This window comes from Triticum aestivum, chromosome 1B (genome assembly GCF_018294505.1).
Source record: "Triticum aestivum cultivar Chinese Spring chromosome 1B, IWGSC CS RefSeq v2.1, whole genome shotgun sequence".
In the NCBI taxonomy this organism is placed as follows: Eukaryota; Viridiplantae; Streptophyta; class Magnoliopsida; order Poales; family Poaceae; genus Triticum; species Triticum aestivum.
Genome location: NC_057795.1, coordinates 395,529,646 through 395,601,734, shown reverse-complemented (window position 1 = coordinate 395,601,734; position 72,089 = coordinate 395,529,646). Strand labels below are relative to the sequence as shown.

Here is a 72,089-nt window from a genome sequence, read left to right as displayed (position 1 = left end):
AGCATTTCCTGGAATGGGCGCTGCTGGTAATTACTAGTAGCGCTTCCCGCAGCCCGCGCTACTACTATTATTCCATATTCTATTTCTTTTTTATTTAATGTTGTATTCATACACCTTTATACAAGTTTTTATATAGTAGCAATTTAGAGATTGTTTTTACATCATAATGAGTTATTACATCGCTGGGTGAAAAAACCGTGGACTAGTTTCAAGTGGATGGATCCATCCACTTGAAACTAATCCGCGGTTCTTTCACCCAATGATATAATAAATCATCATCATCATATCTTTAACAACTTATCATCATAATACATCACTGTCATATAACATCTCATGGTCATCATTTTCGTCAATGAGACAACATATAGCAAGTTGGTCACTAGTCATAATCACAACTCCTCCTCCTCATCATCATCAACTCTAACACATTGTACCACATAATAACACATTGTACCGGACCTACTCCTCTCTAACAGGACCTACTACACTCTCTTAGGTAAAATAGCATAAAACAAGATAGGCCCTGACTCTCCATTATGGAGAATGGAGATTATCCTGTCTCCAATTCTCGCGCGTCGGACAATGTTGCTTCCAAGTACCTCCGTACGACTGACCATACATTGTTTCCAGTCTTTGATTGTCATGTCTTCATCGGTTTCAGAAATCCAGTATGAACAGCTGTGATGCGTAGGATGACCTGGCCATAAGCTCATAACATCAAGGCGACCTTTCGGAAACATCAGATGACGCACACAATCCTTCGGGATTTTCTGTTGAAAAACATAGTAATAACTTCGTAGTTAGCAATGTAGTTTAGTTTTAGAAGAATTTATGCAAAAGATGCACGGATGTCGTAATAGTAAAAAATCTTACCATGCCATCTCCATGGATGTTACCATAGTTCAACACGTGCACTAGTGGCACGTATTGACCATAATGTGCAGGAGTTTCATTATAGATATTGTAATTCTTAAGATCATTAATAAATGAGATCAGATGATTTTTCTCCTGATAAGTTAATTCTGCGCAATCGGTGTAGTAGGTTCTGTCTACCATCTTCCGCACATTCTTTGAAGAATGAAAATAGGCTATCAATGGAAATAAGATGTCAAGTATTTTGAAAAAAACAATATAAATTACTTAATAACTATGTTTGAGAAACTCACATAGTGGTAGAATTGGAAGCATATCAACAAGGACCCAAATGTCCATATTGTCTTCCTCAATGTCAGGATCACCAAGATCCATGGTGACAAGCATACCCTCATGGAAATCATATGCCCTGCGAAGTGCTTCCCAATTCGGGCAACCAAAATGGGATACGCTCACAGAATTGCATAGATTTACAGGAAAATCAAAACCATGATGGGTCCTTAGGTGAACTATCTTTGTTTCCCAATTTTCATGATCTTCAAAATCCATCCTCTCCAAGACATGGTGTCTTGCTTGGCATGGGATAAGCTAGTCGAATTGTAAAAGGCGAAAATTACACATTGCAGAAGAAGAAATCGAGCTTAATTACGAAAAAAACACTTTGCGTCATAGCGTACCGTTCAACATCGAAGGTCTCTTGGAGCTTAATGATGAAGTGTCGACCTTCTACCAAGTGAGGCCTATCGCAAAAACCCTGGTTGTCGCTGCATCAGGAGCACTCCGCGAGACTTTTGTCGTACGACGACATTTCCTATGTTCATACTTCAAAGATTAAACTTCTAAAATTCAATATACATACTACAAAAACTAAATTAGATCATTATTATTCAGCATGGTTTGACTATCGGTCTGTCGAGTCTTTTTTTGAAAACTCTCAGCTCACGTGGTGTATAAATTCGACCGTTGGTGATGGTCGCTCCTCCCTTCATCCCCGAGTGCATTAAACCAAAATGTCTAGCACACGGGAATGAAGAAGAAGCGAACCCCACAACAATAGTCGGCATTCTTCTTCTCTCATATATGGTGGACACACTCCCTCACTGATTTTTCAACCGTCAGTGATGGTCGTTACTCCTCCTTCCCCTAGTGCATAACAAAGGTCTAGCACAAGGACAAGAAGGAGAAACGACTCCCACAACAATAGTCGGGATTCTTCCTCTCTCATATATGGTGCAGACTTTCTCCCTTACTCATTTTTTGATTGTCATGTATGGAGCCTCGACAGACTTAGAGTCAACCAAAAATGTTGTCTAATTATCTTTCTAGAAAATCCAGGCCACTCAATATTTCCTACATATTATAGCACAAGTCATGCCAAAATTCACGAAAAAATCCGGCATGAACTTTGGTAAAAAAAGGACATATCGAGCGCCTGAAATTTGCCGGAACGGAAATTAATCAACACTCCGGCAAAACATAGGCCACTCTGAGGTGTTACCTGCAAACATGGCTACTTGGGCAAGCACCTATCCTATTTGCATTCAAACTTGTTGGTCATTGCATTCTATCTTGATGGCCATTGCATTTCAATGGTTGAAAATATGAACAAAAACATTTCAAAACATCTTATAGGACTCATATTGACATGGAGATTTGGCTGGTCTCACCTCGAGGTCGGAGGGGGTCCGTGACGGGGACGATGGCGACAACGACATGGAGATTTGGCTGCAAAAACAAAATATAAATTAAAACATTATTATCCTCATCTTAGGACTTAGTGAAACCCTATAAGCTATCAACCAATCAAATGCATATGCCTTGCATAGTGCTCTCCAATTTGAGCATTCAAAATAGGAGTGGTTCTCCAATTTGAGCATTCAATAAGCAAAACTAAATCATAAAATGAATTAGTATTCAAATTACAATGCATTCAATAAGCAAAACTGAATATTATCACTAATACATCTCTAATAGTATCATACATATAACCTCACTACAGCTCAAACCCTAGCGAACGACAGGTATCGGCCAGGCGATGGACACCCAAAGAGAGGAACCATCACAGGATCATAGCTCAAGTGAGATCCCTGAAGAACCTGCCAGGTATTGGAGAACCTACCCTCCAAAGCAACCATGTAGCGACGGACGTGCTCGTCCTCCTCGCTGACACGGTGACATACCAACTCCATGGGGTCCTCAAGCCTCCGCACCGTCACTGGCCCATGTGACAGCCACCAAAGAAGGTTTGGGTCAACGACGGGATGGATCCTCACCAAGTGTGCCCCTGGAAGGTAGTACATCCCAGTACCAGCCCGACGAAGCCCAGTCCCGGACATGGCCCCTCTGATCAAGCAGGCCGCCTCCGCCGAGTCGACGACGAGGATGCGGGATAGGCATCGTCGACGTCGATGCAGGAATAATTTGTTTAACTAAAAAAATAACAACAAGTGTGACATGTTCAAAATAACACCTAAAACACCTAAATTGTATTAACTACACCTAATTAAAAACCTACATTTTGAACATGGTTTGATCATAACTAGGGTTCATACTACATTATTCTAAGATTAAACACCTAAAATACCTAAATTAAATTAACAACATGGAGTGGCTGGTCTCACCTCGAGGTCGGAGGGGGTCGGTGACGGGGACGATGGCGGGGATGATGCAGGGGCTCCTTGATTTCTGCAAAAACAAAATATAATCCAAAACATTATTATCATCACCTTAGGACTTAGTGAAAGCCTATGTCTAAAACATCCTAGTTCTAGCCCTACCATTTACTAAAAATACCTTGTTCTAACCCTCAAATTTGAAAAGACCTATACATTTACTAAAAATACCCTAGCTCTAACCCTAACATTTGTCCATCCATCTTTCTATATATCATCATAAACCCTAGAAAAATGCCCTGGATTTTTTAACTATTGTCTACTTCTTGAATCATAGAAAAATGCCCTAGTTTCACATAACTTAGAAAAATTCCTATTCTATTCAAAAGACCTACATTTACTTATTTTTTTTCAATTCTATTAAAAACCTACATTTAGTAAAAAAATCTCATATAGCATAATACATTTTTGTACCTAACTAAATTCTTTTACTAAAAAATTATATACCTAAATTTTTATACAAAGAGAGGTGGGAGGAGGAGGAGCAGGAGGATGGAGGAGTGATGGCTTCTAGCGGTTGGAGAGGGAGGAGAGAGGAGGGATGTGGGAGGTGGGAGGAGGGACCATGGCGGTCGGAGGAAGGAGGAGGGCTGCCGGCGGGAGGAGGGAGGAAAGAGGAGGGCCGCCGGAGGAAGGAGAGAGGAGGGCGGCGAGAGGAGGAGGGAGGGAGGCAGATAACTTGGGGACGACGGCGAGCGGCGGCGGCGACGGCACGCGGCGGAGAGTGTGAGGGGGAGAGTGAGGACGTGCGCGGGAGGGTGTGGATAAGGTGCCTGTAGCAGTAGCGATGGTTTAGGATAAACGCTAATACTATGATCAATAGCAGTAGCGCGGTTTAAAAGAAGGCACTACTGCTACAACTAGCTTGGGGGCGAGGTCGTGGCAACTATAGCAGTAGCGCGGCTTACTACAGACGCGCTACTGCTATTTTTATTTCAGCAGCGTGTTATGTTGGCACGCGCTACTGCTAAATAGCAGTAGCGCCTTATTTTGAAGCGCGCTGCTAGTAAGATTCTCTGTATAAGGTTTTCCCTAGTAGTGTGAGCTAGGCAATTTGCTCTAGTGCTTCACTTATATCTTTCTAGAGAACAGCGGTGGCTTTATTTTATAGAAATTATTGAACTCTCATGCTTCACTTATATTACTTTGAGAGTCTCTAAACACCGTGGTAATTCGCTTAGGTTATGAATTTAGTCCTAATAAGATGGGCATCCAGGAGGGATATAATAGAAACTTTCATGTAAAGAGCATTGAATACTATGAGAAGTTTGATTCCTTGCATTTGTTTTGATATATAAAGATGATGATATCAGAGTCATGCTAGTGAGTAATTGTGGATTGGTAGAAATACTTGTGTTAAAGTTTGCGACTCCCGTAGCATGCACGTATGATGAACCGTTATGTGATGAAGTAGGAGCATGATTTATTTTTTGATTGCCATCCTTTGTGTGGAGGTCAGGATCGCGCGATGGTTTACTCCTACCAACCCTTCCCCTAGGAGCATGCGTGTAGTACTTTGTTTCGATAGCTAATAAACTTTTGTGATAAGTATGTGAGTTCTTTATGACTAATGTTGAGTCCATGGATTATACGCACTCTCACCCTTCCACCTTTGCTAGGCTCTCTAGTACCGCGCAATTCTTGCCCGTGCATTACACCCACCATATACCTTACTCAAAACAGTCACCATACCTACCTATTATGGCATTTCCATAGCCATTCCAAGATATATTGACATGCAACTTCCATCATTCCGTTTATTATGACACGCACCATCATTGTCATATTGTTCTCATATGCATGAGGCATTCATATAGAGTCATAATTTGTTCTAGTATCGAGTTGTAATTCTTGAGTTGTAAGTAAATAATAGTGTGATGATCATCATTATTAGAGCATTGTCCCATGTGAGGAAAGGATGATGGAAGCTATGATTCCCTCACAAGTTGGGATGAGTCTCCGGACTTTACAAAAAAATAAAAGAGGCCAATGAAGCCCAAATAAAAAAAGAATAACAAGAAAAAATGAGAGAAAAGAGAGAAGGGACAATGTAACTATCCTTTTTCCACACTTGTGCTTCAAAGTAGCACCATGATCTTCATGATAGAGAGTCTCCTATTTTGTCACTTTCATATACTAGTGGGAATTTTTCATTATAGAACTTGGCTTGTGTATTCCAATGATGGGCTTCCTCAAATTGCCTCTTCGGTACCGTGCATTGCCCTTTCTCACCTTGAGAGTTGGTGCAAACTTCGCCGGTGCATCCAAACCCCGTGACATGATATGCTCTATCACACATAAACCTCCTTATATCTTCCTCAAAACAGCCACCATACCTACCTATTATGGCATTTCCATAGCCATTCTGAGATATATTGACATGCAACTTTCCACCATTCTGTTTATCATCCTGACATACATTACTTTTGTCATATTGCCATTGCATGATCATGTAGTTGACATCGTATTTGTGGCAAAGCCACCATGCATAATTTTTCATACATGTCACTCTTGATTCATTGCACCATCCTGGTACACCGCCGGAGGCATTCATATAGAGTCATATCTTGTTCTAGTTTCGAGTTGTAATTCATATGTTGTAATCAATAAAAGTGTGATGATCATCATTATTAGAGCATTGTCCCAAAGAAAAAAGGCCAAAAAAAGGCCCAAAAGAAAAAAAAATAAAAAGGGGCAATGTTATTATCTCTTTTTCCACACTTGTGCTTCAAAGTAGCACCATGTTTTTCATATAGTGAGTCTCATATATTGTGCTTCAAAGTAGCACCATGTTCTTCATATAGCGAGTCTCATATGTTGTCACTTTCATATACTAGCGGGAATTTTTCATTATAGAACTTGGCTTGTATATTCCTATGATGGGCTTCCTCAAATGCCCTAGGTCTTCGTGAGCAAGCAAGTTGGATGCACACCCACTTAGTTTCTTTTTGAGCTTTCATACACTTATAGCTCTAGTGCATCTGTTGCATGGCAATCCCTACTCATTAACATTGATATCCATTGATGGGCATCTGCATAGCCCATTAATACGCCTAGTTGATGTGAGACTTTCTCCTTCTTTTTGTCTTCTCCACAACCACCATATTCTATTCCACCTATAGTGCTATATCCATGGCTCACGCTCATGTATTGCGTGAAAGTTGAAAAAGTTTGAGAACATAAAAGTGTGAAACAATTGCTTGCCTAATACCGGGCTTGTGCATGATAAAATACTTTGTGTGATGAAGATGGAGTATAGCCAAACTATATGATTTTGCAAGGATAACATTCTTTGGCCATGTTATTTTGAGAAGACATGATTGCTTTATTAGTATTCTTGAAGTATTATTGTTTTATGTCAATATTAAACTTTTGTTTTGAATCTTATGGATCTGAATATTCATGCCACAATGAAGAAGATTACATGGATAAATATGTTAGGTTGCATTCCACATCAAAAATTCTATATTTATCATTTACCTACTCGAGGACGAGTACGAATTAAGCTTGTGGATGCTTGATACGTCTCCAACGTATCTATAATTTTTTATTGTTCCATGCTATTATATTATCTGTTTTCGATGTTTTATATGCATTAATATGCTATTTTGTATTATTTTTGGGACTAACATATTAACCTAGAGCCCAGTGCCAGTTTCTATTTTTTTTCCTTGTTTTTGAGTTTTACAGAAAGGGAATATTAAACGGAGTCCAAACGGAATAAAACTTTCGTGATGATTTTTCTTGGACCAAAAGACATCCATGGAGCTTGGAGAGGGGGCAAGAAGAGTCCCGAGGACTCCACAAGCCCTCGGGCGACCCCTGGCTTGTGGGCCCCTCAGGAGTCCACCGACCTCAATCTCAGCTCTATAAATCCTAAAATATTCCCAAACCAACAGAAGCGTCCACCAAAATACTTTTCTGCCGCCGCAAGCCTCTATTCCTGTGAGATCTCATCTTGGGGCCTTTTCCGGCACCCTGCCGGAGGGGGATTCGGTCACAGAGGGATTCTACACAAACCTTATTGCCCTTCCGATGAAGTGTGAGTAGTTTACCACAGACCTACGGGTCCATAGCTAGTAGCTAGATGGATTCTTCTCTCTCTTTGATCTCTAATACTCCTCGATATTCTTGGAATTCTATCCGATGTAATATTCTTTTGCGGTGTGTTTTTCAAGATCCGATGAATTGTGGATTTATGATCAAATTATCTATGAATATTATTTGAATCTTTTCTGAATTCTTATATGCATGATTAAATATCTTTCTCTTTGAATTATCAGTTTAGTTTGGCCAACTAGATTGGTTCTTCTTGCAATGGGAGAGGTGCATAGTTTTGGGTTCAATCTTGCGGTGTCCTCACCCAGTGACATAGTAGGGGTAGCAAGGTACGTATTGCATTGTTTCCATCAAGGGTAAAAAGATTGGGTTTTCATCATATTGCTTGAGTTTATCCCTCTACATCATGTCATCTTACTTAAGGCGTTACTCTGTTCTCTTGAACTTAATACTCTAGATACAGGCAGGAGTCAGTTGATGTGTGGAGTAATAGTAGTAGATGCAGAATCGTTTCGCTCTACTTGACATGGACGTGATGCCTATATTCATAATCATTGCCTTGGATATTGTCATAACTTTGCGCTTTTCTATCAATTGCTCGACAGTAATTTGTTCACCCACCGTATGTTTTCTTTGAAGAGAGAAGCCTCTGGTGAAACCTATGGCCTCGGGTATATTTTCCATCATATATTTTCAGATCTATAAACAAAGAACACCCAAAAATACGTTGTTGTAATTTATTTGTTTTTACTTTGCTTTACGTTTTAGTAATCTTTTATATCTATCTCTATCAGATCTCATCCTTGCAAGTGACTGAGAAGGGATTGACAACCCCTTTATGGCGTTGGGTGCAAGTGTTTGATTGTTTGTGCAGGTGCATAGATTGGAAACTTGCTTGTACCTCCTACTGGATTGATACCTTGGTTCTCAAACTAAGGGAAATACTTATCTCTACTTTGCTGCATCACCCTTTCCTCTTCAAGGGAAAAACCAACGCAAGCTCAAGAAGTAGCAGTAGGCACATGTCTAGTGGGAGCTAGCTCAACTCATGAGTTACCTCATCCTAGAAGTGCATAAATTGAACAAAATCTTTCACATTAGCCACGTTTAGGTGGCACTTGTGCTTAAAAGATGACTGTTGTTGGTCTTGGGCCCAAGGTTCATATCTTCGTGGTGCCATACCAAACAAACTAAAACATGGTGGCTTTGGCCACCGTCCTCCTTTGGAGGTTAAGTCTGTTTTCTTGTCTGTGTTGTTTTTGTCTCTTTCGTGTTTTTGGTCCTCTTCTGTTTCGTTGCTTGTTGATTTTCTCATCTAGTGCAAGTGCTCCACATATACCCTTCTAGTAGTGTTGGATTTCACGAGCAACATATTCGGAAACTTAAACTAAAATTATCCTTCAAGGCTTTGTAAGAATTTCAATTCAGCCATGCCTTCAAGGATCATCTATGGTCAATAGTTCCTGAGTACCCCGTGTCCACAGTCATGTACCGTGCGCACGGGGCTCTCTTAGCCCGTGCGCACGGGGTCTGCGGTTCTGGTTCTGAAGAGGTGGGGCGTGGAGGGGGCCGGGTTCATTCCCACCCATCGCCCCTTCCACCCCCCATGAATATCCAGCGTCGCCGCTGTGGTTTCCTCTTGCTGGTGCTCCTCCGTGCACCGTCGGTGCTCCTTGCTCCGTGGACATCCTTCGGGATGAGCTCCTCCTCCGATATATCCCATCCCCCTCTCCTTCTTGTTTCTCCATGGATCCCCTTCCTAGCTTTTAGGGTTCATTCGTGATCGAGATTAGGGTTGTCGTTCGTCCTTGTACTAGACGAGATCAGGGTGCATTTGTGTGTAGGTCCCTCTGCAGCACTCACTCCTGGATTTTGATCTAGAAGTGGCTGCCGCTGGGCGACCCACGTGTCCACGGGGTGACTGTCGGCTGTGCGCATGGAGCCCCGTGTCCATGGTCATGTACCGTGCGCATGGGACCCCCGTGTCTAGGTGGTGTAACTCCTGTGCGCACGGGGTACATAGAGATGTCACCCTGATTCTTTTCTGCTCCTTTCCTTGCCATTCATCTCAAGCACTTGTACTCATTTGTCTTCCTTTTTCATTTTGTGTTGTTGGTGGTTGTGTGTTTCAGACTCTACTGACGAGAGGTCCGAGGTTCGTCGCAAGTGCCCAAAGGCTGGTTTCGAGGAATTCTTGGTTGCTCGTCATCAACCGTCTGAAGGCATTGGTCAGGGTTCTAGACAGGGTCGTGCTCGCCGTGCCGCCACCATGCATCCCGTGGTTGAGGCCTCAGAGGATTCAGAGGAGGAGTATGGTTCTCAGGAAGATGCTCATTATGCCAACCCCGGTAACGCAGAGATAGATGCCAAGGAATATTTTCTTGATGGTGATGATGAAGATGAAGAAGAGTCTAGTCCTGAGCCAGCCATTCCAGATGTGCGCGATCTCAAGGGGCTCCCTCTTGCCAAATGGGGCAAACCAGAGATTTGGGCTGAGAGGCAGGCATATCCTTATGAGGCCGCCACCGGGTCGGGGTGGATCCCCGGTTCAAGAATGAGTTCCAACAGAGGGTCTACCATGAGCTGCTTATGACAAAGGCCAAGAAGTTTGCTCCACACAAGCAAGTCAATGTTGAGAGTCTCTAGGACAATGATCATCTCTATCCTAGCGTATATTATGATCTTGGGAGGTTGGGCCTCATTCCTTTTGTCACTTTCAACTATCCATACAATGAGGATCTTGTGATATAGCTCTTTTCCACCATGTACTTCTCCAATGACTCTGCCCGCACCCTCACTTGGATGTCTGGGATGCATCGGTACTCTGCTCCTATGGCCAAGTTTTCTGAGATCATTCCTTACCCGTTCTTTGATGAAGAGGCTGCAATTGATGAGTTTGGCCGTGTTTGTGAGAGTGGGCAGCGACAGAAGGATGAGATCTGTTTTGCATATAAACAAAAGAAGTCATTTGTCACTGGTTCCATCAAAGATCTTGTGCCTATCTATGACACTATGTCATATCCTGAGGTACACAGTCACACCTAAGGCAGGTGATTCACATGACATAAGGAGTTCCATGTTGGATGTGTTTGTGTACTTGCATCAGAAAAAGAAGGTGGATGTTCTACGAGTTGCGTCGGTGTGTGCAAGAAAACAAGTCTTTGATCTATGCTCCATTTATCCAGGCGTTGATCGAGTCAGTCTGCCCTGCCAAGTACATCTCCCGGTACAAGACTTCGATCCCAAAGCGCAACTCCAACTGGACCCCTACGGCTCCTGCTCCGTATGTGCCTCCAAAGAAGGGGCACAATCCTAGGCCAATGAGAATTCCACATACACTCTCGGTATGTCCTCCCCCTCCCGGATCCCTCGTGGTAAGGGCAAGAAGGTCGGGTCTGAGGCTAGTTTCACCAAATGAGAGAAGAAGTCTTTGTTCAAGACCATGAGCAACTTGTTCAAGATGTGTCGGTCCATTCAGAACCATCAGGTCAAGGAGATAAACAAGGACAAGCTCGTGAGGCGTCAGCAGACGGTCGTGTGTGCTGCAGCTGGTGAGGAGGTTGCCCCAGGGTCTCAGGACAACGACGGTGAGGCCATAACTCATTCCTTTCCGATGGCAGGGTGGCGCTTTGATGATAATGATGCTTTGAGTGCGCCTCCTCTTATGTAGTGGAGTATTTGTGTTGCCTTTTCCCTTTTTGTTGTCTTGATGACAAAGGGGTAGAAGTGGTGTTTCTCTTTAGAGTGTGTTGAGATCTCAAGCATAGTGGTTATGTTGCTTTGTTGGTGGTTTTTATTTGGCTTGAGATACTCTTATTTTCCTTCCTTCGTGTGCTTGCGAGCTACTCGTTGATAGCTCGTGAGACTCTAGTTATTTATCTTGAACCTTTTATTCCTATGCTATGATCATACTGTGCTTATTATGTTGTCTCATGATAATTGCTCACTACACCTTTACATGAGATCTAGGCATCGTTACAGGTTTATTTTGTTGATCTCATGTCTTGATAATATTGATCTTGGAGGAGCCTCTTATGTGTGTGCTTGATGCATACTCAAGCATATATTTTATTCGGACACACATATAGGGGAGCTACTATGATCAATCATTGTCGCATGGCTTGTTTCTTAGTTACATATTATGATACCATGTCCTAACCATGTTGTCATCAATGCACCAAAAAGGGGGAGATTGAAAGCGCAAGTGTCACTTAAAGTATATTTTGGTGTGATGACAACATGGTTAGAGGAACTAATATCGGGTGCTAAAGTTTATCTCATTGGTTCCACATTGTTGTCGATGGAGGTTTGCGACCCCCCAATTCAAAAACATCAAAGGCGTGGTCTACCGATGATTCGAAGGTTTTCTTTTTTGGGTTCGATTCGAGTCATAGGAAAGACCGCACTATTAAGAGGGGTCGGTGTGGATTTGTGTTGTGTGGGAATGCCATTGCCAAAACCTAAAAACCAGCCTACCCACTCCTACCACTTATATCAGTAGTGTGCTTGAGTGTGGTACTCAGAAAGTTTGCAACAGAAAGTTTCTGGGTACCCCGTACGCACGGGGTCTTATGACCCCCGTGCGCACGGGGTACTTCGTAACTCCCTGAATACCCCATGTGCACGGGGTCCTTTGACCCCCGTGCGCATGGGGTGGTGCGTTTGTTCCTGAGTACCCCGTGTGCACGAGGCTGACTTAGCCCATGCGCACGGGGTCCAATGGGCAGAAACGACCACCCGACCAAGAACACTATAAAATCCCCCGTTCTTCCTTCATCCCTAACCTATTGTCTTGTTGAGCTCCACCATTGCTCCACCCCATTTTGCTCAATACTCTCAATCCGTCCACCCAAACTTGTTGAAACTTTGGGGATTGGGATAGCAAGACCCAATCTACATCTTGGCCAAACCAAATCGCGTTCCCCACAACATTTCTTACCCATTGACTTGTTACTCTTGGAGCTTGGGCTCCTAGGCGGTTAGAGGTTCCCCCAGAAGCTTCCTTGCGTGTGGTGTGCTCCTAAGAAGTTTGTAAAGGTGTGGTGGTCACCTTCAAGACCACCCCCGAGTGACTCGAGGCTCATCCATTGGGGGTGACTCGAAATAGACTACGGTGAGCCTTCGTGGCATTCCACAAGCTTTGGCTCTGGCACCATTCTAAGCGGAGAGTAGCACTTCCCCAAGGAAGAGTGAACTTCGGGATAAAATTCGCGTCCTCGCCTCACTTGTGGTTAATCCTTTCCCGCACTTTACTTTGCCTTGTATGCTTGTTGGCTTGCTAATTAGATTGTTGCCTAGCATATTTAGCTTTAAGCTTGCTTTTCATATAGGTTGTGTTCACCTAGTTGCATATCTAGCAAACCCTTTTTATCCGCCAAACCCTAAAATTGACAAGAAAAAAATAAAATTTGTAGTCTTCTATTCACCCCCCCTCTAGTCGACCATATCGATCCTTTCACTTGCTGTCTTTTGCAAAGTTGACAGAGACCATAATTTTGCCAACCTTGCTTCTCCAACCTATATGCGGTCCAAATCCGATCTTGCAAATCTAACCATGCAAATAATTTGATTTTTGGGCGCGCCCAAACCTTCCGGACCATGAAATACATGGGGGGAGTCAACCCAAGGAACTGAGCCTTGTAAGCACTTGTCGCCAAGTAGATCCCATCATTTGAGTGCTTCCAAACAATGGCCTCAATATGTGCCTCAAGGCGGATGTCATGAACGAGCATCTAGAGATTGAAGAATTCCCTGATGTGGGCGCCAGCGATGACGGCTGGGAGATTGATCTTAACGATCCATGCACTCCCACATAAGGCATCCCACACCTTCCAGTTTTTTCTCCTCGATGCTTCATGAATTATCAGGGAGATGTCCTTGGGTTTGCGCCCAAGCAACCAGGGGGCATCCTAGAAAGGAGTTTTGGCGCCATTCCCAACGGTGATTGTGGTGGAGGCATAGAATAAATCGAGGTCCTCCTCGGTGCATGGGTTACCAAGCCCTGCCCAAAGTTTGTTTTGTTCTTTCCACTCGTACCAAGGCCATCTTAGCCGCAACGCCCCTACAAAACTTATCAGTTTAAGCACCCCAAGACCACGGTATTAACGTGGTCCGACACAACGTCTCCCAATTGACCTTGCACTTGTCCGATTCAGACCAAGGAAAAGCCCTCTCAATCTTGTTGAGGTTTTGCAAAGAGCTCGGTGGAGCGATGAGAGGCGCGATGGAGTACACTACTTGAGAGGAGATGACCGATTTAGCGAGAGCTGTGCGCCTGATAGTGGTGATGTTTTGCCCCTCCCAAGTGACCAATTTTCCCGCCGCTTTTTCTTCAAGGTATTGGAAGTCAACCTTCTTAAGTTGCCACATAGAGAGTGGGAGACCCAAATATTTCATAGGGAATGAAGCTCTAGTTGCCGGCATGCCATGAGGGATGTGTCCCAGGTTGAGATGATTGCATCAAATGGGCCCCACCGATCTCTTACGGAATTATGTACACAGGCCGGTGACCTCTCTGAAGCTAGGATGGCCGAGAAGCAAGGTTTTCGAGTCGATGAGTCGATGGGTCGCTGGGGGGGGGGGGCTCTAGACTAGTTGTGACTAGTCTAGACTCACGGTCGACGAGTCGACGTGAGTTAACCAGGAGAGAAGTGGAGGAGCACAACAGCAGCAACAACAACCAGAGGAGGAGTGGAGGAGCATAACAGCAGCAGCAACCAGAGGAGGGGGAGGAGCACAACAGCAGCAGCAACCAGAGGAGGGGGAGGAGCACAACAGCAGCAGCAACCAGAGGAGGAGGGGAGGAGCACACCACCAGCAGCAACTAGGGGAGGAGGGAAGGCAGCCGCCAGGGAGAGGGTTAGGTTAGGGGTGAGGGGGAATTGATTGATCTATATGTTTCCAGGGGTGGGATGGGCCGATGGGCCAAGCAATAGGGGCCCAAAATAAGTGAGTCGTTCGACTCAGACACAACGACTAGTCGTGACTAGTCAAGACTAGTCGCTCGACTCATGCCAGGAGTCGAGTCGAGAGCCTGAGTCGCTCCTACAACTACAACTCGTTGACGACTAGTCGCGACTAGTCGAGTGACTCAGAAGCAGAGCCGAGAAGATTGTGATATCCCTATTAATAGGGGCCAGGAATACTGCCACATCGTTCGCATGGAGCGAGGTTCTCATCATGGCACCCCAGCCACGAATCTTGTGAAGGATGCCTTTACGGGTGGCCAGGTTGAGGACATGTTGAAGGGGGGTCAATTGCAAGGACGAAAAGTAGGGGAGGCATCGGATCCCCTTGCCGGAAGCCCCGTCCATGTTTGATGGGCGGGCCAGGTCACCCATTGAGAAGAATGCGCGAGGATGATATGGAAAACACGCTGCCACCCACATCGGAACTTGTTTGGGAATCCCTTACATTGCAACAGATCAAGGACATAGTCCCACTTGACCGAGTCAAAAGCCTTTTTGATGTCGAGCTTGAAGAGTAAGGCCGGGGTCTTGCATTTGTGAAGCCGGCGGGCAAAGTTCCAAATATACGGAAAGTTGTCAAGAATGCTTCTCCTTTTTATGAACGCACTCTGGGTGTTGGAACCAAGCGCATCCATGTGAGGGGCAAGCCTTAAAGAGAGGACCTTCGCAATGATTTTGGCGACGACGTGGCTGAGGCTAATGGGCATGTAGTCGGAAATGCCTTCCACACCCTCCTTTTTTGGTAATAGCACGACATCGGCGGAGCTTAGCCATTGAAGATTGGAGCTGTTGAGGGAGTGAAAACTCTGGATGGCCCTCATGATATCACGCTTGATAAAACCCCAACACTTCTTGAAAAAGATGCTAGTGAAGCCATCCGGTCCGAGAGCCTTGTCACTAGGCATTTTCTTTAATTGCGTCCCAAACCTCATCCTTGGTGATGGGCGCATCAAGGTCATGTAAGTCATGTTGCTCACAAGGAAGCTCATCCCAATTAAAATCATTGTTGCTCGAGGCCCCTCTTACCATAACCTCGATGAAGTGGTGAAGTATAATCTTCTCTTTTTCCTGTGTTCGGTTATCCAACCATGCGCACGCTTGATCTTATGAATGTGATTTTTTCTTCTCTGTGCATTGATGCGGCGGTGGAAAAAATTTGTGTCTGCGTCGCCATCGCCATCTTTCAAGTTTGCAATCCTCACACATCGGCTTTTCCTAGCCCTTTCTAGCACCACCATGCTGACCGCTCTCCACTTAAGGCAGGAGCGGAGGTCGATCTCATCGGGGGAGAGCGGACGCGATTCTTGCGCAATGTCAAGGCAAATAATGACGAGCAGAGCCGCATGAAGGTGAACTTTTGCCTTCAAGAAGAGTTTCTTACTCCACTAGGTGGGACGAAGCGCGGTTTTCTTCAACTTGTGGTGCAAAACTTGCAAGGGCTCTGAATGGTTCGCTCGCTCATTCCACGCCTTCTGCGCCACGTCAATAAACCCGGGCAATGAGACCCAGAAGTTCTCAAACTTGAAAGACCACGGCCCCGTCATCGGCGAGCAGGAGAGGGCAGTGGTCAGAGAGGGATGACGACAAGGCATGTAGACATGTGTATCAAATGTTGTATACCATTCAACATTACAAAAGGAGTCTAGCTTGCATAGAGTCGGGTTCACCCTCTCATTACTCCCTCTCATTACTCCCTCTCATTACTCCAGGCGAAACGTTTATTTTGAAGATGAATCTCTTTGAGTTCACAGGACTGCGAAGCGGCACGGAACCGGTTAATTCTGCTCCGGTTGATGTTTCTTTTGTTCTTGTCCCTAGCCCGATAGATCTGGTTTAAGTCTCAAGAAGGCCAACCAACCCACCCCAGGCAGCGGTTTATGGCTAATCAACTCGGCAAAGAAGGCATCTTTACAAGTAGAGTCGGTAAGTCCATAGACAGATGTGGCCTTAAAGCAGACATTTGTTTTGCGGATCCGAACCATGGCTGAGAGACAGTAGGTCGAGGCCACAATGTTCGTCACATCCAGGAGGTTTGCGTCCCATAGCATAAGAATGCCTCCCCTAGTTCCATTTGCCGGTCGTTGCGCAAGAAACAATCGGTGTACTGGCGTTTCACCTTCAGTCGTCGGAGGTTCTCTGCATGTTTGTCATCGTCGCAGCCGCTAATTTAGCTTTGCAAGAGATTATAGATTCTGTCTAAAGATAGAGAATAACAGAAATGGTGGACTACTGATTGGCCACTTCATGCATCTGTAGAGAGTTTATTTGTGTGAGGCCCAACCTTCCGGCTGATTAGCTATTTGGCTTGACCTGACCGCCAGTTGGAGCAGCGAACCCCGGGCAACCCAATGTAGAGCTCCGTCTCCTCATCGCTCGGTACCGGCTCCTGCTGTGGTGCCAGCTGGCCACGTATCTGCAGGGGCGTGACGCAGTTCAGGGCAGGAACCACCAGCGACGCCTCAATGTCGCGCTGCTGCAGCGACGATCGACGTCAGTGACTCGGTAGAATTCCATACATAATACATGATGGGTGCGAGATTAATTTGCTATGTTCTCTGTCTCTTGCATGTAAGGTATCAGGTACTCCGTAGTTTTACTTGCAAACAAAGTACAAGAAGTCATCACCTTTCCGCGCAAGTCTTCGTTGTCTTTGAGAAGCGTCCTCTCCTGAACATAGTACAAGAAGCATGCAGAATTAGTTGGCGTGTGTACTACGTATGAGTTATTTATGTATATAGGCTGCTGTAAGATTTTTTTTAAAAAAACAGGCCATAAGTTAATCTGGCCTTTGGGGTTATGCATCAGTTGGGGCCTTGGGGGTATACCTTCTCTTTCAGGTTAGCTATCTGCTGTTCGAGCACCTGGGTCTGATGGCAGTGGAGTGAACACATACACAGATTCAGGTTAGTTTGTGTAAAATTGAGCAGCTCACCTGTTTTATAGCAATTCAAGAGTTTTTGACTAGCCAACCTTCTTTCCTCTGATGATGTGGAGACTCTTCTCAATATTTACTTCTAGACAGTTCAGTTCTTCAGCAGAGCACCCTCCTAAATTTTCGCCCAAGATCTTTCTGCACCTCATATAATTAAGCATTATTTTTGGCTGTCTACGTATAATCTAGGCTTCAGAAAGTGACAAGATTGCTTACAGCTTCGAAACTTCAAGAGCTTCAAGTTTCTTTGCCAAGCTTACAGTATCGGCTTTGACTTGCTGCAGTTCAGAATCCAGATGATTCAGCATAAGAATGTGTGTCGTCACATTACATGCCATACTATAATGCCCAGAGCTAACATTTAAGTCCTTATTATACTGAAAACTAATGGGCAGTATATACATATCATGTTTTTGTTATTAGCATGTGTCCATGTGAAATTGCAATAGTGAGCTGGCATAAGTTAGTTGCAACAACAGTGATAGCTCCTGATTTTTAATTGGTTAAATGAAGAATTGCACAATCTTTGAGGGTTTAGATGCACGACCATTCTATTAACATTTGTTTTGCTGTATTCACTGAAGGTGTAGAAAGTATCCAGTCATTGGTCAACATGACAAATACAGTATTAAAGAGAGCATACTGTGATCATGTTCCTACATTATATACTCCCTCCGTCCCATAATGTAAGACGTTTTCTAACACTAGTGTAGTGTTAAAAAATGTCTTACATTATGGGACGGAGGGAGTACATTATAAGGGTCGTGCAGGTTTTAATTTTAGCTATTATGTATCAATTAAATATACAGTGGCGTGTATCAATATATTTAATTGTCACGCAGGTCATTGACAAATTAATATACTGATGTAAGATACAAGCAAATTGCATCACTGCTATACTGTGTTATGGCTATATTCTGAAAAGGAAGGCCTCAATATATACAAAATGGAGATGTACTATAACTTGATATCACTTGCCAGATATTCACATAATTTTAATGGATTATTCAAGTCTTAATCAACAAAAAAGTTGACATATTAGGATCTTCACCTGTATATCTGGCTGTACTGTCTTGTTATTAACATTATTATCCTTTGTATAAGCCTTATAGCAGTCAATCGATTTCTGCAAGCTGAATCATACATACAATAAGGAAACTAAAGTTAGAACTTAAAAATTATTTTCTGACAAAAGAAATAAAGATGTTACACATATTTTCTTGAGCACCAAGAATGCAATCTTTTGTCAGAGGGATCAAGGAGATCAAGATATATGTTGGAAATGATAAATATTTTTGAAGGACAAATAAAAACGATAATGAGATATTGAATATAAAAGGCCAAGAATGCAGTGTCTTGTCAGAGAGTTCATGAACATCAAGATATGCAAACAATATTGGAAATGATATTTACTCCCTCCGTTCCTAAATATAAGTTTTTGTAGAGATTTCACTATGGACTACATACAAAGCAAAATGAGTGAATCTACACTCTTAAATGCATCTACATACGTCCGTATGTGGTTCATAGTGAAATCTCTTCAAAGACTTATATTTAGGAACGGAGGGAGTAGTTTTCAAGAAAAAATAAGGTCAATAATGAGACGCTAAAGAGTGTGACATCTGGCTTAAGCTATCCTTCTTATGACGTGTGTCACTTTCATGTTGATGTTTTAAGCCATACAAATTACTACATAGCCAACGCTGGTACATGCTAACTCTAAAAATGGTGTTGGTGATTGTCACAACCTAGATTACGGTGGGGATAATCGTGGGATGTTGGAGGACGAGGGGAGAGGCTGTTTGGGCTCTGGCTTATTCCTACAGATTACTTGGCATAGCTGCTCGCAACTACAGTACGTAGGAAGAAACGATCCAATCCAAAGAAAAAGAAACAACCCAAACAGAATCCAAACTAACCAAACTAACAAGACTTGAAGCTCTAGATAACACTAATCTTAGGATTTAGCTCTTGATGATAGTTTGGCAGGTCCTGGACTTTGTAGTGGTGGTAGTGACATAGTTACCGGATTAGAAGTGGCGTCGAACTCCGATCCCCATCGACCTATCCAGATCGGGGTTCGAATTCGCCCCGACCGTCCTGTGCACGCTCGCCGATTCGCCCAATCCAAAATCGATCCGAAATAGAGCGCTCATCCCTCTGCCCATCTGTGTACGAGGAACACGCGATGGGGCGGGGGATACTCGTTGGCCGGCGCGAGGCAGCGGCTGAAGCGTCGGTGCTGGAGACCTGCGCACAGATGGGTAGGTACGTCCGGTGGTTCTCGCGGAGTGACGGGTGGCCAGGAACTCGAAGTTGGAGGAAGTGGTGGCGGAAAACGGGAGGCGGCTGTGGCTGTGTCGTGGTGGCGGCCATGGCGCTCCAAGAGCATCTACAGCCGGACCAAATCCGGTCCCTCGAGTCCGCGGACGCGTCCGAACGCGTTCGCCGCACTGATCGGGCACCTCTGAAATGTTGCGCCCCACATTCACATACCATAAATTTCGATCCTTAAATCCATGCACGTCGATCATACCGTAGAAATTGTCCAAATGCCAAAGTACGAAACAAAGCAAGGCAAATCATAGTTCAACAAACCGGACATGATAAAATGAAATCAATGTCCGAACGTGACGGATGGCCTCGGAGCGCTCGGAGGGAAGGGGTGCAGGGATCCAGGAGCGATGGAGGAGACAACTGCTCCACCACGTTTGAACGTCTCTACGCCGCCGCCGCCTCCCTGTGTCGCTGCCGGCGTCGCAGCAACTTGCGGGCGACATTCTCCGCCTTGCAAGTCGCTGCCGACGAAATCACGTCTCCAATGGACGAGGCGGACTGTGTCTCCATTGCGGTGGTGTGGGTCGGGCTAAACGACATCGAGTTTAGGATCTTCCATTGTTGTTAACTATGTGTTCTGTATAGCTACAGCTGTGTTGCCAATCGAAAACCGCGAAATCGCCAACCCAATCGCTTATTCATGAATCGGAGATGTATAACCCCTAAGTAATCCAGACCTAACCCCTAAGTAACCCCTAGGAGTAGCAAATTACGAACCGCGAGGTTTGAATCGTGAATGGAGCGAATCACGAATCTGGTAACTATCGCGGTACTTCTTGCCCCACATGGCACTACTCCTCCCTGCAACAAGTAGCTCGTCCTCAAGCTTGAAAGTGGTCAACATTGGAATTCTACCATGTTTTCCGAGGAAGCTTCAGACGCAGCAGCTCCTTCCCAATGACTAGGAGGTGATGGAATGACCCTTCCATGATCTATCGCATATCGAGGAGGTATAGGTTGTGACTCGCCATGGTAAACCTTTAGCTAGGTAACTTGAAACATGTAGTGGAGACAGGCCATAGGGGCAACTGCAATTTGTAAGGCACTGAACCAACTCTAACTCGTCAGAGTTATTTCCATCAGATCCCTCAACAACGTATATCAGCTAGACGGGTAGACTAGAGGGGAACAAAAGACAGGTTACCTAGGTTCAGGCCCTCAAGGTCGAGGTAAAACCCTAGTTCCTGCTCGTGTATATTGATTGATGTGGGTGTACAATGGTGATTGAGGGATTGAGAATAATCTCTAGGTTCTCTCTACCAACTAGCCTAGCCAAACTTATAGGGGATACCGGTGCCTAGGGTTTATAGGATCCTTGTCAGTTAGGGTTACAAAGGAGTCCTCCTAAACGGTGGCCCCCTTGTCATGTACGTGAAGCCTTTCATGTCCTCTCTATTGGGACCATAGGGCAAGACGTTGGCCTAGGGCATAAGCCGGCCAAGGGGCCATAGAAGAGGCACCCCTGGGCCATAAGACCCGCCAGTAGCCCTTGAACCGGTCTTCGAGCTTGATTAGGTCTAGATTGGAGTCGACCTGGAGGCGCCATCTCCTGCAAGTTGGTCGGGGTCGTAATCGTTCATGAAGCTCCTCTGATAGTTGACTTAATTGATTCTTCTATGAGAATAGGTAGTGCATGACAGTCGATCTCCTTTAGCCGTCATGCTCCCCGAATTCGGCTTGCCCATCTGAATGGATGGCATATCTTGTCTTGAATTGTTGGTGTAGACAAGCAACCTCCTCGGAGATCTCTTCCCGCGAAGCTGATTTCCATGGGCCATTTTCCCAAGGAATAGTTACCAAAATTTTCAAATGGAGGTTCAACTTTGGAGGAGGACAAGATCAGGCTCTGGTCCAGCTGCTCGAGACAGATAACCTTGGTAGCGCTGACCGTTGGTTAACCAGGCGTGCGAAGGACCATGGGCCCCATTAAGGCCATGCCCCATAGGTCATTACAACTTGACCAGACAGAATGTCTCATGCGCTAGCGTCATTGATGACACACCTTGATTCCTGCATGCCTTAACCATGAGTTAGTGGGAAAAGGATGGAGTTCTCTCTCCGCGTGACATGGGTGCCCACTGCCGTTTCCCCTTCATTAGAGCTTTATGAGGAAAATATCCTGAAGGGCACAACATGGCCCCCTTTCTCTCCGTCTTGTTCTTCTCGTACACCAGTCTCTATTGTTCTTCTCCAAAGTTCTCCCTCCCTCTCCATCCATGCACGCCCAATGACAATCGATGGCTCCTAAGCTGACCAAGGTCCAAACAACAAAGTGCGGAGCCGTGGGCAAGGAGGCCACTGCCGATGGTAATAGGAACCTAAAGGTCATATCCAACATCAAAGGGACCAACGTCTCTTCGAGCATGGGTATCTGCCACCGTCAGGGGTTGCTGACTGCCGCTCACCGATGGTGATGACTGCCTACGGAGAGTTCAAGGAAGTTATTCCAAAATCCATAGGATGACGATCGGGTATGCTTCATACCATTCCTCCTCCATGGCCTCAGTTTTTCCGGTACATCATTTCTTCCGAGAGCTCCTACATTTCTAGGTGCTTTGGCTTTGCCACCTCACCCCGACCATCATCCTACACATTGCTCACTTTATGGCTTTGTGCATGTGCTTCCATGGCATCGAGCCCATTTCGGCCTCTCATGGTGGTACTTCCAAGTGAAGATCCAGAACAACATCATCGAGACTAGCGAGTGTGGCAGAGCTGCCATTACGAAAAATTCTGGATCCAGCTAACTCAAAGGACCCTAGGAGGAGTCCAACAAGAAGTGGCAGGAGGGATGGTTCTACATCCCCGGTCTCAAGGTTAGAAACCCTCCACAGACTGGCTTTTCTTCTAGGCCTTCAGCACGGTTCCACCCATCCGACGCAACTCAACTCATGGAGCCCAAAGCTCGCCAAGGACGGTTTGACAATGGTCGAAGTGATGATGGCAGTTATGGAGCGGGGCATCCAACCACTTAAGGCCAGGGAACATCCGATGTACATTGAAGGTGACATCACCTAAATCCTCCGGGCCAACTACTTCAAGGGGAAGTCGGCTCGCGAGATGATCTTGATGATGTTTAAGGGGATACTCCAGATTTCTCAGAGGAGATCCAGTTCCTCGGCTTCCTGACCGATGACCAGCCACCCGATCGAGGTGAGTAATATTGTCTTGAATCTTCTAAGTTCTTTCCGACGTTCTGCACTTGTTGATCCGATTTCCCGATCCTGTCAAGCCTTGGCTCTAGTTTGCATGTGCCGTGATGTCATCAACACCTCAACCAAAGGATACACTAGACGCCAACATGCTTCCTTCTTGAAATGGACACCAGCCAAGCCGAAGCCCATGCAACCAATGACGGCGAAGATGAGGCGGGAGACATTAGCATTCCTTTGGACACCAAAGATGAGGATGCCAAGATGGGCCAGCTTTTTCTGAAGAAGAAGGGTCGTTATGTTGGGGCTTTGGGCTCTCAAGCTTCCCTACCCAGGCTTGTAGCCCAGATCGAACTAGAGCTACAGAAGAAGAGGCGTCAGGACCTTATCGCCAGTATTTCGGCTTTCTTTAGCAAAGAACCGAAGACCATTGAGGGAGCCTCGCTACTTCCTCCCCCTTGGATGGTGAAGAAGCAAGCCATCGACACCAAGTTAGCGACCTTTTCCTCAAATGCCTTGTTCTTTTTTCTTTGCTTCATTCTCCTCATCTATTCATTAGCCCTTCAAGAGGTAGCAAGCTCTGTGTGATGATCTTCTCGGGCAGTCTGGTACAAGCACTGGGTCTGTGCCTATTCCCGGTGTCTCGAGGACCACAGAAGGGGCATTGATAGCCACACTGATCTCTGTGATGCCACCATCATAAGGTGTGCCCACTCCCGGGACTACGGAAGTTGCTGGAGCGCGCCCAGTCAGCTGACCTGTGGAAAATGTAGAGCCTGCCATGGCGTCTGTTGCAGGTGCCACCATTGAGGGTCCTTCTGCTAGCTCTACAGCAGGAGATGATGAAGACGAAGATCCGGCCCCTAAGGCCAGGTATAATAAGCTAGCTGTTGGAAATATGCCCTAGAGGCAATAATAAAAGTGTTATTATATTTCTATGTTCATGATAATTGTCTTTTATTCATGCTATAACTGTATTATCCGGAAATCATAATACACGTGTGAATACAAAGACCACAATATGTCCCTAGTGAGCCTCTAGTTGACTAGCTCGTTGTGATCAACAGATAGTCATGGTTTCCTGGCTATGGACATTGGATGCCGTTGATGACGGGATCACATCATTAGGAGAATGATGTGATGGACAAGACCCAATCCTAAGCATAGCACAAAGATCGTGTAGTTCGTTTGCTAGAGCTTTGCCAATGTCAAGTATCTCTTCCTTTGACCATGAGAGCGTGTAACTCCTGGATACCGTAGGAGTGCTTTGGGTGTATCAAACGTCACAACGTAACTGGGTGACTATAAAGATGCACTACAGGTATCTCCGAAAGTATCTATTGTTTTATGCGGATCGAGACTGGGATTTGTCACTCCGTATGACGGAGAGGTATCTCTGGGCCCACTCGGTAATGCATCATCATAATGAGCTCAAGGTGACCAAGGTGTTGGTCGCGGGATCATGCATTACGGTACGAGTAAAGTGACTTGCCGGTAACGAGACTGAACAAGGTATTGGGATACCGACGATCGAGTCTCGGGCAAGTAACGTACCGATTGACAAAGGGAATTGTATACAGGGTTTGATCGAATCCTCGACATCGTGGTTCAACCGATGAAATCATCAAGGAGCATGTGGGATCCAACATGGGTATCCAGACCCCGCTGTTGGTTATTGCCCGAGAGTGGTCTCGGTCATGTCTGCATGTCTCCCGAGCCCGTAGGGTCTACACACTTAAGGTTTGGTGACGCTAGGGTTATTAGGAAGACTAGTATGTGACTACCGAATGTTGTTCGGAGTCCCGGATGAGATCCCGGACATCACGAGGAGTTCCGGAATGGTCCGGAGGTAAAGTTTTATATATGGGAAGTTGTTAAACGGGCACCGGAAAGTTTCGGGGTCATACCGGTATTGTACTGGGACCACCGGAAGGATTCCGGGGGTCCACCGGGAGGGGCCACCCCTCCCGGGGGGCCACTTGGGCTGCGTGGGGATAGCAGCCAGCCCCTAGTGGGCTTGGCGCGCCCCCCTCCTTGGGCCCATGCGCCTAGGGGTGGGGGGAAACCCTAAAGGGGGCGCACCCCCCTTGCTTGGGGGGCAAGCCCCCCACCCCTTGGCCGCCGCCCCCCCCCCCCTAGGGTTTTCCCTAGAGGGCCGGACCCCCTTGCCCTTTCCCCTATATATAGAGGGGTGAGGGGAGGGCTGCAATACACCATAACTCAAGGCGCAGCCCCTCCCCTCCCCAACACATCTCCTCCTCCGTACGTGCTTGGCGAAGCCCTGTCGGAATACTGCCGCGTCAACTGCACCACGCCGTCGTGCTGCCGTTGGAGCTGCCTTCCTCAACCTCTCCTTCCTCCTTGCTGGATCAAGACGGAGGAGACGTCTCCCGTCCCGTACGTGTGTTGAACGCGGAGGTGCTGTCCGTTCAGCACTAGGACATCGGTGATCCGAATCACGTTCGAGTACGACTCCATCATCACCATCTCCTTGGCAAGCTTCCGCTCGTGATCTACAAGTGGTATGTAGATGCAAACTCTCTCCCTTGACTCGTTGCTTAGATGAACTCATAGATGGATCTTGGTGAAACCATAGGAAAAATTTAAATTTTCTGCAACGTTCCCCAACAGTGGCATCATGAGCTAGGTCTATGCGTAGTTCTCTTTGCACGAGTAGAACACAATTTTGTTGTGGGCGTGGATCTTGTCACCTTACTTGCCTCTACTAGTCTTTTCTTGCTTCGGCGGTATTGTGGGATGAAGCGGCCCGGACCAACCTTACACGTACGCTTACGTGAGACCGGTTCCACCGACTAACATGCACTAGTTGCATAAGGTGGCTGGCGGGTGTCTGCCTCTCCCACTTTAGTTGGAGCGGATTCGATGAAAAGGGCCCTTATGAAGGGTAAATAGAAGTTGATAAAATCACGTTGTGGTTATTCGTAGGTAAGAAAACGTTCTTGCTAGAACCCAATTGCAGCCACGTAAAAGATGCAACAACAATTAGAGGACGTCTAACTTGTTTTTGCAGCGATTGATCAAGTGATGTGATATGGCCAGAAGTTGTGATGAATGATGAATTGTGATGAATGATGAATTGTGATGTATGAGATCATGTTCTTTGTAATAGGATTCACGACTTGCATGTCAATGAGTATGACAACCGGCAGGAGCCATAGGAGTTGTCTTTATTTTTGTATGACCTGCGTGTCATTGAAGAACGCCATGTAACTTACTTTACTTCATTGCTAAACGCGTTAGCCATAGAAGTAGAAGTAGTCGTTGGCGTGACAACTTCATGAAGACACGATGATGGAGATCATGATGATGGAGATCATGGTGTCAAGCCGGTGACAAGATGATCATGGAGCCCCGAAGATGGAGATCAATGGAGCTATATGATATTGGCCATATCATGTCACAACTATATAATTGCATGTGATGTTTATTATGTTTTATGCATCTTGTTTACTTAGGACGACGGTAGTAAATAAGGTGATCCCTTACAAAATTTCAAGAAGTGTTCTCCCCTAACTGTGCACCGTTGCTACAGTTCGTCGCTTCTAAGCACCACGTGATGATCGGGTGTGATGGATTCTTACGTTCACATACAACGGGTGTAAGACAGTTTTACACAGCGAAAACACTTAGGGTTAACTTGACGAGCCTAGCATGTGCAGACATGGCCTCGGAACACGGAGACCGAAAGGTCGAACACGAGTCGTATGAAAGATACGATCAACATGAGAATGTTCACCGATGATGACTAGTCCGTCTCACGTGATGATCGGACACGGGCTAGTCGACTCGGATCGTGTAACACTTAGATGACTAGAGGGATGTCTAATCTAAGTGGGAGTTCATAATTTGATTAGAACTTAATTATCATGAACTTAGTCTAAAACCTTTGCAGATATGTCTTGTAGATCAAATGGCCAACGCTCATGTCAACATGAACTTCAACGCGTTCCTAGAGAAAACCAAGCTGAAAGATGATGGCAGCAACTATACGGACTGGGTCCGGAATCTGAGGATCATCCTCATAGCTGCCAGGAAACAATATGTCCTAGAAGGACCGCTAGGTGACGCTCCCGTCCCAGAGAACCAAGACATTATGAATGCTTGGCAGTCTCGTGCTGATGATTACTCCCTCGTTCAGTGCGGCATGCTTTACAGCTTAGAACCGGGGCTCCAAAAGCGTTTTGAGCATCACGGAGCATATGAGATGTTCGAAGAGCTGAAACTAGTTTTCCAAGCTCATGCCCGAGTCGAGAGATATGATGTCTCCGACAAGTTCTACAGTTGTAAGATGGAGGAAAATAGTTCTGTCAGTGAACACATCCTGAAGATGTCTGGGTTGCACAACCGTATGACCCAGCTAAATATTAACCTCCCAGATGAGGCGGTCATTGACAGAATCCTCCAGTCGCTCCCACCAAGCTACAAGAGCTTTGTGATGAACTACAATATGCAGGGGATGGTAAAGACCATTCCTGAAGTATTTTCTATGCTGAAGTCAGCAGAGGTTGAAATCAAGAAAGAACATCAAGTGTTGATGGTCAATAAGACCACTAAGTTCAAGAAGGGCAAGGGTAAGAAGAACTTCAAGAAGGACGGCAAGGAGGTTGCCGCGCTCGGTAAGCCAGTCGCCGGGAAGAAGTCAAAGAATGGACCCAAGCCTGAGACTGAGTGCTTTTATTGCAAGGGGAAGGGTCACTGGAAGCGGAACTGCCCCAAATACTTAGCGGATAAGAAGGCCGGCAACACCAAAGGTATATTTGATATACATGTAATTGATGTGTACCTTACCAGTACTCGTAGTAACTCCTGGGTATTTGATACCGGTGCCGTTGCTCATATTTGTAACTCACAACAGGAGCTGCGGAATAAACGGAGACTGGCGAAGGACGAGGTGACGATGCGCGTCGGGAATGGTTCCAGAGTCGATGTGATCGCCGTCGGCACGCTGCCTCTACATTTACCTACGGGATTAGTTTTGAACCTTAATAATTGTTATTTAGTGCCAAGTTTGAGCATGAACATTGTATCTGGATCTCGGTTAATACGAGATGGCTACTCATTTAAGTCTGAGAATAATGGTTGTTCGATTTATATGAGAGATATGTTTTATGGTCATGCTCCGATGGTCAATGGTTTATTCTTAATGAATCTCGAGCGTAATATTACACATGTTCATAGTGTAGATGCCAAAAGATGTAAAGTTGATAACGATAGTCCCACATACTTGTGGCACTGCCGCCTTGGTCACATTGGTGTCAAGCGCATGAAGAAGCTCCATGCTGATGGACTTTTGGAGTCTCTTGATTATGAATCGTTTGACACATGCGAACCATGCCTCATGGGCAAAATGACCAAGACTCCGTTCTCCGGAACAATGGAGCGAGCAACCAACTTGTTGGAAATCATACATACCGATGTGTGCGGTCCAATGAGCGTTGAGGCTCGCGGAGGATATCGTTATGTTCTCACTCTCACTGACGACTTAAGTAGATATGGGTATGTCTACTTAATGAAACACAAGTCTGAGACCTTTGAAAAATTCAAGGAATTTCAGAATGAGGTGGAGAATCAACGTGACCGAAAGATAAAGTTCCTACGATCAGATCGTGGAGGAGAATATTTAAGTCACGAATTTGGCACACACTTAAGGAAATGTGGAATCGTTTCACAACTCACGCCGCCTGGAACACCTCAGCGAAACGGTGTGTCCGAACGTCGTAATCGCACTCTATTGGATATGGTGCGGTCTATGATGTCTCTTACCGATTTACCGCTATCATTTTGGGGATACGCTCTAGAGACAGCTACATTCACTTTAAATAGGGCACCGTCTAAATCCGTTGAGACGACACCGTATGAATTATGGTTTGGGAAGAAACCTAAGCTGTCGTTTCTAAAAGTTTGGGGATGCGATGCTTATGTCAAGAAACTTCAACCTGAAAAGCTCGAACCCAAGTCGGAAAAATGCGTCTTCATAGGATACCCTAAGGAAACTGTAGGGTATACCTTCTACTTAAGATCCGAAGGCAAGATCTTTGTTGCCAAAAACGGATGCTTTCTGGAAAAAGAGTTTCTCTCGAAAGAAGTAAGTGGGAGGAAAGTAGAACTCGATGAAGTACTACCTCTCGAACGGGAAAATGGTGCAGCTCAGGAAAATGTTCCTGTGATGCCCACACCAACTGAAGAGGAAACCAATGATGATGATCAAGGTACTTCGGATCAAGTTGCTACTGAACTTCGTAGGTCCACAAGGACACGTTCCGCACCAGAGTGGTACGGCAACCCTGTCCTGGAAATCATGTTGTTAGACAACGGTGAACCTTCGAACTATGAAGAAGCGATGGCGGGCCCAGATTCCTACAAATGGCTAGAAGCCATGAAATCCGAGATAGAATCCATGTATGAAAACAAAGTATGGACTTTGACTGACTTGCCCGATGATCGGCGAGCCATAGAAAACAAATGGATCTTTAAGAAGAAGACGGACGCGGATGGAAATGTTACCATCTATAAAGCTCGACTTGTCGCTAAGGGTTATCGACAAGTTCAAGGGATTGACTACGACGAGACATTCTCTCCCGTAGCGAAGCTTAAGTCCGTCCGAATCATGTTAGCAATTGCCGCATACTATGATTATGAGATATGGCAGATGGACGTCAAAACGGCATTCCTTAACGGGCATCTTAAGGAAGAGCTGTATATGATGCAGCCAGAAGGTTTTGTCGATCCTAAGAACGCTAACAAAGTATGCAAGCTCCAGCGATCCATTTATGGGCTGGTGCAAGCATCTCGGAGTTGGAATATTCGCTTTGATGAGATGATCAAAGCGTTTGGGTTTATGCAGACTTATGGAGAAGCCTGCGTTTACAAGAAAGTGAGTGGGAGCTCTGTAGCATTTCTCATATTATATGTGGATGACATACTCTTGATGGGAAATAATATAGAATTTCTGGACAGCATTAAGGCCTACTTGAACAAATGTTTTTCAATGAAGGACCTTGGAGAAGCTGCTTATATATTAGGCATCAAGATCTATAGAGATAGATCGAGACGCCTCATAGGTCTTTCACAAAGCACATACCTTGATAAGATTTTGAAAAAGTTCAAAATGGATGAGTCCAAGAAAGGGTTCTTGCCTATGTTACAAGGTGTGAGATTGAGCTCAGCTCAGTCACCGACCACGGCAAAAGATAAAGAAGAGATGAGTGTCATCCCCTATGCTTCAGCCATAGGATCTATTATGTATGCCATGCTGTGTACCAGACCTGATGTAAACCTTGCCGTAAGTTTGGTAGCAAGATACCAGAGTAATCCCGGCAAGGAACACTGGACAGCGGTCAAGAATATCCTGAAGTACCTGAAAAGGACAAAGGACATGTTTCTCGTTTATGGAGGTGACGAAGAGCTCGTCGTAAAGGGTTACGTCGACGCTAGCTTCGACACAGATCTGGATGACTCTAAGTCACAAACCGGATACGTGTATATGTTGAATGGTGGAGCAGTAAGCTGGTGCAGCTGCAAGCAGAGCGTCGTGGCGGGATCTACATGTGAAGCGGAGTACATGGCAGCCTCGGAGGCAGCGCATGAAGCTATTTGGGTGAAGGAGTTCATCACCGACCTAGGAGTCATACCCAATGCGTCGGGGCCAATCAAACTCTTCTGTGACAACACTGGAGCTATTGCCCTTGCCAAGGAGCCCAGGTTTCACAAGAAGACCAGGCACATCAAGCGTCGTTTCAACTCCATCCGTGAAAATGTTCAAGATGGAGACATAGAAATTTGCAAAGTACATACGGATCTGAATGTCGCAGATCCATTGACTAAACCTCTCTCGCGAGCAAAACATGATCAACACCAGAACTCTATGGGTGTTCGATTCATCACAATGTAACTAGATTGGTGACTCTAGTGCAAGTGGGAGACTGTTGGAAATATGCCCTAGAGGCAATAATAAAAGTATTATTATATTTCTATGTTCATGATAATTGTCTTTTATTCATGCTATAACTGTATTATCCGGAAATCGTAATACACGTGTGAATACAAAGACCACAATATGTCCCTAGTGAGCCTCTAGTTGACTAGCTCGTTGTGATCAACAGATAGTCATGGTTTCCTGGCTATGGACATTGGATGTCGTTGATGACGGGATCACATCATTAGGAGAATGATGTGATGGACAAGACCCAATCCTAAGCATAGCACAAAGATCGTGTAGTTCGTTTGCTAGAGCTTTGCCAATGTCAAGTATCTCTTCCTTTGACCATGAGAGCGTGTAACTCCTGGATACCGTAGGAGTGCTTTGGGTGTATCAAACGTCACAACGTAACTGGGTGACTATAAAGATGCACTACAGGTATCTCCGAAAGTATCTATTGTTTTATGCGGATCGAGACTGGGATTTGTCACTCCGTATGACGGAGAGGTATCTCTGGGCCCACTCGGTAATGCATCATCATAATGAGCTCAAGGTGACCAAGGTGTTGGCCGCGGGATCATGCATTACGGTACGAGTAAAGTGACTTGCCGGTAACGAGACTGAACAAGGTATTGGGATACCGACGATCGAGTCTCGGGCAAGTAACGTACCGATTGACAAAGGGAATTGTATACAGGGTTTGATCGAATCCTCGACATCGTGGTTCAACCGATGAAATCATCGAGGAGCATGTGGGAGCCAACATGGGTATCCAGACCCCGCTGTTGGTTATTGCCCGAGAGTGGTCTCGGTCATGTCTACATGTCTCCCGAGCCCGTAGGGTCTACACACTTAAGGTTCGGTGACGCTAGGGTTATTAGGAAGACTAGTATGTGACTACCGAATGTTGTTCGGAGTCCCGGATGAGATCCCGGACGTCACGAGGAGTTCCGGAATGGTCCGGAGGTAAAGTTTTATATATGGGAAGTTGTTAAACGGGCACCGGAAAGTTTCGGGGTCATACCGGTATTGTACCGGGACCACCGGAAGGATTCCGGGGGTCCACCGGGAGGGGCCACCCCTCCCGGGGGGCCACTTGGGCTGCGTGGGGATAGCAGCCAGCCCCTAGTGGGCTTGGCGCGCCCCCCTCCTTGGGCCCATGCGCCTAGGGGTGGGGGGAAACCCTAAAGGGGGCGCACCCCCCTTGCTTGGGGGGCAAGCCCCCCACCCCTTGGCCGCCGCCCCCCCCTAGGGTTTTCCCTAGAGGGCCGGCCCCCCTTGCCCTTTCCCCTATATATAGAGGGGTGAGGGGAGGGCTGCTATACACCATAACTCAAGGCGCAGCCCCTCCCCTCCCCAACACATCTCCTCCTCCGTACGTGCTTGGCGAAGCCCTGTCGGAATACTGCCGCGTCAACTGCACCACGCCGTCGTGCTGCCGTTGGAGCTGCCTTCCTCAACCTCTCCTTCCTCCTTGCTGGATCAAGACGGAGGAGACGTCTCCCGTCCCGTACGTGCGTTGAACGCGGAGGTGCTGTCCGTTCAGCACTAGGACATCGGTGATCCGAATCACGTTCGAGTACGACTCCATCATCACCATCTCCTTGGCAAGCTTCCGCTCGTGATCTACAAGTGGTATGTAGATGCAAACTCTCTCCCTTGACTCGTTGCTTAGATGAACTCATAGATGGATCTTGGTGAAACCATAGGAAAAATTTTAATTTTCTGCAACGTTCCCCAACACCAGCCTCCAGGGATCCACTTGCGCTAGAGGTACCACAGGAGTCGGTCATGCCCCGAGGGACGTAGGCCCTTTCAGCTCTTCGAGGAGTTTCATTGACAAGGCCAACCGTTGAAGCCGGAGCCATGGTGGTTGTGCAAGCCCGGCGAGCCATCCCATGCCCCTCTGCTAGTGCCGGCTTTGGGCGCATCCCATCGGACATGTTGACTGGCTCCTTGGAGGCAAGGACCGTGCTTCGCTAGTGCGTGGCCAAGAGAAGGGAGGGAGAGGGAAAAGTGGATTTGTGGTGGGGTCAGAGAATGAGTTAGCGGTGTCCGTGGCCATCCGGATCTACCCTAACAACCCCCACCCCTAGTTTAGGGACGGTTTATGGGATTTCAGACGTTCTTGCCAATCCATAGATATTTGGTGAATATCATTGGATGGCTAAAACTGTCTGAATCGTCTAGTCCGTACATATGTGGAAATATTTGGTGACCCAATTGGAGATACCCTAATTATCTCTAGGGTACGCAAGTTGCATGTCGTGTTAGCGTACCATATGGACGTGGCGACAACTCGCCATGATGTATCAAAGAAACCATTGAATGGTGTATAGGCAAGACAACCCACTGACTGACATTCAAGGATAGTTCACAATGCTTGGCATCATAATATTACTGATCATGATGTTGGGCTGGGCAAGACGATCTTGAGCATTAGCAATGAACTCATCTCGATTTATGAAGTAAGAAATTAACTACTCGTATGCAGGCTGCACCAGTATCATAGAACCATAGAGTTAGGGGGCATGCGTAAACACAATCTTGAAGGAGTAGGCCTTAGATCAATATGAAAGGATGTATAGCATAATTCTACCGAAGGAAGCCATTCGAGCCAAGTGTGGGGACAATCACTCATCATACAACGTAGATACATCGCATTTAGATGTTTGACAAACTTTTTTTGGCCTCTAGACTGACAAATGGAAGGCAGAGTTCATGTGGAACTGAACCATAGCGAAGCAGGAGCGTTCTAACCGAAATTGACTTGTAAAGACAAGGTCTCAATCAAACATTATCGTCTCTGGTAGGTTATGAAGCCAAACAATGTCGATGAAGAAAGCATGGGCTACTTTTACTGTCTGGTAGGGGATGAACAAGAAGAATGAAGTGCGCCATCATTGAGAAACGACCCACCACTGAAAGAATGACTAGTTTTCCGCACTCCCATGAATGGCCATCCACAAAATCCATAGAAATGTCAACCTGTATAAGGTATGGGTCTGACAGTGACTGCAAGAGGCTTCTTAGGTGCATATACTCAGATTTATTGTGTTGGGGAATGGGAAAACATGCACAAAGTCCTCCATAGGACATTGAACACTCATGGTCAGTGTCATATGCCAAGCCAAGTATGGTGGGAATGGTGGAGAGGATAGCACGATGTAGATTGTCCACCATATCTTAGAAGGCCATCAGTGCAATCCCAAGGAGCCCTAAGGTTACCGGCCTCTTGCTATTGTTGCCACTCAAATAAGTGTCGATTTTGTTACCATTGTTGCTCACAAGTGAGAAGAACACGAAGGAAATGCTAGACAGTGCTATCAACAATCTTTGGTGTTCCTTCCAACGGAATAAGACCTCAACCACAATGTTTAGCTTGCCCATGCAGAATTGAATAAAGAAATAATAACCGAGGAGCTTGCTAACCGGTGGTGTTGAGGGATGGTGGATAAGCATTGAGGGATGTTGGATAAGCATTGATCGAGGAGGTACTTCAAGCAGTCACGACCTATATTACAGAGGGGATAATCGTGGGATGTTGGAGGATGGGGTGAGGTTGTTTGGGTTTTGGCGTCATGCCACCTAAGAGGTGGGGGATAGATCAATCTAGAGGTAAACCCTCCCCTTTTCTATTTATTTCTTTGAACCCGTTTACACGAGGATTGCCTTGTTTTAAAGCATAGCTACAAACTAGGAAGGAGTACCCAAACACAATCCAAACTAAAGAAACTAACACGACTTGAAAACCATGAGAACTCTAATATGAGGATTTATCTACCGGCGATCATCCAAAGGGCATACCGTCGATCATCCGAGGACCAAGTGTTCAAACTAATGTTGACGCTCAAAAAGGGCATGCGCAAAGAGTGACTTGAGGCTGTAGCAAGATGAGGTCAAATTTATGAGTTCATGTCACCATTTGATGGCTCTCTTAAAGATAATCAAAGTAAATATGAAGATGCATCAAAACGGAGCTCAAGTGCAAAAGATATGCCAATTTCGGAGATACTCGTGTTGACATCAGATTAGAGAATGGCATGGAACCTAATTAAGATGGCCTATGATGGAAACAGTTACAACAGCAAAGTTCTTCGTCTCGTTGAAACAGACGATTTTGATATAAAGATCGTCCCAAACCGAGGTCGTATAAAAAAGTTATAGGCAAAACCGTGCGCTGCAGCAATGTTGGCCGGATCATCCAGGCCAGGGTCCAGATCATCCGTGTAATTCGAGCACCAAGATTCCAGAAGGTTGGCGCTGAAGCCGGATGATCTGGGTCAAGTCCTAGATGACCGGGCAACAGTCCGGACGTCCGGACAAGTTTTTCTATTGCAGACTTTAGAAAATGGCCTGAAAACCCCTCAATATGGCCTCAGATCAAAAAATGTTCAACATGAAAGTTGTGCGTCTCGTCGAGATGGTTGAATTTGATTTAAAATCATCCAAATCCGAGGTTGTATGTGGATTTTAGAGCCAAAACAGTAAGCTGCTGTCAGAAAACTGGGCTAGACCGGATCATCCGGGCCTTGAGCCGGACATCCGGGCCGGGGTCGTGAATAGTCCGTGTTTTATTAGGTTTTGATGATTTGGACGGCTAGGAAAGTCCTTTTCTTGTATGGGAAGTCCATCGGCCTCTTATATAGATAAGAGGTGACGGCCGATTGAACAACAACACACAATCGCAAAACCCATCTACTTTTTACCCTACTTTTACATCCCTCCCTTGTTCTTTCTCTCTCGTTCTTTGTTCGTTCTTCGTGTTGAAGGGCAGCGATCCTCGAGGCTCTAGGGGTGGGCGAACCGACCTAGGGCAGCCCATTGCCGCCGCGCGTCCAGACGGGGTCCCTCTCGGGCGCGTGGGGTTTCGGGTGCTCAAAAGCGCTCGCCGGATTGCTTGCGTACCGCATTTCCGGACGGGTCTCCTTCGGCGTGAGTTGCGGTGCATCACCCTCGGTGTTGGAGGTACACGGTGACGTGTTTGTGAGGGAACACACTTTTTGGCGACTCCGCTGGGGACGAAAGATCAAGAATCATCATCAACCATGTCTAATCTCCCCAAGCCCTCAGAAGTTGACGCCGATAACATCATTAAGCCCGGTCTTGATGAACTATCGGATGAACATTGCTAAGCCTACGAAACATGCAAGAAGCAGCGTGAAGAGGCTTTTGAGGCGCTCAAGAAGAAGCGCGAGGAGGAGGATTTGGAAGGGTTTCTTTCAAGTTTCAAGAAGGACCGTCAAGGCAACATCACTCCGGTTGGGAACGTCAATTTTCCTCCCCTCATCGACGAACAAGATGTAATCACTGTGAGTAAAGTTTTTTCTCTAGAACAAGTGGCTGTGATTGAAAGTCTTGTTAGTAAGGGTAATGTGATGGCATACAATTCTTTTGTGGCTAGTGCTAATGCTCAGAAAAATATGCCTCCATCATCTAGTGGTACTGTTGGTATATCTGAAAACCCTAGTCCAATTTTACCTATTTCATCGGCACCACCTATGCAACAACAATATAATATGCCGTTGAATTTTTACCCTACTCAAACCAACCAGCTTGTGGCTGCACCTACATACCCTAATCCTATTATGAGTGTGCCCAATTCGGTGTCAACGCCGAATCACTTTGTCACACCACCCATAGGTGCAAGCATGTTTGGTCTTCCGCCGAATTATGGTTCGGCGCCCATCCCACAAGTTGCACCAATAGCTAGTACTCAGGTTGCTCCTATGTCATTGCCATAAACATCTTCATCTATCTCGGATCCAATTTCAGCTAAATTAAGGGAGGATTTGCATAAGATGTTTCTACAAACTTTCGAAAACGAGCCGAAAGTAAAGAGTCGTGTGTATCAAAAGCCTTATCCTGAACACTTCGATGCAATTTCTTACCCTCAAGGTTATAAGGTTCCTGATTTTGTTTAATTTAGTGGTGAGGGTACGAAAACAACTTGGGAGCATGTGAGTCAGTATCTAGCACGGTTGGGTGAAGCAGGTTCCATAGAAGAGTTGAAAGTGCGTTTATTTCCCTTGTCTTTAACTGGCACTGCATTTTCATGGTCTGCTGCTTTACCACATGGCTCAATTCTCTTATGGTCGCAATTAGAGCAAAACTTTCATGATCATTTTTATAGCGGCGATAATGAGCTAAAGTTGTCACATCTTACATCGGTTATGCAAAAACATGATGAATCGGTCACCGATTATGTCAAGAGATTTAGAGACATAAAAACCGATGTTATAGCTTAGTGATAACTGAGAGAGACTTGGCAGATCTTGTTCTTAATGGTTTGAAAACTCACATTAAAGAGAGGCTAGAAAGTTATGAGTTTTTGAGCATTAATCAAGTCTTACAAAAAGCTTTGGCTCAAGAGAGTCGAAGTAAAGAGATTCATAGGTCTACAACCGATCGTCCTAGAATGCATATGGTTGAACACAATGATGATAATTCGGACGATGAGGTTGATGTTTATACTACTGAGTTTGTTTGGTCCTCAAAGGCCAAACCCTATACATGCAATGCTCTTAAGCCGATCCACAAGAATTGTGATGAGGAGATGAGGTTTACATTTGATATATCTAAGTGTGATAAGATATTTGATGCTCTCTTGCAGGATAAGATGATTAGAATATCACACACCATACCGCTGTTTGACGAGCTGAAACGGCGTGCTTATTGCAAATACCATAATTCATTTTCTCATGCTACTAACGATTGCAATGTTTTTCGACGACGGATGCAATTGGCCATTAATGATGGACGATTGAATTTTGCTGAGATTAAAGTTGATAAACAACCCTTTTCGATAAACACCATGGACTTGGAGGGAAAGAAAATGTTAATTCGGCCAAGCATAGCCGAATCTGCTAATAAAGATAATGTTGTTGTTGGTGAACCCAGGAAAGGCAAGGAGGGCGACAAAGTTGGGAAGAGAGATTGTGCTTGATAAGCAACCCGATGGCAAGGAAGTATTGAAGATCACCATAGAAAATCCCGCACTCGGGGGGCAACCACAAGTACAAGAAGATACTCATGTTAAATTTATCAAGCCCAAGAATCAGAAGTTGGCAAGTGGGGAAAGAGTGAAGCTAAGCGCAAGTGAATCAAGCCAACTTTTGATATGCTGCTATCCAAATGTGCAAGTCAAGCGGTCAGTTCTAGCTCTAATCGGCCATCACATTCGAAGCGTTCAAGATCGCTTTCGGAGGAAGAGTTTCGATGCTATGCAAGGCCATATGGGTCAAGGGCGCCGACACCATGGATGTCACAACCCTCCTATGCGCCATATTACATAAGAGACTTCAATGGAGGATGGGGGCAACCCCCAATGGCTCCTTATGCTTTCCATATGGGGTGGACAACACCTAGAAGGCCTGCTTGCGAGATGATTTATTATCCCACCCAAGGCCGTTTGAGTTATGGTGCTAATCGGCCAACAAAAAATTCTCCAAGTAAGGCCAATAAAAAAGTGTGGCGTGTTAAGTCACCTAATATGGAAATTTCAGAATGCGACAAGCAAAAGGAGATCAAAAAGCCGGTTGTTGGTAATCTGGCTACTTCTAATGGTGATATTGTTATTGTTCAGCAGGGTTCCATGGTTGATGATCATGAGGCGAGCACAAGCAAGGCCAAACCAAGGGATCCCTAATATACTCAACCTAAGTGCTGTCCTCCCGGTTGAACTAAGAAAATGAAAAGGAGATTACAATGCATGAGGAACCACGAGAAGGTAGAACACAAAGAGGAGAGGCAAAGGGATGAATTGTTTAGTGAAATTCGGCCCATAGCACTCACAAAACAAGTGTGGAGGCCTAAACAAAAACAAAATGCAGATGCTTCTACATTAGCTGCAGCAACACCTTCACCACCAAAAGAGGATGATGCGACCCTTATTACATCGTCCACACTACCTGAAACATCCCCTTCAATTGAGGAATCTTTAAGCCCAATATACACATTAGGAGATGAAGATGAGATGGTGGATTATGAATCTACGCCGGTTCGGGAAGGTATGGATATTAATATGGTATATTACTTACCTACCGAGTTTCGTGCTATAGGTAAAGAAGGGGAGGTAGCCCAGCTGAACTTTGGTCCTAAGAATGCTATTTTCGAGAAGCCAAGAGAACCGGTGAAACACTTGAAGCCATTGTACCTCAAAGGTCATATTAAAGGATCACCGGTTGCTAGGATGCTCATTGATGGTGGTGCTGTGGTAAATCTTATGCCCTACTCGGTCTTCAAAAAGTTGGGGTTAGATGATGATGCATTGATGAAGACCAATATGTTACTTAATGGATTCGAGGGTAAAGAAAAGACAGAGGCCAAAGGTGTGATGTGCATGGAACTCACCGTGGGAAGCAAAACTTTGCCACCACATTCTTCATCGTCGAGGTGCAAGATAACTATAATGTTATATTAGGTCGTGATTGGGTTCATGCTAACCAATGTGTGCCATCTACCATGCATCAATTTTTAATACAATGGATCGATGATGAGGTAGAAATCATTCACGCGGATAAATCGGCTTGTGTTGCTTTGGCCGGTGCATCGGTGGATTGGAATCATCCCGATATTACTTGCTTAACAGGGCGTGACTTCTCGGAGTTTGATTTCCTTAGTGCTACAAGGAACAGGTTCATTACCATCTCTTTAAAGCCGACTGGTGGTAATCGGTTACAAGGTATGATGTGAACCAGAAGTTAAAATGAATGGCTGATATAAAATTATCGCCCTAAGGATAAACATGGCCGATATAAAGATTATCTCCCTAAGCGCATACAAATGGCCGATGGAGTGTTGACACCGTCCTTAGACAAACGTTTTGCAAGTTATTTTTCGGCGCGCTAGCTTTGCCGAAAAACAGGGGGGCATGTGTTGACGCTCAAAAAGGGCATGATTGCAAAGAGTGAATTGAGGCTGTAGCAAGATGAGGTCAAATTTATAAGTTCATGTCACCATTTGATGGCTCTCTTCAAGATAATCAAAGGAAATATGAAGATGGATCAAAACGGAGCTCAAGTGCAAAAGATATGCCAATTTCGGAGATACTCGTGTTGACATCAAATTAGAGAATGGCATGGAACCTAATTAAGATGGCCTCTGATGGAAAAAGTTACAACTGCAAAGTTCTTCGCCTCGTCGAAATGGACGATTTTGATATAAAGATCGTCCCCATCTGAGGTCGTATGCAAAAGTTATAGGCAAAACCGTGCGCTACAGCAATGTTGGCCAGATCATCCGGGTAACTAGAGCACCAAGATTCCAAACGGTTGGCGCTGAAGCCGGAAGATCTGGGTCAAGTTCCAGATGATCCAGGTAAAGGCCGGACAATCCGGTCAATCGTCCGGACGTCCGGACAAGTTTTTCTGCTGCAGACTTTAGAAAACGGCCCGAAACCCCCTCAAGATGGCCTCAGATCAAAAAGTATTCAACATGAAAGTTGTGCGTCTCGTCGAGACGGTTGATTTTGATTTAAAAAATGTCCAAATCCGAGGTCATATGTGGATTCTAGAGGCAAAACAGTAAGCTCCTGTCAGAAAACTGGGCTAGGCCGGATCATCCGGGCCTTGAGCCGGACATCCGGGCCTTGAGCCGGACATCCGGGCCGGGGTCGTGAATAGTCCGTGTTTTATTAGGTTTTGATAATTTGGACGGCTAGGCAAGTCCTTTTCTTGTACGGGAAGTCCATCCGCCTTTTATATAGATAAGAGGTGACGGCCGATTGAACAACAACATAGAATCACAAAACCCATCTACTTTTTACCCTATTTTTACATCCCTCCCCTGTTCTTTCTCTCTTGTTCTTCGTTCGTTCTTTGTGTTGAAGGGCAGCGATCCTCGAGGCTCTAGGGGCGGGCGAACCGACCTAGGGCAGCCCATTGCCGCCGCGCATCCAGACGAGGTCCCTCCCGGGCGCCTGGGGTTTTGGGTGCTCAAAAGCGCCCGCCGGATTGCTTGCGTACCGCACTTCCGGACGGGTCTCCTTCGGCGTGAGCTGCGGTGCATCACCCTTGGCGTTGGAGGTACACGGTGACGTGTTCGTGTGCAAACAAATAGATCAGTTGGCTCCAAGACTTTGTGCTGACGGCGGTACTGCATGCACCACATGACATCGTAGTAGGAGGCCGCTTGATAATTTTGATTATTGCTAAGTACCCATATTTCCAACCCCTCGTTAAATGGGCACAATTAATCAGCACATATTTTCTTATAGTTGAATGGTTATCGAATGGTTACCAGAATTTAAATTATTTAGGAGGTAATATAATTGGAAGTCATAGAACTTGTGTTGCATGTTCAGTTTGGTGCTAGAATTTTGAAAATATGGTTTTGTGGTCATCTTTTTTTTTTGCATAGTAATACGTGTCTCATTCATATCACAAAGATTAAAGTACAAGTCACGTAAGGACCGATATGACAAAACTGAAAAGATGGTAGAACATCTCTGAGCTTGACACCAACACCCATCACCTGCCTCCGGCACCACGACAGCAGCCACCAAAGAAAATACGGTTTTGTGGTTATCTAACTTGACTCAAGCGGGCAGATACGGTCACAACATGTGTATGTGTGCGTATCCATGTGTATGACCCCACCTGTCAGTGGGAGAGGACACTAGGCATGATGTATTTTTACACGGAACACCCTTATATATTTTTTATTTGCGGAAAAGTCAACCACCGTGACACAATTTTGCACAAAACTGACTCATATTTTTTTATATTTACAGAAATATCCGACACAGTAGTGCACAGATATGCGAAAATTAACAACAAAATTGGGTGGGCTGGATTTGAACCAGCGACCAATGGTTTTATTACGGGACGGTCTAGCCACTACAACATTTAGATCTGAATGTGCAGAAGGATAACTAACTCAGATGTACTCCCTCCGTTCGGAATTATTTGTCTCGAAAATAGATATATCTAGAACTAAAATACGTCTAGATACATCCGTTTCTGTGACAAGTAATTCCGAACGGAGGGAGTAAGAAGTAGGCCTCATGTGGAGTTTTAATGGTCTACGGATGCTGCGGCCCATTTTGCGCGCACTATTTTTTTCAAGATATTTGTAAAACGCAAGTAATAAAGTTATATTCAAATATTTGTGTGTTACAAATATTATACATATAAACAATGGTTAGTAAATAAAAGGTGTGTTAATATAGATCTGCGTATTATGTAAATAATATATAGTAAAATATTTTATAAACCTGAGTATTATATACAGATTTTTGTTATATAAATGTGTGTATTACATATTTGGTTTTAAAAATTACAATTCAGAAATAAATTTAATGATACAATCACTTCAATAATTATATACATAAGTCTTGAGTAAACATTATACAGAAGTGAATATTCATATATAGTATTTAGTAAATGTTTGTATTCATCATTTTTTATAATTTAAATATAAGCTGCAAGCCTACATTGTTTTTGGATTTATTAGACATATTTATTTAATAAAAAATTCAGTGTCCGTATTAACTAAATATTTTTTATATAAGACATATGTTTATATTCAAATGTTTTTATTTACTAATCAGTGTCTGCACGTGTAGTATTTTTAAATCACAAATATTTGAACATAATTTGTAAAACACTTATGTTCAAATATCTTTAAAAAATAGCACGCGCAAAACGGGCCGCTGTATCAGCTGCCTATTTAATCTCCACATGAGTCTTTGTATGGTACATATAAATTTAACGTGTATCCACGTTAGGCATTCGGTCTCTAGGCTGTAGTGGCTAAACCATGTCGTGTTGAAACTGTATGTTGTGGGTTCACGTCACGTCATGTTTGTTAATTTGCGCACATATGTGCACTATTGTGGTTCATTTTTTCTTCTGCAATACTCCGTTCCAAAACATAGTGTTTGCTCTATTCCCGTCCTTCAACTTTGACTATAAATTTAATCAACAAGACCGACAACGACGGGAGCAAAAGTTATACCAGTGAATTCGTATTCAAAAAAAGTTTCAATTATATAACTTTTACTCCCGCCGCAGTCGGTTTCGTTGGTTAAATTTATGGTTAAAGTTGGACCTCGGGAAGCGCGGGCACACTATACTTTGAAATGAAGGGAGTAATAATAAAAGTGAGTGGGAGTGCCTCATGGTAGTTGCCTTTTTCTGCAAATAAAACAAAATATAAGGGTGTTATGTGTAAAAACACGTTGCGCCAAGCGCCATCCCTCACTTAAAGGTGGGGCCATACACATGATACGCGTACTGTAACTGTATCTACACGCTTGAGTCAAGTTATCTAACCACAAAACCATATTTTTAAAGTTCTAGTACCAAACTGAACATGCGACGCAACTTTTAGTACTCCTAGTGATATTATCTCACTATTTAGAGAATTGATGTAACTTTCCCGTGTATTCCTCCTTGAGTAAAGAGAAGTTCATTTGTTGGCCAAAATTTGCTAGTAGTATCCCCGTTCTTCAAATTACAATGGATGCATGAAATTAATTTAGTGGTGATTTATCAATTGTAAACCCATTTTTAGATGCTATTTTGCTAACTTAGTTCAGCCGTTGTATATCATTTGATGAAGCAGATTCGAAAGTAATGTGACCATGTGAGATCGCATGGCCAAAGTAACACATCCAAGAATAAATGACTTGTTTAGCTCAAAGCTGACTTTGCCATAATGAATAGTACCACGTGAGAAATCCCATGCAACGTTCCTTAGTTTGTACTCGCTTAGGTGATGGCATAGCAAAACAGGAAGTAGAATAGAAGCAAATATGTCCAGATTAATACATTTATAAGCCAAACCAGTTTCATGAATGAATGCCATAGCTAGCTTTGATTGGTTAAACTATCAACAACACTGAATATTCAATTGCATGTTCAAGTTACATGAAAATTACCCCGCAAAAAGAAGTTACATGAAAATTATAGTGTTAGGTTGTGAAATGTAATTTAATAATGGTCTTTGACGGGAATAATTTAATAATGTTAAAGTGGTATTCATATTCACATCTTCAGCTGTGATTATCTTTCGTGGTTTGTGTGTGTGGGGGGGGGGGGGGGGGGGGGGGGGGAGGGGCCGTCAGTTAGGACAAGCAGTCTGCAAACAGTGCAAGGAAAATCAGAAAGGCGGGGTAACATTTATTAAATAATACCCACTATTACAATGTACCTAATTCTTACATATTTTTTTGAATATAAATGTTGATAAGAACAAATTAAATATTAGCCTACCAAGCTAAGACCAGATAAGATGGGGAACAAATGATTATATATAAGGAAAAAAAATCATAGTCAATGAAAAAGATAACTTTGTTTGGAAATATAATCATCATAACTAATGCTCAATGTTTAATCCAATACTATAGTAACATTGGCACAATATAATTTCATTCAAAGTGGACATGAACACTAATTTTTGAATGCGATATTTATTAAAATAGAAAATAATATAGAAAATAAAAACAGTTTATATTCTTATAAATATTTTCATTAATAATTTTCCATATTGAATTAAAAACATAGTATAGTGAAGTAAGTTCATTCAGTGTGTAACTGTTCAAGGCCTATCATTAACTTGGTGGTAAGCATATCGTATGGAAATCAATACTTGATCTTACGAAATATAGTCTAATTTGTCCATACACTACTGTGAGTAACCATCTGAAACTATTTTTTGTGAATTAAAAGAATAGTCCAATCACATAAAATTTTAGCAAGACATATGCAACACTCAGTTTTAGGGTAATATTATTGGATTCATTTTTCAGTAGAGTTGCCTAACAGATAAGATGTCTGTTTCGATGTGTGTGAAATCTATGACGGATCGTCTTGCGCAATCTAGAAATTATGCTTGTCATGCCAAATGATTTATGTATATACAGCCCTAATATTACTACTTAGTTCAATATATATTTTCATGGTTGCCTGCTATATATCGAGTTATTACTTTGAGAGGTATCTTTAATACGATTTAAAGAAAAGCAAGAATTAGAGAATTAATATTAACTACATAAAAAAGGGAGTTTCATGTTTTCCATGGAACTTTTCATATTAATGAATCTCGTTGTTAAAATAATCACTTCTTTATTTCTAAAACAACGAGGGTTATTTTAAATCGCTCCTTATTTACAACGGAGTGATAATTGATTATGCGGTACTAATTAATGAATCTTGAGGAAAACAAAGAAAGTATATCATATAACCCTCATCGAGTAAAAGTGCCCACAAAGTTGAATAACTCTAGAATCAATTCACTCGGCTCTCTCTCTCTCTCTCTCTCTCTCTCTACTAACACATATACACATAGACAAGATATGCTTGTCCATACACACATCAACTTTACTTCTACTACTCTTTTTTTGCGGGTATCTACTACTCTTTCTTACCAACATGAAACATCTAACTATATGTCGAATGCGTGCATACATCCCTAACTTGCACATACTATTTCACCAGTAATTAAGGTTGTAGAAAATATACCCTCATCATAGTCTCCAAGCCGACATGCATTATTGCTAGCTATTTCCTAACATGCATGCATATATAACTACACGAGAAGATTGCTACCAATGTTCAAGAATTCGTCCGATTAATCAGTTAACGGGCCAATTAATCTCTACTCGTAGGGTGACCGAATTGAATATTACATATTCGTGCTTGTTAGGCCGATTAACTGGCCCGTTAGACCGACTAATCGATTGTTAGGCCGAATAATTGTTGTCGACCCATTAATTTGTGGGCAAACAAAGCCCAAAAGTTTTTCGTGTAACCCCTCCCACCCCCCTCTTGCTCCTCAATAGCTAGAGTTCGACCAAACTATATCATATTTTGGTATATTACATAGCTGAGAGCATGAGAGGACGGTATAATGAATAAAAAACTAGATATATGTTGGCAGTTCCTATTTAATCTACCGATTAATGGTCAACTGATTAATCCAATTAATAGGACGATTCACCGATTAATCACAACTCCCAAGCCGGCTGAGCAGCTACCAGTTACCGATTTCCTGAACAATGATTACTACTAACAAAAGGGATGCACTGTTATTCTCGCATTTACAAACTGGATATGCATGAAGCTTTCTGAAAGCCTGTCTGGTATGTTTGAACACATTGTTTGGTTCACTCACACTATAGCCAAATATTAAGACATGCCTACATACTTGGTTGTGAGAAGTGATGTGTTTGACCGTCTTGACAGAAAAATTCTACCAACATAGAGACAGGAAGTTAACCAAATATGACTAGATCATATGTACTGAACGATTGTGCCCAATCATAATACATAAGTTTAAGGTTGATTAGCCTACAGGGTGTACCAAAGTAAGCACTAAATTATACACCTAAATGAAGCCAAAACAGCTGATAATGAGAGTGAACTCATAAATTTCTCCAGACCCAGGAGAAACATGCAGTTTTCATGCTCACGATTAAACTACAACTCGTCAAATGCGAAGGACACCCGGCCCTGATCAGAAAGCACGCCGAAACAGTATCGCATGTACCACACAACTTTACCAACGAGTGCGGACCCCAATAAAACAAGCAAGAGATCTACTGTGACAAAGGACACATTGCCGAATCACAGGCCATACCTCGAACGGAACTGACGCGATTAAAAAATAACCAGCAGGCGCTCTTCCTCTTCATCAAGTAGGAATTTTGGAGTGACTTATTTGGAATATTTTAGTGCATCAAAATGTCCCCGTTCTGCTCAACTTATCAGTTCAAATTTCTTGGATATTAATTAGCTCAATGTTCGTACTCCTTCCATTTCTTTTAACTCCGTTAGATTTATCTGAAGTCAAACTTTGCAAAATTGACAAACTTATATTAAAAACTATCAACATCAACAATATCTAATAAATATAATATGAAAGTACATTCCCTCATGGATCCAATGATATTGATATTGTATTGCGAATGTATAATTTTTCATATAAACCTGGTCAAACTTTAAAGAATTTGACTTCAGACAAATCTAATATGTGGAGGAAAAATAAGAGAGGGAGTACTTGGATTATCTTGTCAACTTATTTCATTGGGTTAGTCAGTCTGTTTTCCTGGCATCTATTTTAAATAAATTGGCTGTATCTTTCTGATTGTTCTTTTGCGGTGCAATATTTCTACCGCACAGAATAAAATCAAGACACGACAGTAGGAAAAAAAGAAGCAAAAATACAAACGCCCCTTTTATCCTAGAGGTCGCGACTATATCCACCTCAGTCATAAACAAAATGCACTCCATGCTATCAAGATGTGCTGTGAACCTCAATAACAGGATAACTACCGCGTGCTCAAGATAGCCAAACTGCATAGTTGCATATAGCCGCTGTCCAACCTCCACCCCCACCCCTCCTCAACAGTTTCTTCTTTTATTTCTGAAACACTGACGAGTTATTTTAAATCGCTCCTTAGTTACAACGGAGTGATAATCGATTACACAGTACTACTAAAGAATCTTGGAAGGTAAAAAGAAGAAGGTACATCATATGGTGCTTATAATTCCCAACGAATAAAAGTGCGGACAAAGTTGAACGACTCTAGAATCAATTCAGTCGGATCTACTCTCTCTCTCTCTCTCTCTCTCTCTCTCTCTCTCTCTCTCTCTCTCTCTCTCTCTAGAGTAGACTAGTACTCACACATACACATATAGATAAGATATACACACTTCAACTTGACTTCTACTACTCCTTACCAACACGAAACATCTAACTATGTTGAATGCATGCATACATATCCCTAACTTGCACATATTATTTCGCTGGTAAGGCTGCAGAATAATATCCTTACCCTCATCCCAGTCTCCAAAGCCTTCTAAGAAAAAACTTTTTGAAAAATCCTAGTCTCCAAGCTGATCGACATTCATTGCTAGCTAATTTCCTAATATGCATGCATATATAACTACTCCCTTTGTCCCAAATAAGTGTCGTTGATTTAGTACAACATTGTACTGAAGTATGTACAATTTGTTAGTACAATGTTATACTAACTTTGTACTAAATGAGCGACCCTTATTTTGGGACTGGGGAGTATCTGACAAGATTAATAGTAACAAGAGGGTTGCACTGTTATTATCACATTAACAAATTGGATATGATGAACCTATCAGCTGAAGCCTGTCTGGTATGTTTGGACATAGTTTGGTTCACTTTCACTCACAGTCACACTATGATCAAATATTAAGACATGCGTACATATTTGGTGGGGAGAAGTGATGTGTTTGATGACTTTGACCCCGTTGACAGAAAAATTCTACCAACATAGGAATAGAAAATTAACCAAATATGACTAGATCATATGTACTGGACGACTGTGCCCAAACATAGAGATACATGCGATCAACCTGTCATAATATATACTCCCTCCGTTCCAAATTACTTGACCTCCATTTGTGTAGATATGGATGTATGTTTTTTTCCGAAAAGGTGGAATATCCCCGGCCTCTGCATCTGGACGATGCATACGGCCAATGTATTAATTATTAACACAAGACCTTACAAAGTCGTACAATAGTAAGACCAAAGCCACCATCTTCGCAACCTCTGTCGCTACTCCTATCTAATTAAGGGGCGCTGATGGTCTGGGCCTAATACCAAACAGACCTCGCAGCCAAACCTTACATCTAAGACCTGAGGTCCCAACAAGGACGCCTGCCGGGTATGGGCACCCACCAGTCTGGCGTGCTCTTCAACCAGGACCCCTGCCGGGTATGAGGCCGCCGCAGCCACGTACCATCAATCCATCTTCAGAGTTGTACTGTTGTGTAACGCCCCCGATTCAATCGTACACTAATCATGCACGCAAATGTGTACGATCAAGATCAGGGACTCACGGGAAGATATCACAACACAACTCTACAAATAAAATAAGTCATACAAGCATCATAATACAAGCCAGGGGCCTCGAGGGCTCGAATACAAGTGCTCGATCATAGACGAGTCAGCATAAGCAACAATATCTGAGTACAGACATAAGTTAAACAAGTTTGCCTTAAGAAGGCTAGCACAAACTGGAATACAGATCGAAAGAGGCGCAGGCCTCCTGCCTGGGATCCTCCTAAACTACTCCTGGTCATCGTCAGCAGCCTGCACGTAGTAGTAGGCACCCCCAGTGTAGTAGTCGTCGTCGACGGTGGCGTCTGGCTTCTGGGCTCCAGCATCTGGTTGCGACAACCAGAAAGAAGGAAAGGGGGAAAAGGGGGGGAAAAGCAACCGTGAGTACTCATCCAAAGTACTCGCAAGCAAGGAACTACACTACATATGCATGGGTATATGTGTAAGGAGGCCATATCAGTGGACTGAACTGCAGAATGCCAGAATAAGAGGGGGATAGCTAATCCTGTCGAAGACTAAGCTTCTGGCAGCCTCCGTCTTGCATCAAGTATAAGAGAGTAGATTGAAGTCCTCCAAGTAGCATCTCCAAGTAGCATCTCATAGCATAATCCTACCCGGCGATCCCCTCCTCATATCCCTGAGGTAGAGCGACCACCGATTGTATCTGGCACTTGGAAGGGTGTGTTTTATTAAGTGTCCGGTTCTAGTTGTCATAAGGTCAAGGTACAACTCCAAGTCGTCCTATTACCGAAGATCACGGCTATTCGAATAGATTAACTTCCCTGCAGGGGTGCACCACATAGCCCAACACGCTCGATCCCATTTGGCCGGACACACTTTCCTGGGTCATGCCCGGCCTCGGAAGATCAACACGTCGCAGCCCCACCTAGGCAAAATAGAGAGGCCAGCACGCCGGTCTAAACCTAAGCGCGCAGGGGTCTGGGCCCATCGCCCTGAGCACACCTGCACGTTGCGTGGGCGGCCGAAAGTAGACCTAGCCTAGTGGCGTTCCAGTCCAATTCGGCGCGCGCCGCTCCGTCGCTGACGTCTGAAGTGCTTCGGCTGATACCACGACGTCGGGATACCCATAACTACTCCCACGTAGATGGTTAGTGCGTATAGGCTCGTAGCCGACTCAGATCAAATACCAAGATCTCGTTAAGCGTGTTAAGTATCCGCGAACGCCGAACAGGGCCAGGCCCACCTGTCTCCTAGGTAGTCTCAACCTGCCCTGCCGCTCCGCCACAAGTAACAGTCGGGGGCCGTCGGGAACCCAGGCCCACCTCTACCGGGATGGAGCCACCTGTCCTTTCAGCCCCCAACTCCGAACAGTATCACAGGTAATGTAACCGTGTAAAGTATATAGTATATGCCCGTGATCACCTCCCGAAGTGATCACAGCCCAGTAGTATAGCATGGCAGACGGACAAGAGTGTAGGGCCGCTGATGGAACACTAGCATCCTATACTAAGCATTTAGGATCGCGGGTAAGGTATCAATGACTGTAGCAGCAATGACAGGCTATGCATCAGAATAGGATTAACAGAAAGCAGTAACATGCTACACTACTCTAATGCAAGCAGTATAGAGAAGAGTAGGCGATATCTGGTGATCAAAGGGGGGGCTTGCCTGGTTGCTCTGGCAAGAGAGAGGGGTCGCCAACTCCGTAGTCGAACTGGTCAGCAGCAGCGTCGGTCTCGTAGTCTACCGGAGAGAAGAGGGGGAAGAAATAATGAATACAGAGCAAACAAAGCACCACAAAATATATCAAGGCAATACGCGGTGTTCGGTGTGCCCTAACGCGGTAGTAGGTGATACCGGTTAAGGGGGGAAACATCCGGGAAAGTATTCCCGGTGTTTCGTGTTTTCGGACAGATGAACCGGAGGTGAAATGTTGCAGGTTCACTATGCTAGGGACATGTGGCGGACGAACGGGCTGCGTATCCGAATTCGTCTCGTCGTTCTGAGCAACTTTCATGTTGAAAATATTTTAATCCGAGTTACGGATTAAAAGATATGATTTTCTAAAGATTATATTAATTTCTGGAATTTAATTAATTAATTATTTAATTCGAAAATGAATTTATGACGTCAGCATGATGTCATGCTGACGTCAGCAGTCAACAGGGTTGACTTGGTCAACCTGACAGGTGGGTCCCGTTCGTCATTGACTGTTTAGTCTGATTAATGTTTAGCTAATCTAATTACTGTTTAATTAAACTAATTAGTTAATTAGGTTAATCTAATTATGATTAATTAACTTAATTAATTCCTTATTTAGTTAATTAACTTAATTATTATTTATTCATTTAATATATATTTTTTTAATTCTTTTTTCTATAAAACCGTTCTGGGGCGGGGCCCCCCTAGTCAGTGGCCCGGGGGGGCCTATCGGTTCGGGTGTGCGTGCGTTCGGGTTCGGGCGCAACGGGTGTGCCCCGTTCGGGTGCACGCCCAGGGGCACGCGGGCGTGGGCACGGGTGGCCACGGCGGGGCACGTCGCCGGCCAGGGATGGGCGCAGGGGCGCATCCCGCCTAGTGCGGGGCGAGGTCGCCGGCGGCCACCGCACAAGCAGCAGCAGGGCGGCGGTGCCGGCGTGGGGCGAGGGGAGCAGGGGGCGCGGCCCTGGCGGGGAGCCACGGCGGCTAGCGGCCACGCGCGCGCGCGAGGCGAGGCCCGAGCGCGGCGAGCGCGCACGGGGGAAGTAGGTGGGCGCGCCCCGGGCGCAGGCAGAGGCGGGGAACGGCGAGTGCGCGGCCGACGCGGGGAGAGAAGGGAAAAGGCGGCGGCTCACGGCGGGGTGTAGGGTCCGGGCAGCGGTGCTCGAAGGGGAGGTCGAGGAGGCCACGGCGAGGTCGATCCGGCGACGGCAGCGGGCTTCGTGGCGCCGACGAGGAGCAACGGGGTGGCGCGCGGCATCTGCGTCGACGGGGTCGGGGCGCGGCTGCCACCCGATGCAGACGAGGGAGAGACGGGGATGCGAGGTCCGGCATCGGGGAGGCGGAATGAGGCGGCAACGGTGAGCGCCGGCGATGGGGTTGGCGCTTCGGGGCGGCGGTGGTGAGGCAAGGTGTCGGGGACGAGTGGCGGGGTTGCGGCCTCGTCGGGGTCGTGCCCCGATCCAGAGGGGGTCGGGGAAGGCAGAGATAGGAGCGGGGAAGTGGGGGGTTTCGCCCCGATCCAATCTGGATCGGGAGGGGGCGAGGGAGTTAGGGTTTCAGGGGGGGCTAGCGGGGATATAGGCCAGGGCGTAGTGGGCTGGCCGGCCGCGTGACTAGCTGGGCCGGTTGGCCCAGTGGGGGAGGCTCCCCTTTTTTTGTTTTTTTGTTTGTCTTTATTTATTTATTTTTCCTTTTACTGTTTTACTTTTAGTCTCATCTTTTTTTTTAAAAAAAAAACATAAAAGTTGTACCAAAATCAATATTACTAATTATACCTTTGTTACAAAAGTTTAAACCCCTAAATAAAATACTTTAACATTTTATAAATAATAAAAGGCATTTATTATATTGGTTATGTTGCTGTTTCATTCACATTTAAACATCTAAACATTTTATAAAAGTGTGGTTTCCTTACCATAATTACCTATGCATTATTTGGCTCACTCCGAACATTTTTAGTTTTAATATTTAAAAACTTTTATTATTTGCTTGATTTTGAATTTGAATTCGAACCGGTTTTGAACTAACGTGAGATTATTAACACTAACCGAGGTGACGTGGCATCATTAGCGTGGAATTACTGTAGCATGATTACCCGGGCGTCACAATTCTCCTCCACTACAAGAAATCTCGTCCCGAGATTTAGGAGCGGTTACAAGGGGAAGGGATCTGGTTACGAAATTCTAAAGATTCTTCTCGGTCATAGTTGCTCTTCTCGAAGAGGTCGATCCATTACATTGATGTCTTCGGTCCTCTGCTTCAGGTCGTCTTGATGAAGTCACCGTCCTTCCTTCAGGACCATCACCGAACTTACAAAAGGGTGAGAAGGGAAAACTGTATATGGATGGATTCTAACAAGATCGAGCATCAGACGGTTAACTCAGGGAAGAAGCATAAGTTTCTCTCGATTTGAAACCTAAGAAGATACCGAGAGCAAAGTAAGAAGGTACCATGAGAAGTTTCAAACGGATAGGCAATCGTTCGTTGCCTGAAGCGAAGTGTGAAAGGGGTTCAGAGCAATGGGAATAAGTATTGTGTCTGATACCAGATTGATGATCTCATCGGAAGGTGGCTCGTGAATTACACACGAGGCCACGCGTGAGGAATAACTTTGGGAACAGGGGGTGTACAGGAGAGTCAGGTTTCGATCCTGTGGAACTGTGGGTTATGGGCCCACCATGTGGGTTAAAAATAGGAGCGGTGACATCTCGCACGGTCACAATAGCAAGGCATGTCAGAGGGTAGCCAATCAGTTATGTCGGCACAATGTCGGTACCAGGGGCGAGGGACGAAGAGAACCATTTTCCTGCTCGTTGAACGAGGCGGACCAATAGGCAGAGTTCTCGTCCATCGGTGGTGACCGGAATGCTATCGACAATTTCAACAGGGTCTTACTGACAGAGTTGTACACCGAGGTGTTTACATAAGCAGGAGAATAATACTGCTTAGATTATATAGACCTCAAGAAAGGTTAAACCAACCAATGGAAAGGAAATTAAGATTATCAGATTAAACAGAACAATGAAAAGGAAAATGTGTTTAAACACATATATCAAGGGGTATATCCTTCCCAAGGGCAAGCAACACATGATATTCATGACGGGATATAGTGTAGAAAACCCTTTAGGTAAGGGGAGAGAAATTTCATGACATTACCCATACAACGGTGTTCGGATATTTGAGCAAGAAACATTTAGCATTGGGCTTCGGATGTTCTTGTTGAAAATCAGAGTATCGCAGACATGCTTCGAGACAGCATTGACATGGCCTTCAGGTGAAGATCAGACTTTGGAATCACGAAGGATCCATCTGGAATAACTTGTAGAATAAGTCTTACAATTTCCTCATGGATGAATGGATAACCTTGCTGAAAAGGAATCTATATTGATAGGTCCTCCAGCCGGGGGGGGGGTGCTAGGCATGACATCATGTTAGCGGGTCATCAAAGGATCAACATCATAACTCTTGGAAAGGTGTCCCAACCATCATATCTGACCGAGATTCATATCCAATTGGTGTCATGATACCTCAGACTCAGGGGGTCCGAGAGGAAAAGGTGCAACACAAATCGACGAAATGACATTGCAAGATTCTCGAGAAATGAACTATGGGAGCGGGTTTCTGAAGCAATAGTTCATCATTAAACCAAGGAGAGGACAAGGAGGTGTCTGGTGAACTCAACGGCAATTCACCGAGATTCCCAAAAGATGGATTTCCACCATTAGGTGGACAAGGAGATAACATTTGTCAGATCAAATGATATAAGGAAGTATGCTCGAGGAAAACATACACAATTAAACATTGGTTGAAAGGTGCGCCCGAAATGTGGATTGGATTGCACGACCAATGTCAGAATGGTGACTCAATTAGCGAAGGACTTAGAATGAACTATCGATCATTAACTTCAAAGCAATAGGGTTGCTAGAAGTGCATATTCCAAACAACACCGTTCACTTGTGGGTACCCCGGTTGGAATCAACACGAGGACCAAGAAAGAATGGTGATGGTGAGAAGTATCATTATAGCAAGAATTCTTAAGAGGTGGAGCAATCCTCACAACATTCTTAACATCAAAGATGGTAATACTCCGCGGTAGAATATAACATAAGTTGGATAGCAAGGAACTCAAGGTACAACACAATACAGGAACAAGTTTTGTGTTGGAGGGAATGCAATAATGTTGTCGCTGATAACACCAATCATCGAGGGCAAGGATGGTATTTCTCATTATTAATTCAATTGATATCCTGGAAGAGCATCAGAATGTAGATGGTGATCATGACACATTTGTCGAGAGATTCCACAAAGATGTAATCGATCCGCGATCACACCAAGTCAAAAGAATGATGAAGCATGAGGTTATTGGAACCATAGGTACGACACGAACTTGAAATCAAGATTATTGTTCAAGGCGAACTGATATGACGAGGAAGATCGACGTAAGCTTAGCTCATTGTCAAAAGTTGTGCTCCAGGATTAAGGACCAGGTAGCACAGTTAAAATTTAGCATGGTAATGATATGGCCGATCAGGCTAGGAATGACATGATCGGGTACAAACTCGTAAGTAAAGAATATTAGTAAGAGTTGTTGAACCGTAATGCGGACTCGGTTCAGTTATCGGTGTCTCTGAGTGTTTAATAACTCAGAGCCCATGAAAAATTGTAATCAGTGAGTATGTAGTACTTGATGAAGAACTCCTAGGAAGTTATGCAGTTCCAAGATAATCTCGAGATACCATGGGGTAATACTCGACGACAGATCAAAGTAGAGGTTGTACCGGGGTATTGATCCACAGAAGACAAGTGCTTACACTTGCATCGAAAATGGTATTTAAAGGAGAACATGGTCGGAACCACGATTCTAAAAGGCCATACCCCAGATACAAGATGAACTTATATCAAGGGAATAATTAATTTTAAAAGAAGCTTCGATGAGAAGATGTACATCGGGTCCATGGGCATGAACACAAAGTTCAAGGTCGACTCCCACTTCCATAATGCATAACCTTCCATTCACTTCTCGTTCTCAAAGAAGTTGTATGGTAGGAAATTATCTGCTAAACACTAGAAGGGTTAACTTGTCAAAACCTTCCGGTTCATACGGTTTTTAAGGAAGGTATAGGTTCAACCCATCGGGGCATCTTAGAATCATATACCAAAATCTTTAGAAGTAATTAACTCAAGCTCGAAGGCAGAGCATGGTTGAGAAAGCAGACGATACAATTTACCAAAAGCATTATGTATCCGAGAAAAGGCTCACAAGTTTATTGAATATGAATGGCGTTGTCAGATAAATCCAACAAAGGACTTGATGGTCCACAAGGGATCTGATAGGAGTATCGGTACTCAACTAGAGGAAGAAGAATGCAAGGAGATCAGATTATAGAAACAACTGACTAACTCAATTGTCAAAGGCAAAGGAATTATGATTTCCAAATCAAGGGATCAAAAGCAATGCTCTGATTAGGGATGGATAAGTTGAATAGCCTTAGGGTACAACCAACGACAATTGGATTGGTCGAGAACCAACTCCAGTTAAAAGAATGGAAGCTCAGCCGGAAAGGTAATTTATAAGGATCAATGATGATTGCGTGTGTTCGCAAACATATTGAGTCAACAGACTCAAAATGATAATGACAATGAATGTCATTAAGACTACGAGACTTATGGGATTAACCATAATGCAAGCAAGCAAGAATTTCAAGAGCCAAAGGCTCCAGAGGGTTTTCGGAAGATCGAATATTATTTTGAAGACTTTTGTGAAACACAAGAACAACTGGGGATGAGCGGATACTTGACAAGTGCGGCGATTTATTTGAAGGGGTATTCATGTGGCAAAGAACTGCTAGGCAGTAGGCACGAAGTATTCTCGGAACAATAGAGAAAACTCCGGGTATCTTGTAATAACAAGAACAATGGGGAATGATCGTAAGAATGGCAAGTGTAAGTAGTTATCCATAAGGATTTATCGGTGGTCGGGAATAGCAAAAGTGGTGGGCACAAAGTCTCGAGAGAATATCAAAGAGTATCTCCGAAATCTTCTGGTGCAGTCGGTTACCATCTGGACTGAAGGGGCTCTCCGGGAGAAGTATTTTCGAGAACCTAAAGTTAGTTTTTAGTAAAAATCGTTTAACCCGAATAGAAGAGGGTTCAAAATCCCAGAGTAAAGGTCGAGGAATAAAAGATCCTAATACCTCCCGATGGCGACGTGGGCCCATGGGCCACACAGCCATGTTAGTAAAAGTTTTTCAACGACTAGACTCGACTTCGGCCAAGGAGTTGGAAGGGGGATTCCTACAGGCAGTCGGCTCTGATACCAACTTGTAATGCCCCCGATTCAATCGTACACTAATCATGCACGCAAATGTGTACGATCAAGATCAAGGACTCACGGGAAGATATCACAACACAACTCTACAAATAAAATAAGTCATACAAGCATCATAATACAAGCCAGGGGCCTCGAGGGCTCGAATACAAGTGCTCGATCATAGACGAGTCAGCGTAAGCAACAATATCTGAGTACAGACATAAGTTAAACAAGTTTGCCTTAAGAAGGCTAGCACAAACTGGAATACAGATCGAAAGAGGCGCATGCCTCCTGCCTGGGATCCTCCTAAACTACTCCTGGTCATCGTCAGCAGCCTGCACGTAGTAGTAGGCACCCCCAGTGTAGTAGTCGTCGTCGACGGTGGCGTCTGGCTTCTGGGCTCCAGCATCTGGTTGCGACAACCAGAAAGAAGGAAAGGGGGAAAAGGGGGGAAAAAGCAACCGTGAGTACTCATCCAAAGTACTCGCAAGCAAGGAACTACACTACATATGCATGGGTACATGTGTAAGGAGGCCATATCAGTGGACTGAACTGCAGAATGCCAGAATAAGAGGGGGATAGCTAATCCTGTCGAAGACTAAGCTTCTGGCAGCCTCCGTCTTGCATCAAGTATAAGAGAGTAGATTGAAGTCCTCCAAGTAGCATCTCCAAGTAGCATCTCATAGCATAATCCTACCCGGCGATCCCCTCCTCATATCCCTGAGGTAGAGCGACCACCGATTGTATCTGGCACTTGGAAGGGTGTGTTTTATTAAGTGTCCGGTTCTAGTTGTCATAAGGTCAAGGTACAACTCCAAGTCGTCCTGTTACCGAAGATCACGGCTATTCGAATAGATTAACTTCCCTGCAGGGGTGCACCACATAGCCCAACACGCTCGATCCCATTTGGCCGGACACACTTTCCTGGGTCATGCCCGGCCTCGGAAGATCAACACGTCGCAGCCCCACCTAGGCAAAACAGAGAGGCCAGCACGCCGGTCTAAACCTAAGCGCGCAGGGGTCTGGGCCCATCGCCCTGAGCACACCTGCACGTTGTGTGGGCGGCCGAAAGTAGACCTAGCCTAGTGGCGTTCCAGTCCAATTCGGCGCGCGCCGCTCCGTCGCTGACGTCTGAAGTGCTTCGGCTGATACCACGACGTCGGGATACCCATAACTACTCCCACGTAGATGGTTAGTGCGTATAGGCTCGTAGCTGACTCAGATCAAATACCAAGATCTCGTTAAGTGTGTTAAGTATCCGCGAACGCCGAACAGGGCCAGGCCCACCTGTCTCCTAGGTAGTCTCAACCTGCCCTGCCGCTCCGCCACAAGTAACAGTCGGGGGCCGTCGGGAACCCAGGCCCACCTCTACCGGGATGGAGCCACCTGTCCTTTCAGCCCCCAACTCCGAACAGTATCACAGGTAATGTAACCGTGTAAAGTATATAGTATATGCCCGTGATCACCTCCCGAAGTGATCACAGCCCAGTAGTATAGCATGGCAGACGGACAAGAGTGTAGGGCCGCTGATGGAACACTAGCATCCTATACTAAGCATTTAGGATTGCGGGTAAGGTATCAATGACTGTAGCAGCAATGACAGGCTATGCATCAGAATAGGATTAACAGAAAGCAGTAACATGCTACACTACTCTAATGCAAGCAGTATAGAGAAGAGTAGGCGATATCTGGTGATCAAAGGGGGGGCTTGCCTGGTTGCTCTGGCAAGAGAGAGGGGTCGCCAACTCCGTAGTCGAACTGGTCAGCAGCAGCGTCGGTCTCGTAGTCTACCGAAGAGAAGAGGGGGAAGAAATAATGAATACAGAGCAAACAAAGCACCACAAAATATATCAAGGCAATACGCGGTGTTCGGTGTGCCCTAACGCGGTAGTAGGTGATACCGGTTAAGGGGGGAAACATCCGGGAAAGTATTCCCGGTGTTTCGTGTTTTCGGACAGATGAACCGGAGGTGAAATGTTGCAGGTTCACTATGCTAGGGACATGTGGCGGACGAACGGTCTGCGTATCCGAATTCGTCTCGTCGTTCTGAGCAACTTTCATGTTGAAAATATTTTAATCCGAGTTACGGATTAAAAGATATGATTTTCTAAAGATTATATTAATTTCTGGAATTTAATTAATTAATTATTTAATTCGAAAATGAATTTATGACGTCAGCATGATGTCATGCTGACGTCAGCAGTCAACAGGGTTGACTTGGTCAACCTGACAGGTGGGTCCCGTTCGTCATTGACTGTTTAGTCTGATTAATGTTTAGCTAATCTAATTACTGTTTAATTAAACTAATTAGTTAATTAGGTTAATCTAATTATGATTAATTAACTTAATTAATTCCTTATTTAGTTAATTAACTTAATTATTATTTATTTATTTAATATATATTTTTTTTAATTCTTTTTTTTATAAAACCGTTCTGGGGCGGGGCCCCCCTAGTCAGTGGCCCGGGGGGGCCTATCGGTTCGGGTGTGCGTGCGTTCGGGTTCGGGCGCAACGGGTGTGCCCCGTTCGGGTGCACGCCCAGGGGCACGCGGGCGTGGGCACGGGTGGCCACGGCGGGGCACGTCGCCGGCCAGGGATGGGCGCAGGGGCGCATCCCGCCTAGTGCGGGGCGAGGTCGCCGGCGGCCACCGCACAAGCGGCAGCAGGGCGGCGGTGCCGGCGTGGGGCGAGGGGAGCAGGGGGCGCGGCCCTGGCGGGGAGCCACGGCGGCTAGCGGCCACGCGCGCGCGCGGGGCGAGGCCCGAGCGCGGCGAGCGCGCACGGGGGAAGTAGGTGGGCGCGCCCCGGGCGCAGGCAGAGGCGGGGAACGACGAGTGCGCGGCCGACGCGGGGAGAGAAGGGAAAAGGCGGCGGCTCACGGCGGGGTGTAGGGTCCGGGCAGCGGTGCTCGAAGGGGAGGTCGAGGAGGCCACGGCGAGGTCGATCCGGCGACGGCAGCGGGCTTCGTGGCGCCGACGAGGAGCAACGGGGTGGCGCGCGGCATCTGCGTCGACGGGGTCGGGGCGCGGCTGCCACCCGATGCAGACGAGGGAGAGACGGGGATGCGAGGTCCGGCATCGGGGAGGCGGAATGAGGCGGCAACGGTGAGCGCCGGCGATGGGGTTGGCGCTTCGGGGCGGCGGTGGTGAGGCAAGGTGTCGGGGACGAGTGGCGGGGTTGCGGCCTCGTCGGGGTCGTGCCCTGATCCAGAGGGGGTCGGGGAAGGCAGAGATAGGAGCGGGGAAGTGGGGGGTTTCGCCCCGATCCAATCTGGATCGGGAGGGGCGAGGGAGTTAGGGTTTCAGGGGGGGCTAGCGGGGATATAGGCCAGGGCGTAGTGGGCTGGCCGGCCGCCTGACTAGCTGGGCCGGTTGGCCCAGTGGGGGAGGCTCCCCTTTTTTTGTTTTTTTGTTTGTCTTTATTTATTTATTTTTCCTTTTACTGTTTTACTTTTAGTCTCATCTTTTTTAAAAAAAAACATAAAAGTTGTACCAAAATCAATATTACTAATTATACCTTTGTTACAAAAGTTTAAACCCCTAAATAAAATACTTTAACATTTTATAAATAATAAAAGGCATTTATTATATTGGTTATGTTGCTGTTTCATTCACATTTAAACATCTAAACATTTTATAAAAGTGTGGTTTCCTTACCATAATTACCTATGCATTATTTGGCTCACTCCGAACATTTTTAGTTTTAATATTTAAAAACTTTTATTATTTGCTTGATTTTGAATTTGAATTCGAACCGGTTTTGAACTAACGTGAGATTATTAACACTAACCGAGGTGACGTGGCATCATTAGCGTGGAATTACTGTAGCATGATTACCCGGGCGTCACATGTTGCATGAACCGTGTCAGGTCTCTCTGCCATCGACGCCACCACGACGCCAGACAGCGCCACCATCCTGCGCTCGTCCATCATCACACGCCCACCAGCGAAACCCCCACTACTCCATGCCGCTGAGACTCGCCGTTGTCAACGTGCCAGATGTATGTAGACACTAAATAAGTATAGATACATTCATATTTAGACAAATGAAAGTCAAGTAATTTGGAACGGAGGGAGTAGTATAGTAAAGATCGAAACATAATACTAGGATTTCGTACAGAAGTTTAAGGTTGATTAGTCTACGCTGTACCAAAGTAAGCACTACATCGTACACCTAAATGAAGCCAAAACAGCTGACGAGAGTGAAGCATAAAAACCTCCAGGCCCAGGACAAACATGCAGTTTTCCTGCTCACGAGGTGAAACTAAAACTCGTCAAATGTGAAGGACGCTCGAATCAGAAAGCTCGCCGAAACTACAGTATCGCATGTACCACAAAGCGTGACCAAGGAGTGCGGATCCTAATAAAAATCAAGCAAGAAATCTGCGTACGTACGGTGGCTATTGTACTGACAAGGGTCATACAGCCGAATCGCAGGCCATACCTCGAACAGAACTGATGCTATTAAAAAAAACGGAACAGACGCGATTGGAGAGGGGAAGAGAAAGCATATCAAATCAGCGGTACTGCGAAGTGCACACAAGAGAAATTATTACGAGTACATTGCTTTTATGGGTGAAGCTCACTGTCCTAGTCCGGACATCACATGAAATTTTTCTCTCCATTTGTAGCCGTAGCCTTCCTTCCCCTGCCGCACCGTAATTGCTGGGCACGCCTGCGCATTAATTTCGACTTTGGGCTCCATGTACTGCCAGCTGGCTATTATGTGTGTCCTTCATTTTTCAGAACCTCTTTGAATCGCTACCGCCTCTGAGCGAACGGAAAGAACGGAGAAGAGGCAAGAGAGAAGGCAGCGAGGCTCCATGAGATAATGCGGGGGGAGTGAGAGGGAACTGGAGAAATCGAGGGGAAAAGAAAAAGCCAAAAGGTTTGTGTGGCGTGTGTGAGAGGCGGAGACAAAAGGAAGAGCAAGCTAGCAAGAGTGTGCTTTTTGATTAGCCCGTGTGCATCGAGTACGTACGGATACTTTGGGGTAGAATGGCAGCAGCTACAAGAGTTCTCGACCTCCAATAATAGCTAATGGCAACCGCAGCACTGCAAACGCCCATGAACCCAAATACCCAAGCAGTAACCAGATTTCAAGCAGCAGCAGGGAAACTAGATTTAAAGATTTGCCATTCGCGTGGGGTTACCTGGTGGTGCTGGAGAACTCGTAGAGCCTGCCGCGAGGGGAGAAGACGGCGAGGGCGACCTCGACGTCGCAGAGGACGGAGAGCTCGAAGGCCTTCTTGAGCAGCCCGTTCCTGCGCTTGGAGAAGGTCACCTGCCGGCTCGTCGCGTTCTCTATCCGCTTCATCTCCGTCTTCCCCCGCACCATCCTTCCTGCCTCTGGCGGAGCTCGATCGATCCCCTCTCCTCCCGAAAACGGACCAATCAACAACTACACATCGCGGTGAAAAACGAACGAATTAGGTGAGTAAATTCGAGCCGGCGGAGATCAAAAGCGACAAAAGTTGATAGATCTGAGAGGGCAGTGCGCTCACCAGAAATGGCTAAGCGAGGAGGAGGGACCGCGCGGCCGCGGCTGCCCTTTCTGGTCCCTGCCCGCGTCGCGTAGCCCGGAGAGGAAAGGGCGTGGTGTGATGAGGTGGGTGCGGCCACTGTGCACTGGATTTATAAGAGCATCTCCAGTCGGCCCCTCAACAGGCTCACGACGCCTTTTTTAGCGTCGGCGGCGAAAAACGGCCCAGCCGCGTCCGAGATCCTCGTTTATCGCTGGTTTAGACCGAAATTATTACGGGCGAACCCAATCTGAACCCAGCGCATCGGGGGGCGCCTGGGGCGCCGGCTGAGGCGAAAAGGCGCGTGGACCTGCACTGTCGGCGACATCGGCCGATTTCCCGACATTTTCTTCCCCCTTTCCCTCCATTTCCCCATTGTCCCCCCCTTCTCCCCCGCCGCTCCCGCTATTCTCTCCCCAGATCCGCCCGCCATGCCGCCGAAGAAATATGCAGCCTCTCGCCTAGCTACAACGGCGACCAAGAGTTCAAATTCCTTCATGTGTTCACCGGGATCGAGTCGTGCTAGAAATGGACGGAGTTACGGCTTGCTCTTGCCAAGGTGAAGGACACCTACAACCCGGACGCGCCTGCCCCGGCGGCGGCAGAAGGGCGCCCTGATGGCAACAAACGAGCCAAGGCGGTGAGGGACGCGGCACCCGCTGCCGAACGGCTGCAATCGTCGATCGAGCAGTGCATCACCGACGCCAAGAGCAACACCGTCAAGAGGGAGGAGAAATCCGATGCGAGGTGGTCGGCGTTGATGACGAAGCAGGACGCCAAGCTTGACCTTCTCAGGACCAACATAGCCGCGAAGAAGAGGAACACCGACATGACGTTCTTGATGGGGAGAGACACGTCGACGATGGACGAGCAGGTGAAGGTGTGGTACCTGGTGGAGCGCGGCCTCATCTTGAACCAGATGTCAGGACCGGCGGCGACCACCGCTCCTACGCCCATGCCGACGCCGATCCCGCACATTGAAGTTTTGCCCACGTCGACCCCGAGCCCAAGAACTGAAGTTGCGCCCAAGCCGACGCCGAGCCTGAGCACTGCTGAAGCTGCGCCCTCACCGATGTCGCCGACCTCGGCCAGCCCTGCGCCAGAGGAGCCTGCTATTTGATGAGCTCCATGTCTATTGTTCCTGCCCTTTGATCGCCGGATTTTGGCTATGATGATCGCCGACCTGTGGCATGATGATCGCCGAACTGTGTCATTTTTTGGTAGCGGGAAAAGTGAACTTTGAATTTTTATGCGTTTGGGGCACAAACCTGGGGCCGCGGCCGGGAACTAGATCATCCCCAGGCCAAAAAAATCGCCGGCGCAAATGCCAAAAACCCTTCGCCGGGTGCGACGGGGAGCCAAACGACTGGAGATGCTCTAAGACTGCCCATAGTGTGGGGAGCAATTTAGACCAGTAACATGCATATGTTACTACTCATAGTGGGGAGTATGTTACTATCTTTATAGTGGGGAGTAAGGCCAACTCCAATGCACGACCTAAACGGAAGTCCGTTTTGTCAAGATTTCGTCCGTTTGATTCGGCAAAACGGACACCCACACCCGCTTGCGGTCGTGCGGCCGTGGATGCCCTCGACGCACCCGCCATATCTCAAACTGTCCGTTTTTTGGACTTGAAATTCTATCCCAAAAACCCAAATAAACATCGCAAATAATTTTAAAACATTAATATAAACATTAAACATCCAAATGAGGGAGGGGCATAAGCTAACATACCTTTTCTTCTTGGATCATATGCACTTATGATTGGAACTCTAGTAAGCATCTGCAACTACTAAAGATTATTAAGGTAAAACCCAACCATAGAATTAAAGTAACAAGTCCCCTTTATCCCATACGCAACAACCCCCTTACTCATGTTTAAGCTTCTGTCACTCTAGCAACCCACTATAAGCGAATCATGAATGTATTGCAACACCGTACATCGGGAATCCTTCACGTGTGCGCGGCAGGGAAGGCACCATAGGACAACACCAAAATAAAACATACAACTCAAACCAATCTAGATCATCAATCAACCCAAAAGATAAAAGAAATCTACTCAAAACATCATAGGATGGCAACACATCATTGGATCATAATATGTGGCATAAAGCACCATTTTCAAGTAGGGGATTATAGCAGGGTGCGTGAGAGTGAACCGCGTAAAAGAAATGAGGATGAGGATGAAGACGATCACCGCGGCGATGGTTCCCCCGGTGGCACCCCGATGCCACCGAAAGAGAGGAGGAGAGAGTCTCCCCCTTGTGCTTCCTCCTCCATGGCCTGCCCCTAGATGGGGAGAGGTTCTCCCTTTGGTCCTTGGCCTCCATGGTGATGATGGCTCTCTCCGGTATCCTCCTCCATTGTAACGCCCCGAATCCGATGCGCCAGGTGTCTTCCAGTTATTCGCCGTCCTTGCCATGTCTTTGCTTGCGTGTTGCATTTTTCCCATGTCATCATTTGCATTTCATCTGCATGTTTTTCAAAACTTGCATCCGTTCGGGTTCCGCCGGTTCTCTCCGTTGTCCGTTCTGAGCCCAACCACACTCGCACGTGCCCCGTCGCCCCTCTCAGACCTTGTTTCGTGAGCGGGATAAAAACGTTCTCGGAATGGGTCGAGATTTGCCGAGTGGCCTTGGTATATCACCGGTAGACTGCCCGTCAAATTTCGTCCCATTTGAAGGTCGTTTGATGCCCCAACGGTTAACCGAGCTAACCAAGACCCCCTTATCTTTGCAGCTCAACACCTCTTCACACAGCCCACCTAGCCCATCTAACTCCCCTCCATGCTCTCCTCCGTTCGATCACGATCGTGTGGGCGAATACTGCACCTCATTTGGACTCTCCTAGCTCCCTCTAGCTATATATAGGCCCTTCCCTTCCATTTTCGCGGATAAAACCCTAGCCTCCCTCTTCCTCACGCCGCCAGACATGTCCATCCCGCACCGGATATGTCCACCGGCCACGTCGCTCCGGCCAACCCCAAGCCACCACGTCATCGCGCTGCCGCCCCCGACGAACCAGCCGCCGCCACGTCGTCGTCTCCAGCCTCCCCACCACGGCAGGCCCGTTGGGCCCAGATCTGGCCCGCTCGGGACCAGATCCCGCGCCCGCGCCGCCCGCCCGCCGCCGGCCGCCCGCCGCCGCGAGCCCCCGGTGCCTCGCGCCTCAACTGAGCTCCGCCGCTGTCCTCCGGCCTCACCGCCCGTCGCTTCGGTCGTCGGCCCCTCGCCGGAGTGCCGCCCGTCCGCGCCCAGTCGCCGCGTCCCGCGGGCGCCGCCCCGCGCCTCGCCGGCGCGCCTCCCGCGCCGTGCGCCGCCGCGCCTCCCGCGTCGTGCGCCACCGCCTCGCCCGGATCCGGCCTTCCCCAGCTCCGGCCACCTCCTCCACGCCACTCCGGCGACCCAGCTCCGGCCGTCCTCGGTTCCCGTGCCCAAAACCCTAGATCCATAAGGTTGACCCCGTTTTTCTTCCAAGTCCCGAAATATTTACATTCTGGTGCCATGTTCATCATGCCACAACTTCTAGTGTGCCGCTCCATTTTGTGCGTGTAATATACCAAAATGTTCACTGTGAGCTCTTCATTTCATTCCATTGTGCAATGCTTGTTTGAGTTCTTCTTGATGACCTAATCATTGTTGCAGGAGTGATATATGATGTTAACCTGCTGAGACTATTATAACTTGCTGTTGTGTCATTTATGTTGCATTTTATGTGTACATCCTTTAAGCATGATGTCTACATGTTTTAGGAGCATATTCATGCTATCTTTACAGTAGTGCAATCCTTGTATTTTTGTGAGTCTTGTAGTGAGTGCATCAAGCTTGTGTAGTAGGGTACTTGCTGTTACTGTTTTGCTAGGCTGAATCTGTTATATCATGATGCTATGTAAACCTGCTGCTACAAGTCATTCTATGCATAATATGGAGATGTTCACTAAGGATGTTTTGTCATACATGTCATGCTTTATCCGACCATGCCCTTGGTTGCATTTATAGCCTGCTGTAGCGTGTTGTAATCTTGATCTCAAATTGCCAAATAATGTTTCTTTCAGCCTGTTAACATGAAGTTCAGTTTTGCCATGTGTCTTGCTAGTGATCCATGCACTCTATGAACTTGCTCTTGCCATGTGTAGCTTCATAAATATGACATCTTACTGTTGGTTGACTTCACATGCCATGAAATGCTCTGTGGAAGTGGCACAAGCTTACCAACATGTCTACTTATCGTTCTTCCTGCCATGTGCTGTTATTATCACTGTCTGAATCTGTCATATCACTTGCCATGTTTGCATGGATCCTACCATCTTTTCTGATGATCTTTGGAATTAGTTCAGTAAGAGAGTTTTGTTTTAGGTCTTTATTATTAGCATGCCATGCTCTATTTTGCCATGATAGCTTGCTGTAACATGTTGTTTGATAGCTCTGAACATTGCAACCTGATGTCATTTCTGCCATGTCCAGTGATTTCTGCTAAGTCTGTGAAACTGTTATTTGCAATCTTGCCATGTCCTTTTGAGCATGTTCTAGTGATTTATGGGGATAGTTCAGTGTTCATGTTTTGTTATGCTTCATCTGTTCATCACGTCTATGCCGTTTGTCTTCATGTTAAGGTCCTGTAGCATGTTGTTTTGATGTTTGTAAGATGCCTAGTTGCTGTTTTGGATAGCTTGTCCTTTAAACTTGTTTCATGTGTATGTGTTGCACCGTTGCTCCGTTTTAGGTGTGCTCTATATGAAACTTGCTTAGTTTTACATGTAGCTTCATATTACCTTGTTGCATTCATGTTTTGAGAGTGTTTTCCTGATGTTTGAATGCATTTTGCATCAATGCCATGTTTAACTTGTTTTGCTCATATCTTCTAGGCCGTAGCTCCGAACTAAATGGAATTTATATGTAACTTGACTAGAATTTCGTGTAGATCATGTTGATGCATCTTAACTTTCTGTTTAACAACTTGAACATAAGATTTATTCAGATCTGGACCAATTTCGAAATTTGCATATGAGTACTTACCGGATTTGTTATAGGTTGTTTCCGGCCTCATTTAAACTTGCTTTGATGTGTTGTTCTTGTTTGCATCATCTCTTGCCATGAGTAGCATCATATAGCCTTGTCATGCATCATACTTGGTTGAGCATCTTGTCATGTCTATGTGTTATGTGTTTACCTTGTTGTTTGCTTCTTTTCGGTTGTGCTCCTTCTCGTTAGTTCCTGTTTTGTTGCGATCGTGAGGATTCGTTCGTCTATGCTTGGTTCGTCTTCGTGGCTTCATCTTCTTCATGGACTCGTTCTTCTTCCTAGCGGGATTTCAGGCAAGATGACCATTACCCTGGATCTCACTACTATCATTGCTATGCTGGTTGCTTTGTTCTATCGCTATGCTGCGCTACCTATCTCTTGCTTATCCAGTCTTCCAAACTCCCATGTCAGCCTATAACCTTTTCACCCTTCCTAGCAAACCGTTGTTTGGCTATGTTACCGCTTTGCTCAGCCCCTCTTATAGCGTTGTTAGTTGCAGGTGAAGTTGAAGATTGCTCCATGAGGGACAGGATTATGTTGGGATATCACAATATCTCTTATTTAATTAATGCACCTATATACTTGGTAAAGGGTGGAAGGCTTGGCCTTATGCCTGGTGTTTTGTTCCACTCTTGCCGCCCTAGTTTCCGTCATACCGGTGTTATGTTCCTTGATTTTGCGTTCCTTACGCGGTTGGGTGATTTATGGGACCCCCTTGACAGTCCGCTTTGAATAAAACTCCTCCATCAAGGCCCAACATTGGTTTTACCATTTGCCTCACCTAAGCCTTTTCCCCTTCGGTTTCTGGAGCCCGAGGGTCATCTTTATTTACCCCCCCCCCCGGGCCAGCGCTCCTCTGAGTTTTGGTCCAACCTGAGCGATGTCCGGCACCCCCTGGGCAACCAGGGTCTATGCCAACCCGACGTCTGGCTCATCCGGTGTGCCCTGAGAACGAGATACGCGTGACTCCTATCGGGATTTGTCGGCACATCGGGCGGCTTTGCTGGTCTTGTTTTACCATTATCGAAATGTCTTGTAATCGGGATTCCAAGACTGATCGGGTCTTCCTGGGAGAAGGAATATCCTTCGTTGACCGTGAGAGCTTGTGATGGGCTAAGTTGGGACACCCCTGCAGGGTATAAACTTTCGAGAGCCGTGCCCGCGGTTATGTGGCAGATGGGAATTTGTTAGTATCCGGTTGTAGAGAACTTGACACCAGATTCGAATTAAAACGCATCAACCGCGTGTGTAGCCATGATGGTCTCTTTTCGGCGGAGTCCGGGAAGTGAACACGGTTTGGGTTATGTTTGAACGTAAGTAGTTTCAGGATCACTTCTTGATCATTGCTAGCTTCATGACCGTTTCGTTTGCTTCTCTCTCGCTCTTATTTGCGGATGTTAGTGTTGGAAATATGCCCTAGAGGCAATAATAAAAGCATTATTATTGTATTTCCTTGTTCATGATAATTGTCTTTATTCATGCTATAATTGTGTTATCCGGAAATTGTAATGCATGTGTGAATAACAGACACCAACATGTCCCTAGTGAGCCTCTAGTTGACTAGCTCGTTGATCAACAGATAGTCATGGTTTCCTGACTATGGACACTGGATGTCATTGATAACGAGATCACATCATTGGGAGAATGATGTGATGGACGAGACCCAATCCTAAACATAGCACAAGATCGTATAGTTCGTTTGCTAGAGTTTTGCAATGTCAAAGTATCTTTTCCTTAGACCATGAGATCGTGTAACTCCCGGATACCGTAGGAGTGCTTTGGGTATGCCAAACGTCACAACGTAACTGGGTGACTATAAAGGTAGACTACGGGTATCTCCGAAAGTGTCTGTTGGGTGACATGGATCAAGACTGGGATTTGTCACTCCGTATGACGGAGAGGTATCACTGGGCCCACTCGGTAATGCATCATCATAATGAGCTCAGAGTGACCAAGTGTCTGGTCACGGGATCATGCATTACGGTACGAGTAAAGTGACTTGCCGGTAACGAGATTGAACGAGGTATTGGGATACCGACGATCGAATCTCGGGCAAGTAACATATCGATAGACAAAGGGAATAGCGTACGGGGTTGATTGAATCCTCGACATCGTGGTTCATCCGATGAGATCATCGTGGAGCATGTGGGAGCCAACATGGGTATCCAGATCCCGCTGTTGGTTATTGACCGGAGAGTCGTCTCGGTCATGTCTGCTTGTCTCTCGAACCCGTAGGGTCTACACACTTAAGGTTCGGTTACGCTAGGGTTGTAGGGATATGTATATGCAGTAACCCGAATGTTGTTCGGAGTCCCGGATGAGATCCCGGACGTCACGAGGAGTTCCGGAATGGTCCGGAGGTAAAGATTTATATATGGGAAGTCCTGTTTCGGGCATCGGGACAAGTTTCGGGGTTATCGGTATTGTACCGGGACCACCGGAAGGGTCCCGGGGGTCCACCGGGTGGGTCCACCTGTCCCGGGGGGCCACATGGGCTGTAAGGGGGTGCGCCTTGGCCTAATGGGCCAAGGGCACCAGCCCCACATAGGCCCATGCGCCTAGGGTTTAAGGGGGCAAGAGTCCTAGGAGGGTAAGGCACCTCCTAGGTGCCTTGGGGGGGAGGGAAACCTCCCCTTGGCCGCCGGCCATAGGAGATTGGATCTCCTAGGCTGCGCACCACCCCCCTTGGCACCCCTATATATAGTGGGGGAGAGGAGGGACTTCATACCTGAACGCCTCGGCCTTTGGTTGCCTCCTTCTCCCTCCCCAACACCTCCTGAACCTCCATAGTGCTTAGCGAAGCTCTGCCGGAGTACTGCAGCTCCATCAACACCACGCCGTCGTGCTGCTGCTGGTGCCATCTCCCTCAACCTCTCCTCCCTCCCTTGCTGGATCAAGAAGGAGGAGACGTGGCTGTTCCGTACGTGTGTTGAACGCGGAGGTGCCGTCCGTTCGGCGCTGGTCATCGGTGATTTGGATCACGTCGAGTACGACTACATCATCACCGTTCTTTTGAACGCTTCCGCTCGCGATCTACAAAGGTATGTAGATGCATCTAATCACTCGTTGCTAGATGAACTCCTAGATGATCTTGGTGAAACGAGTAGGAAAATTTTTGTTTTCTGCAACGTTCCCCGGCAGTGGCATCATGAGCTAGGTCTATGCGTAGTTCTTCTTGCGCGAGTAGAACACAATTTGTTGTGGGCGTAGATTTGTCAACTTTCTTGCCGTTACTAGTCCTTTCTTGCTTCAGCGGTATTGTGGGATGAAGCGGCCCGGACCAACCTTACACGTACGCTTACGTGAGACCGGTTCCACCGACTAACATGCACTAGTTGCATAAGGTGGCTGGCGGGTGTCTGTCTCTCCTACTTTAGTTGGAGCGGAATTGATGAACAGGGTCCTTATGAAGGGTAAATAGAAGTTGACAAATCACGTTGTGGCTTTAACGTAGGTAAGAAAACGTTCTTGCTAGAACCCTAATTCAGCCACGTAAAACTTGCAACAACAATTAGAGGACGTCTAACTTGTTTTTGCAGCAAGTGGTTTGTGATATGATATGGCCAAAGTTGTGATGAATGATGAATGATCTATATGTGATGTATGAGATGTTCATGCTATTGTAATAGGATTCACGACTTGCATGTCGATGAGTATGACAACCGGCAGGAGCCATAGGAGTTGTCTTTATTCTTTTATATGACCTGCGTGTCATCAAGAAACGCCATGTAAATTACTTTACTTTATTGCTAAACGCGTTAGCCATAGTAGTAGAAGTAATAGTTGGCGAGCAACTTCATGGAGACACGATGATGGAGATCATGATGATGGAGATCATGGTGTCAAGCCGGTGACAAGATGATCATGGAGCCCCAAGATGGAGATCAAAGGAGCTATGTGATATTGGCCATATCATGTCACGTTTATTGTTTGATTGCATGTGATGTTTATCATGTTTTGCATCTTGTTTACTTAGAACGACGGTAGTAAATAAGATGATCCCTCACAATAATTTCAAGAAGTGTTCCCCCTAACTGTGCACCGTTGCGACAGTTCGCTGTTTCAAAACACCACGTGATGATCGGGTGTTTTATTCAGACGTTCACATACAACGGGTGTAAGACAGATTTACACATGCAAACACTTAGGTTGACTTGACGAGCCTAGCATGTACAGACATGGCCTCGGAACACAGAAGACCGAAAGGTCGAGCATGAGTCGTATAGAAGATACGATCAACATGAAGATGTTCACCGATGTTGACTAGTCCGTCTCACGTGATGATCGGACACGGTCTAGTTTAACTCGGATCATGTAATACTTAGATGACCAGAGGGATGTCTAATCTAAGTGGGAGTTCACTAATAATTTGATTAGTTGAACTTAATTATCATGAACTTAGTCTAAAATCTTTGCAATATGTCTTGTAGATCAAATGGCCAACGTAGTCCTCAACTTCAACGCGTTCCTAGAGAAAACTAAGCTGAAAGACGATGGCAGCAACTATACGGACTGGGTCCGGAACCTGAGGATCATCCTCATAGCTGCCAAGAAAGATTATGTCCTACAAGCACCGCTTGGTGACGCACCCGTTCTCCCTGCAGAACAAGATGTTATGAACGCTTGGCAGGCACGTTTCGATGACTACTCCCTCGTTCAGTGCGGCATGCTTTACAGCCTAGAGCCGGGGCTCCAAAAGCGTTTTGAGAGACATGGAGCATATGAGATGTTCGAAGAGCTGAAAATGGTTTTCCAAGCTCATGCCCGGGTCGAGAGATATGAAGTCTCCGACAAATTCTTTAGCTGTAAGATGGAGGAAA

At 45.7% G+C, this 72,089-nt stretch overlaps 1 protein-coding gene across 4 annotated transcripts; it reads right to left on the bottom strand.

Moving 5' to 3' along the window:
- Window positions 1-16,103: 16,103 nt before the first annotated feature.
- On the bottom strand, window positions 16,104-62,331 carry LOC123126988 (MADS-box transcription factor 56). Of its 4 annotated transcripts, none has more exons than XM_044546746.1 (9): window positions 62,231-62,331; window positions 61,880-62,127; window positions 18,556-18,637; window positions 17,721-17,782; window positions 17,543-17,642; window positions 17,398-17,439; window positions 17,198-17,239; window positions 16,854-17,045; window positions 16,104-16,708 (listed from the first exon to the last, which is right to left on the bottom strand). In XM_044546746.1, the coding sequence occupies exons 2-8, from the start codon at window positions 62,062-62,064 to the stop codon at window positions 16,869-16,871; spliced, it is 690 nt and encodes a 229-aa protein (XP_044402681.1). In that variant the 5' UTR covers window positions 62,065-62,127; window positions 62,231-62,331; the 3' UTR covers window positions 16,104-16,708; window positions 16,854-16,868. The 4 variants fall into 4 exon arrangements, with proteins under 4 accessions (XP_044402681.1, XP_044402682.1, XP_044402680.1 ...); XM_044546747.1 differs by having other exon boundaries at window positions 16,107-16,708; window positions 16,854-17,042; XM_044546745.1 differs by lacking the exon at window positions 16,104-16,708 and having other exon boundaries at window positions 16,720-17,045.
- Window positions 62,332-72,089: the final 9,758 nt, after the last annotated feature.

Excerpts from the sequence above, each read along its gene's own strand:
- LOC123126988 (XM_044546746.1), bottom strand. The coding sequence starts at position 62,064 with ATGGTGCGGGGGAAGACGGAGATGAAGCGGATAGAGAACGCGACGAGC. Across the intron at positions 17,240-17,397 it reads TAGCTAACCTGAAAGAGAAG|GAGAGGACGCTTCTCAAAGA; the intron begins GTATACCCCCAA and ends TACTATGTTCAG. Across the intron at positions 17,046-17,197 it reads ACGAAGACTTGCGCGGAAAG|CAGCGCGACATTGAGGCGTC; the intron begins GTGATGACTTCT and ends TCGTCGCTGCAG.